Source organism: Thunnus thynnus, chromosome 12 (genome assembly GCF_963924715.1).
Source record: "Thunnus thynnus chromosome 12, fThuThy2.1, whole genome shotgun sequence".
Taxonomy (NCBI): Eukaryota; Metazoa; Chordata; class Actinopteri; order Scombriformes; family Scombridae; genus Thunnus; species Thunnus thynnus.
The window spans coordinates 22,063,143-22,133,594 of NC_089528.1; the positions used below are offsets into that span (position 1 = coordinate 22,063,143).

Genomic DNA, 70,452 nt, shown 5'->3' on the forward strand with positions numbered 1-70,452 from the left:
ACCTAATTTATCATCATCAAAGCTTCCATCAGGCTCCTCATCCAGCTCAAATCATTCGTAAACCCATTTTAACCCAAGTCGGTTATTAGAAGGAACTCACGTCCGGTGTTTTCAAACAGAACCTTGTCGTTAAGGCCCAGCCGCAACTCAGGCATCCCAGACAGGAAGACACGCATCTTAATGGAGCCCACGATCTCACTACGTAGAACATTACCATTGGCACTAACCTGAAACATGGAAGTAGTAGAAAAGTCAGTTCGTGACAAAGACAAAGAGACTCATCAGTGATAGATTTAGCCACATAAAAAAAAAAGCACAGCACAGCAAGATCAACTAGCTAGACGCTTTTGGAGCGTGTTGTGACGCACAGAGGAGGGAAGTTTACAAACAGTATGCCTGGCATTCCTTGAGCAACGCAGCGCTTCTAAAACAAGCAGTTCCTACCAGGAGGTTGACTGACTCAATGACGTCCAGGAAGACTTCGTTCTTCCTGTACTTAATGCCCTCTGACCTCCAGGAGACAGCGTTGGTGACTGTTGCCGGGGGGCGTGGGGCGCCAGTGTCTAGTTTGTGCCCCTCCTGGGTTATGTATCTGAGAGACAAAAACATAAACAGTCAAGCAAAACAGAGAAAAAAAGGGGAAACTAACTGTCTGCGGTGGTGAGTTTCCAGAAAAAAAAAATCAAAGAAGAGCAGACTTTCGTGGTTACTGACGGATGATTTGTCTGACTTATTGCTGTACTCAGAGAGAACGTGGGGAAATCCAGAGTTAGTTTGCAACATGTCTGAGTTAACCACAGTCCTGCGAGTTGAAACGGTCATTTAGAGTTCTTTATGGGGAGGAAAGTAAATTCATTCTAACTTGTCGATATTTAGAAATGACAGAACAATACCACAAAGCCTGTGGAGCAAAAAAAACCTGATTCAACTGCTAAACGAAATCTATGTATGAGAACGTCGCAGTGTGCTGCATCATGTAATGTCTCCATGAATATTAGCAACGAGAGAAATTCTGGGGTTACTTGGGGTTACGGGGGGGGAGATGCAGTGCACTGAGCAAATCTTCAGAGGGACTCGGCAGCCACATGTTTCTCTGTTCTCTATTGCTAACTTCGAAACTAACCCCCTTCACTTTTCCAGCAGTTGGGGAAACAACAGATGTGACCTTTCTTGGCCTTGAGAAGCTCGAGCATTTATTTACTGACACACTGTAGCCTGTAATGTACATTTACCGCCAGATTCACAACTAACAACTAACCACTGACCACTAACACTTTTTTTTTTTTTTTTTAGCACTCACTCAAAGTCACACTTGCTGCGCACACACATTACACACTGTCCTAAAGAAACTACGCTACCAACAGTTTCCCAGGCAACGACACAGAGCTTCACTCGGGTTTCGGAGCAACGCTGCACAAAGAATCCCCCAGAAGTTATTGATTACTGAATTAATAGATATTGTTATTTTTGGCATTAAAAAAGAGATTTTTGTGTTTCCTCATAGGGGAAACACTGGGAAACACTACTTGTGTTGAGCATTTGTTGTCATTTTGCACATTTTTAGACTAAACACTGATCAAAAAATATTAAATAATCGATAATGAATTCAGTTAATTACAGCGAGACTATGAACAAGAGGATACTCACTCTTGCAGAATCTTGCTGTCGGTGGTTTGAGGGTAACCGAAGTCCATCAGCTCATCCATCAGCTCGTATATGATGACAAAGTTATCTCTGATGCTCTCTTCCTCCAATTCTTTGAAATACTCTGAAAAAACCTGAAAAACACAAACACAGTTTTATAAACCACAATAAAAAGCTTTATCAGTGTTGTTTATAAACCAAAACTGCTTTAAACAAAAGCTGGTAAAGAATTACATCCTACCTGGACAATTTTGTACAAAAAGGAGAACACCAAGGAGACACTAGCATTTTTCTTGGATGTTGCAACCACTGCGGTGATGTGTGTTAAGAAATGTAGCAATAAGCGTCGCAACAGCACAAAAAAACAAAACAAAAACACAAAAACTGAACCACAGACTACAAATACCATGCGTGTAAACAATAAGGATACAATAGAGGTTATTATGTTTGATCCACATGAAACGGACTCCTCCGTGGGCCAGGATTGGAGACAGCGTCCCCTCCTCCTCTTTGTCCATCAGAAGGCTCATGAAGTGCTCAATCTCTGACATGTCCACATCTCCACGGTAATTTCGGCACACCAGGACCTGAAAGGAAAAGACAACATTTGAGAATAACTTACAGCGTCTGTGTTTCTTCATCAGCAATCACCAGCAGCTGCAGTTTGACGATCATAAATAGCGATGAGATGATTATTAAAACGCTGGGTGTGATCACCATAAGAAGTAATGTTACCAATAGTAGAACATCTATTTTATTTTCATATACTTGTTAAATCTTGTGTTTTGCTTATTGTTCCTTCTTTGGATGTTTGTTGTTTACTGTGCAGACTTTGACGCTCAAAAGCTGTTTTCACACTTTTAACACGTTACGTGCTAATCGTGGTCCAGTATGCAGCTTCCACGAGTGTGATGTGGAAACTTGAAGCCTCCAGTAAACATACACTGAGAATGGACTTATCAATGAATTAGGAGAGTAAATGATCAGTCATTCAATCAAGTGACAGAACGTTAATTGCCAACTATTTTGCTAATTGATTAATCTTTTTAGGGAATAAAAAGTCAGGTTCCAGCTTCTTAAATGTGAATATTTGCCTTGTATAATAGTAGATTGAATATATACTGAGAATAGACTTTTCAGTGAAGTAGGAGACATCTTGTGTCCAACAGTTAAAATTTTAAATGAAATATGCATAGATTTTGGATTTTTCAATAAAGGAGAAGGAGTGGATGTAACTTTAATAGTTTCTAACTTGGCGATTGAACTTTTTTGTGGAAAAAACAGACAAAAATAATTATTCAAAGCAGAGTATTTTTATATGTTTTAAAACATGTCTGGAGGGGATCTTTAAATAGTACTCTGAATACAGGCAAACTGAAACACATTTACAACAACGTTTTATAAGTAATAGGAGTCTACTCTACAATTCGGCGTACAACAAGCAGCAGCGCTGTACTGTGTGAATGATGCATCTGATACAAAAACAGGGTTTCCTCCACGGAAACAGAGCTGAGGGCGGTAGCAAGAAAGACATGTTAAAGATCCCCTCCAGACGTGTATTAACACATAACAAAACTCTGCATGGGACGATAATGTGTGTCTGATATGGTTTTTCTACAAAAAAAAGGTATAATCACCACTTTAAAATTCTTAAAATGACATTTACACCTTCTTCCTCATTAATTGATTAATTAATTAATTTGAAAATCTATGAATACGCAAATATATTTCATCTCAAACGTTTGAACTATTTCACAGAAGAAGTCTCGTACTTCACTGAAAAGTCAGTGAACGTGCACTGGAGGCTTCAAGTTTCCACATCACACTTCTGTAAATTGAATATTGGACAAAGATCAGTTTCTCAACTATTAGGCCTGCCCCTTAAAACTGGATTATTAATGAGCACAGAAAAACTTTGTGAAAATAGCCTTATAGTGTCAAACTCTGCACATATATCCTTCTGCACAGTGAAGCTCAAACATTCAACTGTAGGAACAAGAAAAAAAAACAACATATTTTTGAGTGAAAGGGGACTTTAAACTGGATGCTTCCTGAATGTAATGCATCACGATTATTAACATGTACGCCTTTTTTTCCTAGAAGACAAGTGATTATGAGCAATGGGACGCGTACACATGTAGCAGTTTACAGTGACTATTTACTTTCACTGCTGCTGTGCGAAAAAAAACAGCTGTCCATCTGTTTGTTAGTCATCGTGTCTAGTTACTTTGTCATAACGCTACGTGGGCTTCCATGTCTCCAATTTCAACATCGTTTGATAAACTGACCGCCTACTTTAACTTAGCCGTTATTGTGAGTTCAACCACAAGCAAAGACCTGATGCAGCATATTAGCCCCTATAAGCTACATCATAATCTGTCAGTGAGGAATGTGTTAGCAAAGCCGCTAGCTAGGCTAACGTTAGCTTAGCAACGTCGCGGCTGCCCCGTTATCTTACCTTTCCTTTTAAATCCAAGACATACACGGCGCTCGCAGACATCTTGAACTAATTTTGAGCTTAGTTCAGCTCGTTTACCGCGCCTCGTTGATTATGTTGTAGATAATAAAGCTGTAAAGTTACGGGAATAAAATCAAAGAACAGACATTCATTCATAATACTGAGAAGAGCAAAGCGACCCTTCCCTGTTTGTCACAGCAGCCAGTCATCGTAGGAGCGCCCCCTGCTGGCCGGGAGGAGGTACTACAGACAGCAGCATGACGGGCCTGTTTCCTCCCATATAAATTGATTGAGTGGATATTTATTTTTTAATGGCTTCAGCGTGCGTGTCTGTAATGTTTTTGTCTCTAGAAAGAGTAAGGGAATAGTTACAGAGCCTGAGAAAATATCCCTACTCTCATTGCTGTCGACAGTTTCCATACCAAAAGATATATAGAAGGAATGAGAGACAAAAACAAATCAGTTAATCAAAAATAATTAATCATTGAGCTTTAATCGCTGAGATTGATCAGGATAGTGTTTTCTGAATAAGTTGATTTACTGTCAAATAAAAGAAAGAGCCTGGTATACCTTTCAAACAATGAGGTGGTCAAGGATAAACAAAATTATCTGAATACACACACACACACCCTCCTTGGATTGTAAATGGACTATGAATTACCTACATCCGGCACACAAACACCTCGCTAGTTTTAATTATTCAAAACCCTTATTTATATCCTAGTATAACATGTTGCTACACGGTGGTGCAGTATCCATACCTTGCCAGTCTAATATCTGTTTTTTTCTGATGTGTAATACCTCCTTCCACCTGCTGCTCCAGTTATTCATTAGAAGCTCATAATTGTTGAATAATTGTTGGAGCGCTGTAAATGACTGTTGTAAATAATGTAATATCTCTCAGACCTTGCTACTCTCTTTTCATTTTCTTTTTAACTTAAATTTTTTGTTTTTCTTTTTTTTTCACCTGACAAGTGAACCACGCAAGAATTCCAATGTGCATGTATCCTGTGTCTGTGCAAATGGCAATTAAGTCTCCTGAATCTTTAATGTAGGTTATAATTGTCTCTGATTATTCATCATTAATAGTCATTATTCATGTTACCGTTAATCAAAAATGACATGAACAACTCAAAGCATTTCCCTGCTTATAGCCTACTTGTGCTCAGTAGCATCACACAGACTTACAAAGAAGTTATAAATTACATTTCTGACATGAAATTACAAAAAAAACCCCAAAAAACAAATGTCACTGCTGTCAGTATGTTTGCTGGTAAATCCCATCAGATATTCACTATGCTGTTCACTGTACTGTCTGTACTTTCACCAGTTCTGCATGACTGAGTGCACACATGTGCGCCGTACTGATAAACAGATAAAACATCACCTGGTATCATTTTCATGTCAACAGCCCAAAAAATTGTAGCTACATGTTTCATTACTCAACTGTAGACATGAGACTCAATACTCATATTTACGATATTACCACTCAAATAGACAATAATATTGTGATTTGATTTGCCTTTTAATGTGCCCTTATTAAATTTTGTGTAATAAACGTCACATTTTATTGTGCTATATTATGAGGTCACAGGTTTTTATATGATGAGCATTACAAAATGCACAGAGCTCATTTGAACTCAGTTTCAAAACACAATATATAGATCAGAAATAAATACAAACAGACCAGGACAATTATTAATGCTGAGTTTGTATTTATTGCATGCACACATGCTCTTCAAAATTTCAAATAATCTCAAATGATCTCAAGGTTTATAAGTTGTGTTGACCTCTGCTTTGCTTCGTTTCTGTTTTTATCTTGTCACTCCCCCTACTGGAAGAATGGTTAACCTGCAGTTGCCTCTTTTTAGGTAAATCTGCTCTTGCTGCATGATGATCACCACAAGATAGCACCATTTTCAACTGTTTATATACCTTACAGATCAAACTGCAGTACGTCCTTCTAACGCTGTCTCCTACATGTCCTCTTACGTGAAAAATATGAATTAAACTGTACACTATAAACCAGCCTAATGATCAAAATCCATCAATCCATCCATCATCATTTCGTCATTCCTTTATTTTTATGACTCAGAACGTATTTTCACAAGTAATTTCCTTCCTTTGACCCCTTTATTGCTGTGTTGTCATCAATGCACTCTTCAATGAATCACATGCTCACAGCGGGCTTAGTGAATGTAAACTAAACAACAAAGTAATGTGGACAACCAAAGTATGCAGATGCCTGAATATTTGATTTTTAACATGTCACTCTAAAACCACGGGCTTTCCACAAGATTATGGACCCTGACTGCAGGGATTTTCTCTTATTATGACATAAGAGTGCTGGTGGGTTCAGGCATTGATGTTGGGTTATAAGGCCTGGATCACAGTCAGAGTTTGAATTCATCCAAAAGTGTTGGACGGATTTGTGGTCAGGGCTCTTTGCAGGCTTGGAAAACCGTTTCTTTACGGACCATTATTTGTGCACAGCGGAAAAGTCATGTTAAAAAAGGAAAAAGTCTTCCCCGAACTGTTTAAAATAGTGTCTAATATAGTTTTGTATACCATTAAAATTCCCCTTAACTGGAACTAAGAGGCCAAGCCAAACCATGAAAAATAATTTCTATTGGTAAACATGAAAATGTGTGTCAAACTTTACTGACGTTGAAATCAGATTTTTACTCTGCTGTATTGGATTTATGCTGATGTGCCCAAACTCAATATTGAACTTTAATGAACTTGAGCATCCCTCTGATTATAACTGCCGATGTGTGAAGTTCAAATGGCAGCCAAGCAACAAATATTGACTTCATGAGAGGTGAAAACACTCCTGAAACATATACTCCTCCTGCTTCTTATACCTAAAAATATACCACTCATGAACATGTTAGGGTATCATTATACACAAAGCTACTTGAGGTAGTTGAGGCTTAGCATTAAAATAACAAACACAAACAGTTGGTACTTTTCACCTCTGGTATCACTATTCTGTATTGTGATACAAAGATACAGATGTGAAGTGATGAAAGATAACTACGGATACAAATGCTGCGTGAATGAACAATCTACACTCTGTTAAAACTACATGTGGAGGAGGCACAGTAAAATGACTTTTATAAATTAAAATGCGATGACTATGCAAGTCTTCTTCTTGAAGACCCCTTTTGGTGTGAAAAGCCTTTCAGCACCAGGCTTGTGTGAGACAACTGTGCCTCATCGAAGTGACGGATCTCTGATCCCTTGGCTGGTAAGATGGAGCCTAGACATTGTTAGAAGTCACAGATACAACTGGACTGAGTTACAGAGCCAAATATAACAGATTACCACTTCCCTCAGCCACTTCCATACACTATGCACTATGTTTGTGTGTAGGACTGTAGTTCACTGGATGCTATTGCGTAGTGAGCGGACATGTTTGTGCAGAAGCTTTGGAGCTTAGCAGTGCTGACGTGTTTACTTTGGTTGACAAATGGGTTTGTCTCGGTACACTATGAGTCATTGCATCACACCAGTGTTACATATTTGATTAGTCAGACGTTCAGGTATTGCCACAGCAAACATGGGGATATGAGATGTTCACTGCTGTTTCACTGTAGTGATAAAACTGCTGTATGCAGCTGCATGGAAATGATGCTCTTTTCATACAGTGTTGACCCAACTCTACTATCAGTGTCCACATTTCCCTTGCATGACATCAAGCACTTAAGACTAAAATTGTACAAATTTGTATTCTTCATGGTAGCATTCATATACACTCTAATCTGTTCTGCCATTCCCATGGCTTTGTGATTTATACTTAGCAGGACTTTGACTCTACTCCCAAGGCGATCCTGTGGCTTTTGGGGGAGTTTTTACCATACAAGGAGAAGAGGAGTTTAGCTCGGTTTCCTGTGGGAGGGTTCTGATTTCTCTCACTCTGCATCTGATTCACTCTGCCTCTATTTCTCTCTCTCTTACCTCCACTGTCTTTCTCCCTTTCTCTCTTTCTCTGTCTGTTCTCCTCTCCTGGCTTCAAAACTCATTTCTGTTTACTATACACCCTGCACAAATAAAATCGTTTCATCAAATGAAAATATCTTTACCCTAAATCAACATTTGCTGCGTTAAATCTTCAGAACGGTATCCATGCAATCTGTTATCATAACATTTTGAGCAGCCAGCATCTTGACAGACCAAATAAGGCACACATTGCTCTTCTCGTAACAGGTCATGATGTAAGTTTGTGTTAACTTTCATAAACATATTCAAAAAAGGCTAAAGTTTCTCTATCCTGTTTTCTGTGCTGTTGGTGTCTTTCTCTCAAAGGGAAGAGTGAAGATTTCTGGGTCTATGCTTAGTTTAGTTTCCTCAAAAACTTCCACTCCATACTCAAAAGGCAATTAGCGAGCATTGTTTTTTCAGGAGATAATAGTATTAATGTTACACACGGTGTAACTTGCAATTCTTTACATAACTGGGATGTGATATGAAGCAGAGCTGGATCCAATGTCACATTTAATGATCTCCAAACAATTTGACATTTAGTGTCTTCAAAACATCAGCTTTACATAAAGTAAAAAGCTTTGTGACAATGCATTTTTCAGATAACCAATGGTTCATTTGTCTTAAAAAGTAGGCTAATTTTCTCTTCATATAAAGGAAAATTTAATCCTTCAGTTTACCTGGAAAAATACAAATGATCACCAACTTTGGATATGCACAGTTTCCACTAGACTACGGAAGACATTCTCCTCAAAACTGCAGAAAACTGGCACATATCCTCAGGTTTGGTGTCAATTGACTCTTCGTACACAGTGTTCTCTGTGCCAAATGGAAAATGTGTTTTTAAAGTAAAATGTGTGTATCAAGAAGAAAATCAATCGAGGGAATGTCAACAGAATCTGTGGCAATGCAACATAAAATTGAAAATAAATGCATTCGTTCAAGTTTATCTTTAGATGTTTCTTAAATACGCCTCACTGTTCTTTGACTTTCCTTGTAATTTTTATTTTTAGCCGGGGCAGCTGGCACATGAGAGTTGAGAGCAAGTAGACAGGTCCATCGGTGCTGATGTCACCAGCACGTAAACACACACAAACACACACACACGCGCACTCGTGCACCTCCCACTCACTACGACAATTACACTTTTATCACTGTTTGTAACAAGATTAATTGTAAAATAAAAAATAAAAACATTAATTTTAATATCCAATTCTATTTTGTCTTCATTTCTTCAATTTTTCTGTCATTTGGTTTCTGATACAAACTTTACTGAGCAAATATACTAAAGAGCCTGAAGTCGAAGCTGTGCATGACCTATTTTCCAAACATCTCAAAGGCAGTATAAAATCATATTTCTGGAAACCATCTCAGTAACACAAGTTGTATTCTTCATGCTTTTTATATTGTATGCCTTACAAATTGTGGAAAACAGATCTAAATAAAGGTCTGTCAAACCAGTAGTAATTAAGAGGATCTTAATTGCAGTAGACCTATGGTTTATGTCTGTGCAACTCTACTATAAAGCTCTTGCTGCCTGGTGTAGATCACATGCCGACAGCTCTTTCCCCACATTTTCTTTGGCTGGATCATTTTCCATACAGCCTTTTTTCATTTCGGCAGTAGAATGAAAACTATGTCCTTTCTAACCAACTCTGGTATTAACATCAATTTGAGCATTCCTAAGTAAGAACACAGGCATATAGATACGCAGCCCAAAGGGGAAAAAGTGAACCTTCACTAACTCATATTACTAATGTGAACAATGTCCTTTTGATGTCTGAGAGCTTGATCTTTCTTCTTATCTGCTATTCCTCTCCTGTTCCGTCCAAAACAAAACGGCTGTGATCCAAATAAGGAGACAGGCTGGATACTGCCAAAACATCGTCACCACATCGTTCCTGCAGGAGCCTTTGAGCGGTGAAGTTTAGATTAGGGAGGGGGGCACAGTGAGCTCTAGAGTAGCCAAGGCGGGGAGTGGCGGAAAGGGTAAACGGTGGGAAAGGGCTGTCACTTGGGACTGGGGCTGTCTCCAAACCTCTAGTCAAGTTTAAATCACACAGAGCTCTACCGACTCTCAGTTTGCATCCTCCTCTCTTTTGCTCACTCGCACTCTCAGCTCCCTCTGTCTCTCTCTCCTCCTCTCTGCATCTACCAGTTTCTCTCTCTGTCAACCTTGCGAGGGCTCTTGTGACGGGTCTTCCTTTAAACATCTGCAACAGCTTTTCACCTAAAAAGAAATAAAAACTTTTTTTTTTTCTCTCTGAAACCTGCAAGTCACTGAAACCTAACTGTCAACATGGAGGCCATCAAGAAGAAGATGCAGATGCTGAAGTTGGATAAGGAGAATGCCATCGACAGGGCGGAACAAGCTGAGTCCGACCAGAAGGCAGCAGAGGATAAATGCAAGCAGGTGAGACATGGCTGATGCGATTTAAGGGGAACAAAGGATGGATGTGATGGATGACAATACGTGCTCTTGTATAACACAAGTAATACTGAATCTGGAGTTAGCTAGGCAACATTTCAATACTATCATTTCATATATAAGATAAGACAAGATAACTTTATTGATCCCACACAGGGAAGTTGAAGTGTCATAACAGAAAACGAAAGTATAAGAAGATGCATAGTGTAGAAAAGTTATGTTTAAAAAGACTAGAATACTATTATGAGCATCTAATATATACAAGATGAAGCACTGACTGAAAATACATTAATAAGCACAAAAGGAAAGGTGCTGCAACAATATAGTTAAAGTCTGTTGTCCAAATAAATGAATCATAACAAACTGTAATTTTTAAAGTAACAAAATTATCATTTTTTTTGTTTTACGGTCAAGACTTTTTGTACAATGTATGCATATGGAAACTCTACTGGATTATTGTATATGTAGATTTATGTACATTTTCCACATCATAACATATATCAGAATGTAAAAGTATTCCAGCACTATCTGGAGCAATAAAAATATCAAAGTTATTGTGACATCTAGTTGTTCTTTCAGAATTAGATTGGAAATAGTGACCTGTCCGTTAAAGTGATTTAATTTGTAGTCCAACAACAACCCAAATTGAATTTAGATTTATTATGTTGGGGAGAAAAAAAGCCAATAAAAGATTAACATATTGGTGTTCTTTTTTTATTCCAATGATAATTGAATGCTCTAAAACAAAAACACTTGTGCAGACTGTCGAAAGGCTCAACACAAAATGTCAAGTATTTCCCAAAGTACCAACTGCTGAAATACAGAGAGCAGCTGATCCTGAGCCCCAGGGTCCTGTCTTCTGGTGGAGAAGGTAGTTTATGTCCACAGGGAGGCACAAACAGAATACCAGAGTGAAGACTACTGGACATATTATCCACAGTGAACCTGAGGGATTCATTGAAGCAACCAAGAACTGTGCTGCAGGAGGTAAAACAACCCATCTATAGCAGCTGTTGCTCTGAATCAAGGGGACTGCATTACCCAGCATCCTTATCTGATTTTAAGTCTACCATGTCAAAACCTCACAAATTCCAAATATCTGTACATCCATATTTGGTGTTGGAGTGCAAGAGCCTCTGGCAGCTTGATATTTCAAGGGCCAACTTGATGATAGCATTCTTGTACCACTTGATACAAGCAAAGTAGGATCTAGGGATGTAATAGGATATTTGAGGTTTCTAAAAAGAGGCAATTATTGCACAGTGGGAGGCGGTGTCTTCATCGTGGCGGTACGAGTGGAATGCTAGAGAGCAGTGAGTTGGAGAGGAACGGACAAAGCCAGGATCTACATTAAAGCAAGTGGAAAGAATCTTCTCTCTGGTGGCTAATGCCCTAATCATACCCTCAGAGAGCACAAGGAGTGACAGTTGTCATTGGCACCGCACATATGGACCCCCAGCATGTCTTACACATCAAGGAACAGTCAGCATGAAATCCTAGAAGATTATTCAGAGCTCTTTAGTTTGTTTGGATGGCGGAGACACAAGCTGTGCTAAGAGATGTTTTCTTTCTTTGCTATTCTTGGCACGATGAGATGAACGTCAGAGTGTAGTTAGGCTGACGGAAGACACTGAAAATACACAAAACTAATACTCAAGTATCAACATCTATTATACAAAACAGGCACAGACTAAAGCAGCAATTAAAGGATTGGTTCACCCAAATTATAAAAGAATTTTAAACATTCACTGGCAAACGGCGTCCCGGTTAGTCTCAACAACCCACAGTCCTCATCATGAAGGATTTACTTTGGAACTACTTTCTATACAAGAAATAGTCCTGATGAAAGCTGTTGACAGCATGTTCTGTGGATTATCAAGTGCAATTAAGTTTTAGCCACACTAGAGGTGTCGCTCCAAGGATGACAATGAACATTGGTTTACCAGTTTGGTCCAGACTGAAATATCTCAATTATTGGATGGATTGCTGTGAAATTTTGTACATTCATGGTCCCCAGATGATAAAACCTAAAGACTTTGGTGATCTCCTGATGTATCCTCTAGTGCCACCACGAGGTTAATATTTGTGATTTTAAGTGAAATGTCTCAACTATTGATTGGTTTGTTGTGACATTTGGTGCAGACATTCATGTTCCTCTCAGGATGAATTATTATAACTTTGGTGATCTGTTAACCTCACATCCAGCGTCATCGTCAGGTCCAAATTTTAACTTCTCCAATATTTTGGAGTCTGACCAAATACCTGCAAAACTAATGACATTCATGTCAGCCTAAGCTGTAGTTTGTGTTAAGTGCTACAGTAATTAGCAAAATTTAGCATTTAACATGCTAAACACAGATGATGAACAGTGTAAACATTATACCTCCTTGCCATAGTAAGCATCTCAGCATGCTGATTCTTACTTTACATTCTTACTTTTCCACAGTACAAAGTTGGTTTGGCTTTGCTGTACTCTTTCTGACTATCCTTCATCTTTGTCTTCTTACAGCTTGAGGATGAGCTGCTCGCTCTGCAGAAGAAACTGAAGGGAACAGAAGATGAGCTGGACAAGTACTCGGAGGCCCTGAAGGATGCTCAGGAGAAACTGGAACTGTCGGAGAAGAAGGCCACAGATGTGAGTTCACCACAAAGACGCCATCTGAAACAAATTATCCACATTACAGTGGAACACCACAACCAAAGTTTCGGTCGTATAAACTATCAATATCCTTTTTTCAGATGGACTGAAATATCACTGCATGAGTAAAACCAAAATAAGCAAAGATAAGTTCTTTTCTATCAAATTAGAGTAAAAAAAACAGTGTTCAGTACACTCAGACATGAGTGTTGTTTTACTGCTTGCATTCCCAGAAAAGGCCATGTCTGGACTCGCCTTTAATAGTTCAGTTTGGTTGTTTCTAGAGTGATGACACATAGCAGCAGAATGAATAAAACATTAACATTCAGAAATAATGGAACACTATGATGGAAGTTGTAATTACTGAAATGAAAGGCATTACCTTTTAACCTTCTTTGATCGCAATGAAACAAAGGAATAAAAAAGACAAACTAATATGACCTTTATGTCAAAGGTTTGTCATTATATTGAAGTTAAAGAGGCCAAGTCATTCAAGCCTGAATCCCCTTTTGTGTACCAAACACAGCGGCGCCGTGCAGCATATCAGTCACTAACTACCCACACTTAACTTTCAAGCTCCTACTCAACACCTTAGGATCACCTCGTGAAGGAAACTAACAATCATCCACATACAGTGTGAATAACTTGCATCTTCTAACCTATTCAGTTAGTATCGGGAGCTACTGAGTTATTGGTGGCTCACTGAGGTCTGAAGCAGAGCTATTTCTCAAGCACAGACAAAACTTGGCCAGCCTGTAGTCGACCTGGAATCTCAGGAATGCAGCTTAAGCAAACAGAGAACCCCATACTGCAGTGTCTAATGAAATCAATGCTCTGGCCTTTTTTGGGGCGGAGACATTACATTTCCCTCTGTCTGGCCGTACAGTACATACCTTGTCGGTGTATAACAGGATGACCACTCACCTTTAAAGAGCACTTATTTGATTTATGATCTTTTCTTTTCCTGTGATATCTCAGTTGGCTTAGAGCAGTAAAAGCAGTAAAAGCAAAAGAAATGTGGAGACAGACACAGACTCACTTCAGATTGCTTTTTTTTTTTTGGGCAGCCATGACCAATATTATTGACACGACACCCGAGAAACAATGGTTTCAACATGGACGCACAAAAATTCTCTTTAACTTTTAGGAAGATGCATTATATAGGTGTAACAAGACTGTGTTTTGTTGTACACACATATAACTACCAAAGGGCTGCAACTAATGATTATTTTCATTATCTTTCTTGATTAATCATTTGGTCTGGAAAATGTCAGAAAATAGTGAAAAAAAAGCCTCACAATTACAGCTTTTTAAAGCCTAGTATGATGTATTTTGTCTGCCCAACAGTCAAAACTTAAAGATATTCAGTTTATTATCACGTAAGATCAAGAAAAGCAGCAAATTCTCATTATCGAGAAGCTGGAATCAGCAAATGTAAATGCCTAATTAAATTATTAAAACGATTAACCGATTATCAAAATAGTTGCTGATGAGCTTTCTAATAATCCATTCATCAACTCACCCTTTCAGCTCTAATGACTGCAGTAAAACTGAATCGAATATAAAGCATCCCATGAAAGTACTCAGTGAAGTCATTGTAGCTCTTTAACTACCAGTGAAATCAGGTTAAGATAAGAAAGGTTAAAGGTCAGATCACAGATGATATCTGTCTTGGAGACGCTGCTTTTCGTATCTACTTCTTCTTCCAATGTGTTTCAACACCGCTCATGCAGGATACTGATACATATATATGTCATACAGGGACAGAAAGAGAAAATAAACCCAGGCTTTGCTCTGAAAAGTGAGGAGGAGGAGGAGGAGCAGGGGGGCGCTGAAAGGAATGTGTCGCCACCCGATGGCTGCGGGTCATGTATGCAACCAAATCAATTTACATTCCAAGCCACTGCAGGTCAACAACCCTTGTTGGAGAGGATTATTACCGCCCCACCCCACCCTTCACCCTCCCTCCTCCTCGTGTAAAAGCAGATCTTTGGACTTTTGATTTCTATAAAGTTTACAACAAGCCTTTCTCGCTCAAACTTTTCATTTTCCTTCCTCCTCTTCACACCAGCGGTCATAAATTACGATCCACATTAGATACGGCTCATACCTGCACATCTGAATCAGATAGATGACTCACATGAGACAACTGTTCTCTCTAATCAGAGCAGAAAAATGCAGCCTAAGCAACACCTTATTTGCCATATAAGTCCACAATAGCAAATCCAGACTTCCACACACACATACACACCTCTTTTGTGAAGGAAAAGAGCAATGCCTTCCCCCTCCTAAATCCTGTGATGTCATCTGAGACAGGCTTCTTCACAGGATTGGAGGATCTCGCCATAAATTTCCTGAAAACTCCCAGCCCTTTTTTTCCCCATCCCAACACTGCACGTCCCTTATTTCCTGCCCGAGAAAAAGTTTTTCCTCGGTGCTTGCAACTTTTGACGCATATCAATACCTTTTTATTTTGGGATACACACTCCTCTATTCGGGTTTACATTTTTATTTTTGCCTTTTTTTGAGAAAACAAAGTAGTCGAGATTATGGAGGTGGTTAAGAAGAAAATCCAAGCCCTCCAGCAGCAAGTTGATGAGGCAGAAGATCGAGCACTGGCAGTACAAAGGGACTTGGACACTGAACGGGAACTGCGCGAAAAAGTGAGATTATTGAACATTTATCCAATGAAAGACACTTTATTAGGGTTTATCTTTAACCTCTTGCTCATCTTTATTGATGATTGTAAATAACTGACGCGAACACCGTCAGTGTTGGACTGCCGGTAGCGATAATAATACTCATATAACACTCCTATAACAACCTCAAAACCCAACCTGCGTACTCCAGAAGTACATTTGATACTTATATCCTCTAATGTTTCCATAAAGTCATTTTAGAAGCTTATCGGAAAAGTGAGTCATCATTGTGGCGACATTCCTTCGCAGACTTTTGTTCGGGTTGCGTTATCTAATTGAAACCCGCCCTATACCGTGTAAAACAGTTGTCAAAGTGGGGTCCGGGGGACTCTCAAGGGTCCTTGAGTGGGTTTCAGGGGGTCCCCAGCAAAAATTGGAATAGTCTAATTCATTTTTATCATAATTACGTCCATAATTAACCAGATGACAGAATGTATGAGTATGTTGGTCATGGGTTTCATACGCTTTCTGCCACAGAACATCTTAAAGCAAATCAGACGGGGCACACTGAGACAGAATCTTATCAAATGGGGGTCCGTGGTCTAATTTGTGTCAGTTTAGGGGTCCTTGATGTGAAAAAGTTTGAGAACCACTGGTGTAAAACACCCAGAAATACTTCCAACACCCTGAGTATCCGATATAATGTCAGTGTGGTTGTATGAATACAGATTTATAACGTTTTATAAGCTTGGATTCTTTCCATCAGCTGTTTCGGACTATGGAAATGGGTTTTTTTGTCAAACATTCAAAAGTCTTTGTTCTGCTCGCCCTTTGAGCTGTTTGGCAGAATAATGTTTGACACATATCTTAAATGAGGAGCTGCAATCCTCCTTGCTCCTCCTTGGCCTGTCGCTACACAGGAAGAAGAGAGCAGAGGTGGTTATCTGTGACATCAGTCCCACAGGAAACAGGCTGACAAGAAGCAATCTGTTGTCTCCTCAGACATACATGGGTCCACATTACAAAAGTCAAGCCAGCTGTGCCACTTGAGATGTGTCACAGGGTTTAAACTTTGCCAGACCGTGAGTCTACATCAGCATGTTTTTTTTTTCAGGCCATCTGGTCAAAGTACAGTGTCTGGTCAAGCTGCAAAGTTCAGAACATCATCAAATTCATCACGGTAGTTAAGAGTGAAATGGATTACACTTAAGAAATCTGTGGCAGAGGGAAAAGAAAACAGGAACACATGCAATATCAGAGTATTGCACATGATTCCAGAGAGTAAGGAGGGATAAATAACAGCATTTATATATATATATAAGTATATATGACTGAACAAGGAACTGACATCCGCTCAAAATCCTACAAAATGACAAAAACAGAACATTTCCACAGCTTAAACATTCCCAAACCGCGTCCTTCCTCCTGAGGCAAAAACATGTTTCCTGTCTGACCTATGACCCCTCTCTCTCTCTCCCTCTTGCCATACTTCTATAGGCCGAGGGCGATGTGGCATCCTTGAACCGCAGGATCCAGCTGGTGGAGGAGGAGTTGGACCGTGCTCAGGAGAGACTGGCCACAGCCCTGCAGAAACTGGAGGAGGCTGAGAAGGCTGCGGATGAGAGTGAAAGGTGACTGTCAACACAGGCCACATGAGAGGATTTCTATGTTCAGCAATAGAGATAAAAGTTTAAAGTAGAAATTATTGTCACCATAGGTGTTTTCATTAGAAGTCATAATACAGTAACTATAAAATGTAGATCAACATGTCATCAACTACAAAACAGGAAAATGGTTCTTATGACTGGAAGCTAATAATTAATACTTTGTCTACGTAAAATACTACATTACCCACAATCCTAAAGCAGGAAACACAAATGAGAGACATAGTTGTTACCATGTAGAGTTTAACCGCCCTAAATTTTCACAACAGTGAGAAAAGAACAAAGTAATATAGTTCCCTTTAATGACTGTAGCATATTTTTAAAATTATCTCTGTTTGTAAAATGCTTGCGACAGCTTGATCTTTTAGAGATAAGAAGCTCATTCATTGCCAGCATTCATTCACAGTTTTAGCTTAGCCCTCATGATGTTTTTTTTTAGTGTTTTATTTAGTTTAAGTTCTGAGATATTTAAGGAAAAAAATGTGAAATGTAATCCATCGACCAGGCAAATATTTTAGTTGACAAGTTTTTGGAGCTTCTGATTCTGAAAATATTTAGTTTAGTGTAAGAAATTCAAAGGGATTTTTTTTTCTCAGAAAAACTCGTCATGGAAAGCAAACCAGAAAAGAAATGCAAAAACAGAGTTGAAGCATCTTCATAATGTCTGGACTGAAGCAGAGTGATTAACCACATAAATTGTTTATGTGTACGTTATTGAATAAATGATACGTTGAATTGAAAATGACACCTCAAACTGATGAGTTATGTAAGTGTCTGACAATACTCTGTTGCATCAGTAACGTCTTCAAACGTGAGGTCTCCTTGTAGTCTCGCTGTGCTAAAACTTGTGTGTCTATTTCCCGTCATCAGAGGCATGAAGGTGATTGAGAACAGAGCCATGAAAGACGAGGAGAAGATGGAGATCCAGGAGATGCAGCTCAAAGAAGCCAAGCACATCGCCGAGGAGGCCGACCGCAAATATGAGGAGGTAGGGGGCGCACATAGATCACATTTCAGCTGACTTCCAGATTTTAGATGAAGCTGATGCCCTTTTTATTTTTGCCTGACTGTGATTTTATGTCTCTTTACAACCAGGTCGCCCGTAAACTGGTCATCCTGGAGGGTGAGCTGGAGAGAGCAGAAGAGAGGGCAGAAATTGCAGAACTGTAAGTAAAAATACATCAAAAAAAGTTACATGCATGTTTACAGACAAGCTAACAAGTCGACTTCAAACATACTAAATGCCAGAAACAGTTACTGAAAAGAGTTTTTAATGTTTTGCTTTATTCCTACAGTAAGTGTGGAGACCTGGAGGAAGAGCTGAAGAATGTCACCAACAACCTGAAGTCTCTAGAGGCTCAGTCTGATAAGGCAAGTTGTTTATCTATGCTAGTTGCTTGACCTGAAAATGATGTCACACTTTAACACTCATATAATAGTTATGACCCATTACAACCACTCAGCAGCTCACCTGGATATTTCACCTGCCTTTATGTCCCACACCCTGTCCTGTAAAACTAACATCTAATTTTCTTAAAAACAGACAAATGTCATGTAAAGTGTGTATTAATGAAAAGTAAACGTGACGTTATTGTGTTTGCAATTAACTGATTTCCTTCAACTATTTCTCTGTCCGTATAGTACTCTGAGAAAGAAGACAAATACGAGGAGGAGATCAAAGTCCTGAATGACAGACTTAAGGAGGTGGGTGCATATCTGCTCAAGCTTTATTTTCGGAGGTGTGTGAAGCTGTTTCTGTATGATTGATATGTTTATTCTCTTTCCAAAGGCGGAGACCCGTGCAGAATTTGCAGAAAGGACAGTGGCTAAGCTGGAAAAGTCCATAGATGACTTAGAAGGTACATTTTTGATCCTTCCTTTAGTAGCTGCAGTGATCGTTTCTTTACTCAAACTTTTCAAATCTTTGTCGTTAATTTCATTCGTCTTTTTCTCTGATCTGACCTCGCTGATTTCTCTCTTTCTCCTCCGCATTTCTCCGCACAACTCTGCATTTTCCTCTGAACCTGCTTTCCTCTCCGCCCTGCCTGATCTTTGACCTGCAGACGAACTGTACACTCAGAAGCTGAAATACAAGGCTATCAGTGAGGAGCTGGATCATGCCCTCAATGATATGAACACCTTGTAAACCTTGTATCTAGCTCATGGTGTTTTCATTTCTCTTTATCTCCTTGTCTGATTGGAAGCACTTTGTCTTTTCTCCCTTTCCTCTCATTTCTCCTTTTCCATTAAACTGAAGCTCAATAAAGATATTTTCTCTTTTACCTTGTCTTCTGTCTTTTCAAGTAAGCCTGCTTTCCACAACTCTACCACTGCGCTTTTCCCCACTTATGGTTGAAAGTTATATTACACTCATGCCTTAGTTAAACAGTCAGTAATACAGTCATATAATAAAGTTTCCATATTTATTGACCACAGTAGAAAAGTCAGAGTTTTAGGTTTACATATTGTACACAAGTGTTTTCCTTTGCTTTGCCTTCTCTAAAATGATCCGTATTTTATTAGCTTTCATTATTATCTTTATTAGCTATTATTGCACCTGTGACACTGCATTTTATATCTGCTGCCACTTCTTTTATTGCAGAGAACCTATCACACGCGAAAGAGGAAAACATAGGAATGCACCAAGTCCTGGACCAAACACTGCAAGAGCTCAGTAGCTTGTAAAATGCCAAGAAGAACATCAAACCAATAAAAAAAAATACATTCTTTTGTTAAAAGATATTTTCTAAATGCCATCCATCCTCTGTAATGTCACTCTTTTCCCTGGTTGATAAAACACGTGTACCCCTTTTATATATTTATGTTTCTTTTGTTCCTTTCCCCTTTTTATAACATTTTTGGGTCCATATGATTTTCAGTTTCGGTGCTAGAAATTGTGTTGTCAACTAAATTCTGAGCACAAATAAAACTGATGATGATGACAGCGTTCATGCAGTTAATTTGATGTGTTATGTCGACTGTGTGTGTTAATATGTGCAGCTGTGTACTATATGTGTTTGTGTATGTTAGTGAGGCCGTTTCAAAACATAGCTATCAATTGTAACCTGAGGAAGAGCTCCTCCCTCAGTTTACATGTGCTAACATGCACAGTGTTTTCTGCTCTGCACAGAAAGCAAATTCTCCAAACGCAAGACCAGAGATAAGGCTCAGCTGCCGGCCCCTGGGTCGCACACAACAGTATTGTCAAAGAATACAGTAATTTAATGTTTTCTGGAGTTAAGATATATGTAAATTATAATTTCAGTCTCCATATTAACCAGCAATTGAATGCATCTTCACAAAGTTAAGTCTTAAGACTTCAAGTGAACCATGAGTGAAGATTTTTGGTACCACTTCCTAGTAAGTCACCAACTATAAATACTTAGGTGTGAGTAATGGCTGTAGTAATGCTTAATAAATCATTATCTATTACTTTATTAATCAGAGAAAACAGTAATATAAATAACATTTTCAGTTGCCAAGTTGTAACAAATCTCTCTGTGTGCTGGATTCATCAGATTCATCAGAAAAACCTTCTAATAGATCACTTATGTTCTCAGAAAACCTGCAGACAATCCGGCAGCCAGAAGGTTTTTCATACAACCCAGCAACCAAAACGTTGTTCTTATTAATAGCTTACAACTGAGCTTTAATTTATGTCATTAAGTAGAACTTATGAATTCTCCTTATAGGGTAACAATGAATGTTCATCAACTTTTTCTGGTTTCCGTTTCACACATAAGCGCCACACAGGAAAGAGAATTTAGACCACAATGTAAAAATAGTCTTGTTACGAGCAAGGTCGTAACAAATGAGGAAACCGAAGGATAGGTTCACAATCTTTGAAGTCTGTCTAAAATCAACAGTCAGGTGTCCATATGAACAGTGAAAGAGGTTTTCCTCGCTGTAATTGTTCCTCCTGTTCATACTGATCCCCTTCAAATGCACTTTCAGTGATGGGGGCCAAAATCCACAGTGTGTCCACATAGTCATTTTGTGCAAAAATACATTTAAAAGTTTATCTGAAGCTTATATGAGGCTTCAACAGTCTGAGTTAGTCATATTAAATGAATATCTGCCACATTTACAGTCTTTTTAGCATTAAATTCCGTTTTTGTGTTTCCCTGTTGAGCTGCAGTGGAAGTATGGTAACAAAAAGAGGGACTTTGGCCCTAAAAAGACTGATGTTGAAAGATATCCACTTAATTTGGCTAATTTGGACGGCGGAAGTTTCAGATTAGCTTAAGATACACTTTTAAATACATTTTTGTACAGAAGGAGGCTTGTGGATTTTGGCCTCCATCACTTACATTGTGAGTGCATTATGAAGGGATCTGCTAATGGTCAGTGTGAACAGGAGGAATGATTACAGCAAGAAAAACTTGTTTCAATGTTTATTTGGGCATCAGACTATCAGAACCTTGTTTTTTCTTCTTTACTCTCCCATTAATCATCTCACGACCCCTCAGATTTATCTAGTGACCCTTTGGAGGGGCCTGCCCCTTATGTTGGGAACCACTTGACTAAACTAACTGTATATAAAGTAGTTGAAACCAGCTCCACCTCCAGCAGCTACACATGCTGCTTACACACTGATGCTTCAGTATAAATACTCTAATGATGTCATATATAATAATAAATAATAATAATATCAGTCAGAGGGACCAAACCACTAGGCCTACTTTTACTGCTAATACTTAAGTACTTTTACATTGCTGTATTGATACTTTTATTTAGGTAAATGGTCTGGATTTAGGTCCACTGCTGTTTCTATGTAGCTGGTAAAGGAAGTACACGCCCTCTGGTCTCAGTCAGACATAAACTTGAGGGCTGTTGCGGGCCGACAGGCGGCGCCTCTCTGAACACCAGCTCGCTGCTTCGCCGGGCGGGATTTCCGCAATAATATCAAGTATGGCGAAGACATACGACTATTTGTTTAAATTACTGTTAATCGGGGACTCCGGTGTCGGGAAGACATGTGTCCTGTTCAGGTTTTCAGAGGACGCCTTCAACTCAACGTTTATCTCCACTATAGGTACGGTTTTTTTATCTGATGTAAAATGTGTCTTTTCTGTCTGTTTACAGTACGCCAATGGGCTCTGCGGTGCGGGCTAATTGCTGGAAATGCTATGCTACGTTGATTTTTAAAAAAAGTATTTTCTCTTTATTAATAATACAGTTTGTTATGCTTTAGAGTATCGGTAATATAAAACGAACATATCGTGGATTAAACAAGGAATCGTTGTTACTTGTGTGTTTTGCATGAGGCTAATAATGTATGAGTAGGAAGTGGTTACGATTGAAAGTCATGCCGGTAGCATTAGCGGCTAGCTAAATAGCGCTAACGTCAGCCGTTAGGCCCCGTCTACAGCCTGGGAAAGAACCGGAAAGTCATATGTAGCACGTAATTGCTGATTAATTTATGCATTAAAAAGCGCCGTTGTTCTTTTATGAATTTATTACTGCTGTCTACCGTGACATGCAAGTGAACCGCCGCATATTTCCAGCACATAAGTGTCATTATTGTGTCATACTATGCTAGGAAGCTAACGTTATGATGACATGTATGATCCTCCTTTATCCCTCCAGGCATCGATTTCAAGATTAGGACAATAGAGCTTGACGGCAAAAAGATAAAGTTACAGATATGGTAAGTTTATGTTAATATCTCTCATGCAGCAGCACATGTGACGTTATAGCTGTGTTTTTGCTAATACAACATGGATAGCACACATTTTTACTCAAGGGTTCTTACAGATGTAACATTAGTAACGTTAGGTAATGGTAGTAATCAAGAAATAAATATCCACACATCTTAGATTTAGTATTAGAAATACTAGCACTGAAAGGACAGGCTCACTTTTTTTTTTTTTAAGTCTGTCTTAAAAGATGCCCAAATTAACATTGAAATAGGTTTTTCTTGCTGTAATGATTCCTCCTGTTCATACTGACCATTTTAAGATCCCTTCATAATGCACTTACAATGTAAGTGATGGGGGTCAAAATACACAAAAATGTATTTTAAAACTGAATCTGAAACTAGTATCAAGCTTCAGCTGTCCACATTAGTCAAATTAAGTAGATATCTTTCAATGTTAGTCCTTTTATTGCCGAAGTCCCTCTTTTTGTTACTGTACTTAACAGGAAACACAAAGAGGGAATTTGATCCTAAAAAGACTGTAAATATGTCAGATATCCACTTGATATGACTAACTCAGACTGCTGAAGCCTCATATAAGCTTCAGATGAACTTTTAAATGCATTTTTGCACAAAATGACTGTGTTGACATACTGTGGATTTTGGCCTCTATCACTTACATTGAAAACGTGTTTAGAGGGGATATTTTAATATCCAGTATGAACAGGAGGAATGATGACAGCAAGAAAAACCTCTGTCAGTATTCATATGGGGACCTGACTGTTGTTTTAAGATAGACTTGATAAACTGTGAACCTATCCTTTTAATCTCTTTTTCTCAATTTAGTTTCAGTTTTTCAACAGCTAAATCATGTAATTTTATTGTCTGAAACTCATCAACCTAATGCTTCACATCAGATCAGCACTGACCCATAATTAGATTCACAGCTAAGCTTCGCTCTACACTAGCCTGTTGGACAAAGCTAACCCAACATCCCTTACCTGCCTTTCATACTTACTTTTCAAAAAGAGGAATTGAGGAAAACCTTCCCACATGCCAAAAATCAATCTTAGGGGTCTTTCATGGTTGTTCTGTAGCTTGTCAATATTTACAGTCACCTTGAGATGTCACTTTGTTGGTGTTTTTCAGGGATACAGCTGGTCAGGAGCGCTTCCGAACAATCACGACAGCCTACTACAGAGGGGCAATGGTGGGTGTCTTCTCAGGGTACCACACAAAAATCTACTTTCCATGGTAGCCATTGCTATTGAGCTCTATTAACTTCAAGGCATTTGATTTACTGTCCTTTACAGGGAATCATGCTCGTCTACGACATCACGAACGAGAAGTCTTTTGATAATATCAAGAACTGGATAAGGAACATAGAGGAGGTACAGTATATAAACAGGCCCCAATATAACCTTTATTTGATGGCTATATGTTCAAATATCTGAATGGCACCATGTAGCATGTTTTTTTTGTTTTTTGTTTTAAAATTAAAATTCTCCTCTCCTGATCCAGCATGCGTCATCTGATGTTGAGAAGATGGTCCTTGGCAACAAGTGTGACATCAACGACAAGCGGCAGGTGTCCAAAGACAGGGGGGAGAAGGTGAGAAGTCTGGTCAGAGGGATATATTGTTTAATATATTCCTCGGTAGATAGTATTGGTGCGCTGTTTTTCTAATTTGGATTTCAACAAACTTGGTAAAAATGTACGTTGTTGTAATTTTCTCTGACTTTCTGTCTTTTAGCTTGCTTTAGAGTATGGCATCAAGTTCATGGAGACCAGTGCAAAGGCAAACATCAATGTGGAAAACGTAAGCAGCCGTTCTTCCTTGACATGTTATATGCCTAATAGATGCTTCAGAAATGTGACAACATGTGTATTTGCTCTGCTCACAGGCATTTTTGACACTCGCCAGAGACATCAAATCAAAAATGGACACAAAATTGGTAAGATGAATGCGTTGATTATACAAATTAATATTGTGTATTGTGAGAAATTGACTTTTTTTTAGTTCCAAACTTCAGAAAATCAACAGCAAGGTGCCTCTGGTTGTAGAAAAGTACATGAGCATTGAACCAGATTTAAAAATCTTCTGCATAAACTGATCTAAATGACTGAGCCGTCACTTATGTGTTTCCTGTTTCGCTCCAGGAGGGCAACACGCCGCAGGGGAGCAGTCACGGAGTCAAGATCTCAGAGCCGCAGAAAAAGACCAGCTTCTTCCGCTGCAGCCTACTCTGAGGACAGAGGCCTTCGATACTGGCTGCCAGCTGGCTGGACATAAATGGACTGTGCTTGCTTCTAGCACTTCCTCCCCCTTTTTCCTCTTTCTCCCATCCATGGCCAGTCCTCCCAGTCCACACAAACCATTATACTCCCAGTAAGTGGAGGACACTCCCTCCTTTCTCCCTCTTCTTAAAGCTTCCAGTGGTGCATCTCTTCCATCTTAAGGAGACACGTTATCTTCAGGGGTCAGACCACTCGACTGGTGGAGGACACGACCAGGAGCATTCTTCAGATGTTCCATATCACACAGATAACAGGCTCGTACTTCTGATGTTAGTCTCTTTGTATTACACACTCATACTTCACACAGCCGGTAGCACAACTGTTAAAAGTTCCACTCGGAGGGAGGAATCACTTAATTAATGTCAAGAGTTTGGGATTGAAACACAAATGTGATATTTAGATCTATTTTTATTAGTGATCTTTCCCTTTTTATGTGATAAATGTCAGCCAGAGACTGATAGGCTTGAACTCCAGTTAAACAGAGTTGCACACGCTTTCTTTTCATTTTCATTACAGCAGTTTAGAATCATACCAAGTCTAATGAGCATAATGCAGTCAAGGGATCAGAGAGGAAGGTTTTCTGCTCTTTGGTTTACATGTAGTCCTTGACAATCATTTGATGTGACATAAAACGGGCGTTTCATCTTGCCCCAATCATTGCTCCTACTTTCTGTGTCACAGACAGACTGCCTCCAACTCTTTTTTTATCCTTTTCCCCAAAGCTTTCAAGAGCACTTTTGCTCTCAAAAGATCAGCAGAGCTTTGATTCGGTGACATGTCTCTGCTTAGACTTTCTCCGTTAGTAACTTACTGAAACTGAAAACTTCTTGACATTTCATGTTAAGCATTTATTTGTAAATACACATCTTAGGAAGTACTCGCTGTATAATTTCAATAAACCTCCACAGCTAAGTACAGTTTATAAAAAAAAAAGAACAATTATTTTTAATATTGATCAATCTGCCACTTGTTTTCTTGATTGTTTGGTCTATAAAACCCTAGAAAATAGAGAAAAATTTCCAAAAGTCTAAAGTGACGTCTTTGACGTGTCTCATTTTATCCAACCAACAGCTCAAAACCGCCAAATATTCAATTCACTATCAGATAAGAGTAAGAAAAGCAACAAATACTCACATTTGAGTAGCTGGAACTAGCAAATGTTTGGTATTTTTGCTTGAAAAAAAAAAAATCAATTATGGAAGTAGTAGGCGATGAAGTTTCTGTCAGTAGATTAATCAATCGTCTCGAATTACTTTAAATTGTTGCCTTTGATTTGACTTGAGTGAAAGTTTTGCAGCAGCTCTGATTCACTGTCAAGCTAAATGATGTTTCTGGTCATTTGATCAGCAATTAAAATCACTGTAAGCCCCTTAAACCCCCCCCCCCCCCCCCCCCCACTGCTATAATGCAGCTCTCCTTGCACTTTACCAGTAACTTGTGTTTTGTGTGTAGTCTGTGCCAAGTGATAGTTTTGCAATACAACAATACAATTACTTAGTTATAAAAAAAAAACCATTTGATTTATTGAGTCTTGGTAATATAATGGGCATAATTCCTAAATTTTACTACACCTACTCATAAATGACTGTATCTCCTTTGATATTTCACTGCTAGTGATCCACTGTCCTGGTATTAGTTCACTGACAAACATTGCCCTGATTTACTTCAACAGCCGTATATATTTATGAGAAGAAAAAAAAAAAAAAGCTCTGTTTCTATGCTACTGCCCTGCCAAAATGTAGTTTAATAGTGATATTTTCTTGGCTTAATACATGAAAACAGGCTTGACTTAAGCTTAACAGTGGTCCCATTAGTAGTATTGTACATTTTCTTGTTACGTGTGTCATTGTGGCTCTTTAGTTTGACAGCTAGGTGGCGCCAGAGGCTCGGTATGCATTTTGGATGCCCACCCAAACTCCAAATTTTAATCAGTATTTTAAGAACACAGTTGAATAGACATTTGTGATGCAAACGTATACCGTCTGCTCGTATTGAACGTTGATGTTGAGTCTCGATCTGTTTCCATTGTTCCTCATGTTTTCCTACATTTGTTTGCTAGTCTGAAAATCAAACTCCTATATGCACAACATCGAAGGGGGGAAATCTGTTACTTTGCTTGCCTGCACAGCTTTTAAATAACTAATAATTTGGGACCTCATGACTACCATGACCATTTGTCTTAACCGCTAATACTCTGTTCTGTCATAGGTGAGCTATGCATTGTGAATCTTGGACCTGTGCATATGTGTGTAATTTTCAGACATATTTTTAGACCCATACAGTTGAATGTATGGGCTTTTGTTAAGTGTTTTCTTTCTTTCTTTTCTTTTCTTTTCTTTTCTTTTTTTTGTTCACTGAGCCAAAAACAGGACATAATCTGTTTTGTAGAAATGGCATTGCTACATCAATGCAGGAAAAAAAAAAATTTAGCATGATGGAAGATTGTTGAGTAGCAGGAGGTTGGGAAACGTGGAGAAAGTGCTGTAGTCTCATGCGAGTGATACTGTAGCTTTTCTGTAGCTTTAAGTCATGTACAGAAAACATTGGGAGCAGACTTTTGTGGGACTCAAGCTGTGTCATTTTCAGCCGAAATGATACTCCTGTTTTGTTTTTGTTGGTAACACTTTAAGGCCTCTTATTTAGCGTTTCATAAGCGGCATACAATACTTAATAAACAATTTATAACACACTGTAATGTAGTTATAAGCAGATACAAGTACATAATTAGGTGTATTTTGACATATTTATACTGCCACAGCTGTTTAACTATATTGTCATTCATTATCTGTTTATACACCAGAGTTACAGTTGTTGCCAAACACATTATAACACTTATATCTGCTTACAACTATATTGTAGTGTGTTATAAACATATATTAAATGTCTAGATACTGCTTATAAATGCTAAATAGGAGGACTTGAGGTAAAGTGTTTACTCTTTGTTTTTAAATCATATCCTTTTTTTCTTAAGACACCTATCACATGTCATATACTGTACATCCCTTTTTACAGCCATATTTTCATTCCATCGATTGTGACATACACAGGGAGAGTAATAAATAATGCATTTTGGGAAAAAAAAGTGGAAAAAAAACATTGTAAATATCACATTGAACAAAGAGATCTACTTAAATTGTACTGTACTTTCTAAACCCATATGAAAATGTATCTACAATTTGTAGATATGTGTACTTTTGATTTAATAAAATAAGATTATAAAACTCAGCTTCAGTGTGTTTATTGGCCGACTGTAAGAGGAAAACTCAGCTGTCAGTTGAGCCCACAGTCCCACAATGGAGCTTCATGATAAATGCCTCTCCCTTTATTGGCCCGCTATGACCCACTGGAATATTCTGGCATGTGTTTCTTTTATAGTGTGGTGTAACTGAATCCCTTTAGATTCAAAACACAAATCTACTGCTGATGGTCACAACTAATGAGCCCTGACTTTGATGGATTGGCTGGCGCAGCCACCCGATGATAGACCAGCAGCTGCAGCGTGACCTGTGTTATTTCTGCAGCTGCCACGATAGAAGACAAATCGGATGTGGGCCGGTTATGGAGTAATGCTCCGTCGAAATGTTGGGTCTTTTTGTGATTTTATTACAAGTTAAACAAATCCAAGCTGTCAACAGAAATGTTCCCATTAGAGACAAGATAATTCTGGGTGATAAATGTCAAAGTCTGATAAACTTGGAAGAAGAGGTTTTGTTTTTACAAAATACAGATGAGCAGAAATGTTAATGTTCCCATGACAAGACGTTCATTATACTGTATACAACTGTTGTTTTTTAGCTGAGACATCAGGATTCTTCCACTTCCCAGACAGTCTGTTATTATAAGTCCATCCTTAGGTGCTCTTCTAATTAAGAAAGGCACATTGCTTTATTTCCTTATATCCTTATGTGGAAGGTGCTGTGAACAACAAAATGGGTAAATGCACAACAAATATCACTATATTTTTCATGTATTGTGTGAGTTAAACCTTTATGGCATGATAAATGGTTGCTACCTGAGGAAGTCTGGGGCTCGGACTATCATGTGCTGGAAGTCCTCCAGTGACAGACGTCCGTCATTGTCCAGGTCGGCTTCATCTATCACCTTCTCACACACCATCCTCACCTCGTCCTCTGTCAGCTCGTTACGTGTCAGCTTGTTGAGCGTCTTCTCCAAGTCAGACTTGCAGATGAAGTCGTCATTGTTGAAATCTTGCAACCAAAAAAAAAAAAAAGAAGAATTAGGATATATCTAAAGGTGAAATGATTGATAAGACAAATTAATCTGCAACAATTTGATAATTGTTTTAGACAAAAATAGCAAAAATTCGGTTGGTTTTCTTATATGATGTTAAACTAAATATGTTTGGGTGTTTAAATTAATGTTGATAGGACAAAACAAGTAATTTGAATATGTCCACATGGGCTTTGATGGACATGTTATGGACTAAATGATTAATCAAGAAAATAATCCTAAAATTGTAAAGATTGATTGATAATCAAACAAGTAATCTAGATGTGTTGTAGCTCTAGAGATATCCATCACATAAAATGAACTAATTCTCAGTCGGGGTTACTTTTGTTTACATCTCTAAATATCTGTTTTTGCAGCTGACATTTTGTGACAATATTCAGTGTATTCAAATTTAAAATATAAAAGAAATCATAAAGAATATGTTTCCCTCCTAATTTAATTGTAAGTTAATGTTTAGACATTGATTAAACGTATTTGTCATGAGTTACATATTCATGCATCATTAGAAAGGTCATTTTCAAGTATCTGAGTCTTGTTCACCATTATGCAGCTATACATTTACAGTATTTCACCCTCCACCGTTGACCTGAATAATGAATGAAAAATTTCCTTGACCCATGATGACCACGGCGATGTGTATGTAACTTCTTCATCTGTCAGCATTTGTTAATTAGGGGCACTGAGGGGGCTGAGCAGATACTGGTCTTTGACAAGCTCTTTGCCTCCATAATGGGCTGGTTAATCATTTATAACATCCTATAGACCATCCGTCATGCTTAAAGCTCCATAATGCTTCACCGTGTCCCCTTTTCAGATGCTTACACCATATTAAAACCCTTGTTTCATAAACTTATTGGGGAAATATTAACAGTAAAAATTTATACAAGGGATTGAATGATTTTGTTGCACAAAATTGGGGTCTTTTTTGGTTGGTTTGTGTGTTTTTTACATGTGTTATGGAATAAAGCTAGAAAACTTGTTTGGAACTCCTTGATTTGATTTTAAAAACTGTACCGTTTCTTCAGATATGTTACCATAAATCTTGAAAGCGTAGTAGGCCTTGAGGTCACGCGGGGCCATCTCACTCAGGACCGAGAACATGTCCAAGAAGTCGTCCAATGTCATGTTTCCTTCTCCGTCCTCGGAGAAAACCTCAGCGATCCTCTGACGAAATGGGTTGTCCTGGACAGCATGGAACCAGAACTTTAAAGAAAGTCTGACAAAACTTCTGTGAACAATTCATACAGACTTGTGAACTGCTGCTCGGTGAGATACTGCAGGATTCGATGGCTTCCTGTCACTCATTTTGATTTATATCTCATATTCTTGTCTTATGTGCAGTGAACCCCACAAGCATAGAAAGTTCTTTATCTTACTTAAGATAAGTTGTAATTATGTCACAATTTGGAATAAGGAATGACGATAAGGAGGAAGTATAATCCTCATGGTCTCACTCTCCCTTTCTCAAGACATGTCAGTGACCGCTGTGTTAACACACCTGTTTACCGTACTGTCATTGTGTAAAGAGGCATATAATTGACCCATTTCCAGCAAATGTGCCCTGAGGGACCCACTAGCATTCTTCAAGTTTAAAGGAGTCGGGTAACATATAACCTTTCAAAGAATTCTGTCGATTAGTTGGCCATTAATTATGGATTGGGAACACAGGGAGAGCGGGTCTGCAGGGTGTGCGTGGAGCGGTGGGTCTACCTTCAGCTCTGGCATGCTGCCAATCAGTTCATATGGTAACTTCACATCTGGGTGGTTGGTGTAGTCAAGGGGAACGAGCTGCGGTGCCAAATCCCGATACCGATAGAACAGTCTGGAGTAGGGAAAGGTTTAAAAAATTTACTTTCACTGTTGAATTACAAGATATTATATAGTTGTGTATTAATGAGGAGCAATTGGTATTAAAGAAAAGTTGTGTTGGTATTATCCATCTGATATAGAAGCTTGTTTTTCTGAAAACACAGAAGAAATTTGATAAATTTCACTACAATAAAGTTCCCTCAGTGTTTTATAAAAGCAATATTTTACAAGTAATAATTTAAATACCATGTGATCTCAGTGGTAGCCCCCACAGTAGGACAGGTCTCCTGATACTGTAGTTTAGAGTTACAGTTTGGTATTGTGCAGATCAGAACAAAATACACCAACAATGACTCATGATTTAGTACTATTTCCATATCAGTGTAAACAAAATAATCTTCTCACCTGAGAATTTCCTTTCTTGTAAAATATGTACAGTCCTGCAAATACAATCAGATCATGGTGGGAAAGTGCAGTTATTACCAAGACTGTTAAGATGCAGCTGTTCTTATACAGTATGATGATAAACTATCTGTTTAGCACAGTAGCGGAAGAATTATTCACATCATGTAGTAGCTGAACTATAAAAACATTTCAAATTCCAATATAATAATATTCCAAGTTTCAGACATTTATCACCCAGTTTTGTTTAACAGTAGAATTATCTTGTCTCTAATGGGAACATTTCCGTTGACAGCTTGGATTTGTTTAACTTGTAATAAAATCGCAAAAAGACCAGGAGCACAGGTCACGGTGCAGCTGCTGGTCTATTATGCAAATAAAAATACCTATATGTATAGTAAAAGTACAGAAGAAATGGTAACAAAATGTACTTTAAGTATACAAAGTAATAGTAGTAATTATGCAGAATGTCAGTGTTGTGTTATATCTTTGGTTTATTATTATTGATGAATTAACATGTAAGAAGTACTTTAATGCTTTAATCATACATTCTATGCTTTCTATTCTATGCTTTGTTTCTACGTTTGAAATGAATATTAGTGGCATCAAATGGAAATACTCAAATCCAGTATTTGAATAAGTGTACAACTTTATCTTCCACTACTGGTTTTACATGCAAACATATTTCATAATTAAACATTTTAACATTTAAACAAAAAGAAGAAATTCTATGCATTTTCTCATAAACTTTGGACTTCAAATTTCCTTAAAATATGATGTCAACAATTAAAGTCAGGAAACGTTTGAGCTAGTTCAAAACCATCCTGAAGGAGGCACCACATGACCCTGGATCATCATTTCAAACAAAGAAGTTTGTTAGAGCCTCTTTTGTGTATTTAACTTTGTTTACAGATGACCAGTAGTTATTGATAAGAGAAGGACCATTTAAACTGACGGAGGATAATGTTCTCTTGCAGTAAGAAACAGGAGCAACACCAACCTGATAAGCATCGAGCTGCTGCGCTGTAAAGGTGGTCTGTTTATTTCCCATGTCTGAGCACGCAAACACCGAGCCTCAGGTCCATCGCTGCTCCAGCATCAAGTGCTTTTTTAGGGTGTGTGGATATGTCAGATATGAAATACTGGGACAAAAGGAAGCCAGAGCCAAAGAGGAGATCAGGTGTCGGGCTGCCACAGGGCCCTTTGGTCCCCATTATAATGGCAGCATTTCATCGTTTTCTCCATTGTGAATAGAAGCCCCTTTGACAATGAACAAGGGCTGTCGTCCAGCATCATGCCAAGTGGTATCAACCCTCTTTAGTGCCACTCTATGGCCAACGCCTTGGTCACTGCTCAGGTTACACTCTTTAGAGACAGGGTTTTTGTCGTGGGCAAATAGAGTTTTTGATGGGACACAAGTTTGGTTTTCGGCTGGGATCTTTATTTTTGGACATTTATCCTATAATTTAATACATTTTCAAGTTCAGTTTTAGAACAGACATTGAATATCTGATCTTATCTGACCAAACTTGAAAATGTATTCACTTTGCACAATACTTAGGCAACCAGACCCGAGGCACTAAAATAAAACACTGCCTTTGATTGTTCAATTATAAATTATGATAGCAGAAGTACAGTTGCACTCCAGGACACATGTATGGATTCCAACTTTTCCTCACTCTCTTGTGCTTGGCATAAGAGACAAGGAAGATATTAAGCAGCACTATCAATGCTTTATAGTCACACAAAGACAGCTTAAATTTGCTTATCAATTTATACATTTCCTTTAGAAAATCCTATGTGAATTAGTTTTGTCAGTACAACCCGACCTGGTGTTCAGGACCACTCAAGAGGTCAGGGGTCACCAGATACTTTTATTACACAAAATAATGTTTTATTCTGATTTTTTGTTTTTTTGTTTTTCTTGAAATGTTTTGTCCAATAGCCCCAGGAATTACATCCATATTGGATAATTCTGCATCTTTCAATTTATGTCACATGCCGATGTTTAGTGACATTGCAGGAAGTAGCGTACCCTGCATGAAGCGAGGTGGACTTTAAGGGTGTGCAGGTTTGATGTTTTTCATGACATTTCATGAAAGAGACAGAAGACACAGAAGAAGCTCTGCAGTCCAGTAACATGACAGCCAGTGTCATTAAACTTTTCCTGGAGAGCTGCTGATGAGGATGCTGGAGATGTTGATGCTTCTAGTCAGATGGCAGGTTGGACGTCAACTTTTATATTAAAGCAAAATTACAGGATAAATCCCTGAATGTTAACACATGTGCCACAAAAAGCCTTCCAGATAACCCACATTGTTAATCAAACCTTGCCAATAAAATGTTTGATCTAGTGATGTCATATCCGCAGTTTAACATTATCTGCCTGTGTCTAAGCCTATTTGCTGAGGGGGAAAAAATATTAGAAACCATCCCAATAAAATGCAGTCTAATCCAGCAACACCATTAACTACAGCCTAAGACTAAATGTTATAAGCTTCACAGATGTAGGATTCATTGTAGGGCTGTTTTATATGATTGTATTTAATTGTACAGGTGTATCGGTAACTCAGTATATGTCTTTGTTTTAGTTTACTATTGTAAATGATGAAACCACTGTACAAAATGTTCAAGTAAGAGTATGTTTACCACGTCAAAATGTTTTCCTTGTATTTGCATGCTTGTTGTTATATACTGTAAAAAGTAATTGCAGGTAAAACTGAAAATCTTGCTCCATTTTTAAAACATCATTTCAGGGAACACATTGATTATTAACAAATCAGAAAACACAACAACAAAATGAATGATGTTTTAAGTTTTGTTGTGTTTTCTGAAATGTTGTGTTTTGCACCTCTGAGCCATCGTACTTATATTGCAAAATGATAGTAATTCAACATGGGATTACATTCATAAATTATAACATCTTATTATTTCAGTTATGTTATCTGTAGACAGAAAGGCTATTACTTGATGCCCCTCCGGCTTGTTCTTATCCAGCCGGGGAGATCAACTGGGAACACCTCAGTGTCCTCTGGTGGTAAAGTGGGGTCTGTGCAGACTGTGGATGCATTTCTGCATCTCATCAGGTGTGCTGAGAGAGTATCATGACTTGTAAAGGCATTACTGGGACCACTATAGATGACACAGTGCTGATGCCAGGCACTTCAGATAGGGTCATTATTTTGGGTTTACTGATCTTCTGCATCACCTTCAGCCTCATCCTGGGCAGTATGGAGAATAAGGGAAAACCTCTGAGGGACTTCTTTGACTGACTGAATAAAGCTACCATGCATCTGGTGAACATCGTCATCTGGTAAGAGCAAGAAAACTAACATGTGGCATTTTAAAGTTTGAAATGTCAATGAAGTTAAAATATGCCCTTACTGTTGCCCCATACAGTGAATTTACTTTACTAAAGCGCCTTCTCTGTTTCTCACTTCTCTCCAACAGGTTTTCTCCAGTAGGAATTCTCTTCCTTGTTGGAGGGCAGATTTTGAAGCTGAAAGACATCGGAGTGACACGTCAGCAAGTTGTCATGTGTACTTTCACTGTGATCACTGGCCTGCTAATCCACAGCTTCTTCACCCTTCCCCTCATCTATATTATTGTGACATGTAAGAATCCCTTCAGGTTTGTGGTTGGTCTTCCATTCTTCATTTACAAAGAGAAATAAAAATATCAAGTGGGCGACCAGGCCAACAAGCTCCAAGCTTTTCTGGTTGTGAGACAATACAAAACAAACACTGCAGAAGTCAGATTGCAGATTTGAAAATGGGATTTTTTCATAGTTCTGTAACACTACCATCACCTGTTGCTGTCTGCAGAGGAATCTCAACATAGATAAACAGACAACACGCTTCATGCTTCCTATAGGAGCCCACCATGACCATGGATGGTACAGCACTCTGCCTCCATATTCATAGCACAAATCTCACTGACTTTACACAATGCAATTAATTACGATCAAACTTGTTCAGTTTTCAGCCTGATTGCATTTTCAAACACATTAGACTCGGTTGCAGTCAAGTCATGCTTACAAGTTCCTAACCTCAGCTTTTCCTGGATGCTTGTCGACAGAGATCATTTGAGGATGACCGCCAAAGTGCTGGCACTGGGTATTGGTGTGGGTATAGTGCAGCATCTGTGCAGACATGAGTTGCGTTCATGAGTGACATGAGTTCAAGTCCTGAAGAAGAATGTTTGGTGAAAGAAAACTGAGTGATACCTGCTGACTGAGCCGAGCCATGATGCCGAACTTCATGTTCTTCAAACAACAGGTCTTAGTTTTTGATTCAAGCACAGTTCATGTTAAGGAAACATATGATGGAATCAGTAACTACTATCAATATACGATTCCTAATGTACAACTACAAACACTTTAATTACATGAAAAACATATGAAGCTTGTCTTGATATACAGTAGTTATTGTATCCTATATTATTTGACTGCCCTCCTCATAACAAACGTTCCAGTAAAATTTATAAATTCAATCAATTAATCAATTTTTATTGGGCAATGGGTATATTTTGTGTGATAAAATCCATCCCTTTACAGAAAATGAAAACAATGTCAGGAAAAGATCTGACCTAATGTAAAAGAACTACAATGTTTTGATAATGTTTCACTATACTCTACATTATACATTACACAACTTCATTAACAGGATGTTGAGTTTCTATCGTAATTTCAGCCATAAAAGACTGAAATTGCAGAGATTCAATTTACAGCATTTTTGTAAGAAAAGAAAATTTGGGCCACAGGGACAGAAAATTAATTCTTTAGTGGAGTTTTTGTGGAGGGAATACATCCTGTGTATCCCCATGCGGCCATGAAGTCCCTTATATGCAATAACATAATAATCTCAACATATTATCTGCAAGGGATTTAGTTTGAAATGGGCTGGTTGCAGAAAATACTGGCATTTTTAATGTTTTTTTCATTTCAGCTTTCATTGTTTCTTAATGGAAATACTGCAAGATTGAGCAGCATTGTTCCAGCACATGTTTTTGAGTATTTGACTCAAATTAAATGAAGGACATTTTTGACTAATTGTTGTATGATTTTGGCAGCTAAATATTTAGCTGCCCTGACATAAAAATCAAGAATAATGTCATATTTTTCAGTGAAAACGATTTTGAAAATATTTTTTTTTACACCATTTATTCTGACTGCATAATCATTCACAACAGAAAACATAAAATATACACATTTACATCTTTCACATGATATCACTTCTATCACTGTCATATATTATAATTTTTGCTTATTTACATATATTACAATGCCACATGTGGGACTCAGCACACGTTAGTTGAGTTTTAAAGGGCAGCTTGTACCAAAACCCGATTTACATTTTTAATCTGTGCAGCCCGACACCAGTGACCAGTTAAGAGTCGTCAGTGGCAGCCGCAGCTTCCAGCCACCATGTCGTTATACTGTTTCAGCACAACATTCTCATCATCATCGAAGTATAGCAAGTTGATGGAGAAGAGCTTGTCGGGCACGCAGCACGGTGTCTCGATGCCTTTGATCAGCTTCAGGGCGTTGATGATGGACTGGACGGTGGCGTGGTTGGTCGGCCTCATGTTCTGACCCAGAGGGAAGGGGCAGGAGCCTTTGCAGTGGTATGCATTGTAACCACGGGGAGACACAATCCAGCCTGACCAGCCGATTTCCTCAAAGTCCACGTAGAGGGGCAGGCGCTGGCAGGGCATAGACACACTTTCCTCCTCGCTGTAGTCCAGGGAGCGGGCGCTGCGGGAGGACGGACCGGATATGGGGGCCTGGGGCAGGCTGGAAGTGGCTGCGGTGTCGTTTGGATCTGGTGAAGGAAAACACATTATTTTATATATTCTAAGAGTTACAGCAGGTTCCCAAAATGCAGAGTTAAGGAATGTAGTGGGTGAGTAGGGGGACAGCAGGTCCTTTAAAGAGTTTGGAGGAAACTGTCATTGATATTCCTAAAAATTGATCTTATTCTAATACCAGGTTTGGTTAAAAATGTTCTCACCAGGCAGATTTTGAACAGCAAACACCCAATGAAAGTGTGGTTTTGAGCATTAGACGCCTGACTTTACTTTAGAAACGCATGTGATAATTGATCTGTAAATTAATAGGTTTGCAAAGGAGGTAAAGACATTTTCGAGTTGTAAATGGGAAAAGGGAAATTCTTGTCACAGATGGAATGATGATGATAAGTTAGAGAGAGGAGATGGAGGGTGAGGAGTTTCCCTAAGCCCCCATAATTCTTATCTACACCCCTGCTTATCAGCAAAATGCCTGCACTTGTTATTTTACTATCACTGGGCATGACTTGATCAATCAACAGAGCGGCACTACAGATAACACAATCAACAAGTCTCACCTGTGCTCTCAAGAGTGGTGGCGCGGCGGCCATCATCAGTGAAGAGGACCAGCATGGGCTGCTTGCTCTGGTGGTGGTTGCGTCCTGAAGCAAAGCGGATCAGTTTCATTTCCATCGGGCTTCCTCCCAGGGTCCGAACCACCACATGAAGCCCCAGGTTACTGCCCTCATCTACCATCCAGGAGCGGACCTTCATAAAGAAGTTCACATAAGTCAATTAAAAGACATTTAGGCAGCTGTGATCAGAATTCAACTACAGTAGTTAATGCAGGCCTTGTAGATAAGTGGATACTTACAGCTTGTGTAATGGTGAACACCTCCCAACCAGTAGAGTGGACTGGGATGAGTCGAGAAGACAGCAGCTTCCTCTCCTGTGTGTTGTTGTTTTTGGTGGTGTCAAGCAGCTGATAAACACTCACCTGAGTAAAACAGAGTTAATGTAGACAGAATTAGTCACATCCAAGGTTGAAATTTGCATCAGATCATTCAGTTATCCAGATTTTTAATGATTTTACTTTATGCTTTACATACCTGGCAGAAATGATGTCTGTTGAACGTCAGTGTTGCCTGAGGTCGCAGCTTGAAAAGATGGAGCTCTGCAGTGAGAATCTTCTCGGTTCTTGCAACAGTGGACAAATTGAACCTGAACTCCACCTGTTCACTGCGCACTGCAATGGAAATTACACATCATTAGAGACCAGAACAAACGTGACTACATTTCATTTGTCTTCAGCTGCCAGTTTCAAACGCATGCATGCACGAATCTGATCTTACATTTGTCAAAGAAACTGCGGACAGTATTCCCCTCCAGAAGATAAGGATCCTTGGTCACACCGTCCACATCAGCTACCGTGTTGTACAGATCGAGCATATACTGAGGTGGCTGCTTGTGTCCATGGATAGCAGGGGGGTCCTCCATCCCAAAAACCTCCAGAAGTCTCTTTATGGCAGCTGAGCGGACTTCCTCTGGCTCATTCTCGGCGGTGAAATGATTCTCCAGGTAGTTGAGCGAAGGCCGTGCAGCAGTGCACACCAAGATGGCAAAGCTGATCACAAACATCAACATATCTGAGCCGCGAGTAGTTTCCTGGTGCATCGGTGTCTTCAAACCACACAGCCAGCCAGCAACTTGGAGTTGGAGTGACTGCAGTGTCCAGGAAGCTCGACTTTTTATATCAAATACCCCCATTCCCTCTTCAGTGCCCCCCAAACCCTTGGTAAACAGTAGTAAAGATGCTATTTGGTCGCAAATGTAAATCACCAATCAGCGAATGTAAAGGGAGACTAATGGCGGTGTTAACAAGGTGTGAACCCGATTGTAGATTTTATTCAAGCCCATTGTCTCCACGTCTGGCAATAAAGCCTCAAATAAACTAAATTCAGCTCGACACTTAACGACGAGAGAGTGTATTGTTTTTGGAACATAGGTTTTGTCTGATTTATCAATTTATAGTGGAAGAAAATGTGATACAGTGGAGGGAATAAACTTTGAGCTGATCTCATGAGGAAGTGCTCTCGCCGTGGGAGGTTAACTGCGCCCAAATGAATCCATTAATTTAGAATAATGGGCACAGTGTCTTAGGTGGAAACCAATTACTTCGATAAAGAGAAGGGTGTCGCTGGCTACACGTCTTGAGATTTACATAACTGCTTATTCAGTTACAGCTGGATAATCATCAAATTTGAAGTTTTCTATTTGTAAAAGCATCCAAACTCCATCTGGTCTGACCTCCTGCGTGGCGGTGGTAAAAATGTTATTAAACCTGAAAGAAATTTCAACTGACATCATTTTCTTCGCACACTTTGGAGCAGATTTACATCTCCTAGAGATTTAGGCACTGTGTCTCATACTGACTGTGGGAGGTAAACTATAAACTGTGAGTCTAGATGCAGAGTTTATCGCCATCACCTCTCTACGTGCAGAAATATCAAATAATTAAGTGCTTCTCAAAATTTTACATCAATTCTGACTTCAGAAGTCCACTTTTTATTCTTTAAACCTGCTTGTTTTCACTTATTCTTTAAAGCCAACTCAATTTATCTCTAGGGAACTCAGGAATGGCGCACTGTGCCATTTGGTGCTTTTGATCCTTACGCACAATTACGCACGAGCAAAAGACAGATTGGGACAGCAAAAAAGTTCCCCCACTGTAGTAAACGTTTAAGGCATCAAAGTATTTTTGTACATGACACCTTGCAAGCAAGCCATAAAACTTCTTGTCTTTAGAAGACACAGAAAACTGTGACACAAACGTGTTGTTTCACACGTTTATATCAAAATAAGGACCTATTGACTCTTTGCACGTGTGTTTTTTCAAAGGGACATTTGCTAAATTGGTTGGCTTTTCATGTTGTCCTTCCTTGTGTTTCTTCAAAGCTTCATCCTGGCTCTTTCAAACTTAAGAGTCTGATACTGATTAAAATTTAGATTCAGATTCAGATTTCATAAATTCTTGTCTTCAAAGTTTGAATGATGATCTTTTCAGGCCGGTTGATACTTGCTTGTGTTTCTTTTGAATGAACTTGTTTTCTACCCTCAAACCAGAATTTTATATATTAATTACATTCATTACATTCCTATACTAATCTGAAGGTGGACCAGTGTAATTTTCTTAGTAATATTCCAGGGATAACTTTCCAAAATGTTTTATTTGCAGTTTGTGCAAAATGTGTTGTACAATAACAAGTCCTCACAGATTGTTATGGTATTAAATTTATTTACAAAATTAGGATTTTACATATATTACATATAATACAATAATACTTTAGGGTAGCAAATTCTTGAACAAATGTCCCAGTTGTTTGATGGGGTTATGCAGCCACTGTGGGTCAAAGCTTTGGAGCTGAGTAGATCTTGGGAGTTGTTTTCCAGTAGGGGGAGCTATCTTCAGTTTTGGCAAAGGCAGGAAGTGATGGAGAGGACGGTGCGTATCTGTCCATGCTGGTTGAGGAAGCTGTTACTCTCATAGCCCTGAGGAACGCAGGAATTGGACTGTCTTTCAGTCCACAAGTGGCAAATTTCTGGATCAGATGGACTCCTGCAGCAGAAAAAAAACCATTTAAAATCACTTTATATATTGATCTTTCACAAAAACATCAATTAACATATAGCTTACTGTCAGTATCTCCAGTTAAACTGTGACTTTCAACTTAGTATGTGAAGATTTTTTGTCCTGTGAGTTTGTCTACTGATATTTTAAGTTTTTATTGTCTGTCTCAAATAGGAGGATTCCTGTTTAAACTTAAACTTATTATGATTCGTTCAATAATATGTTGACAATAACCTACAACCGAGCAATACATTAGATATTTGAATTAGTCCCAACTAGACCAGCAGTAATAAATTCAAAGTGCAACACTTTTCCTCCTTAGAATGTAACTATAATTACATGATGAAGGAACTATAAGCTATATTTTGAATGTGGACTTCTTATTATTTTCATATACTTAAGATAAAGTGGCATTAACACTGTTGGAAGTCTGCTACAATCACAAAGTAAAGCAGAAGGTATAAAAGGGACATTTGGTGTAGGAATTAACCTTAAAAGGCCAACATGCTGAGTGCAGAAGGTGTTAGAGCTCACAGGCAATTGTTATGAGAGGGGCAGAGGAGGTGTGTGTGTCTGTGTGTGTGTGTGTGTGTGTAGCAGCTGTGTTCATACTTACCTGAGAAGGCATCGGTTTCCTGTAGTGCAACCTCCCATACATCTGCCCACATCTATTTCCTGTGGAAAATTAGCAACACAGAGAGAGAGCAATCAGCTCACAGCTGGTCACAAATATTGACCCAGTAGAGTTGGTGGCCAGCTGCTGTTTAGCATGTTAACTGCTTTGATTCAACACCTGCAGGAGCCATTTGTGTTTGCACCTTTGCTGCTGAAGCAGAGCAGACGACCGAGACTAAATAGCTTCTCCAAGAATTCAACCTTAGTTGTCTTCATCAAGCCTTTCATTTATAGCAAATCTTCCTTTAAAATCACAAACAATGACTTTACATTTTTGTGGTACTGAGAGGGTTGCGAATGCACTTCGTAGGAAGTTCATTTAACGTGAGTTTGTTGACTGTTCTGAGCTGCTGAGAGGAGATTAATCCTTTTGTTTCCCCATTTGCTTCATGGCGTGACCCACAGTATAACACTATGACCCACAAAATGGTTTACATCAAGGTTTTAATCTTGTTTTCCTGCAGAAAAAACACAGCTGTGACTCTTCTTAAATCTCCCAATCTATCATGTGTATTGTTGTATATTGTGCACGAACTTCACATCCTGAAGTTCCTTCACACCAGGATGTGTGGTGCCAGCCAGTGGATTAGCTTGATTAAGTGCTGTCTTCCACACATGCGTCTGATGAATAAAAATACTTCATTACTGTCTGGCACCCAAGTACTCCCCCCATTTCCTCTCATCTTGATCACAAAGGATAGTGTGAAAGCAGCATCACCAGTGAATCACTCTGCTAGTGTTACTTATGCCATGCTAATCAAAGATAAAAAAAAACTTTAAAGGCTGGATTCAAATATAAATCTGAAGTAGGGTATATTGGGAATAAATGTGGAAAAAAAGAAGAGTCTATGTTTTAGTGACTTACTTTGAGTCTCTCCTCTTTGACTCCGTCCGCATGGTGGACTATTTCATAGTAATACTCCACATACGGGACCCTGTAGCAGCTCTCCTTCAGCTCACAGGCCGCGACTGTCTGGATGAGATCCACTTTGTTGGGAGTTTCCACCAATGCTGAGTCAAACTTTGTGGGAACACAGGAAAATCCCTCTGTGATTGAGTGATAAGTGAAAAGTTAGAGCCAAACGAGGAGGAAGATGATCCAAATTATAATCCAAACGTAAACAAAAACATTGTCCCGCCTCAGGAAAATTCAAACCACAGGATAAGCTCTTGACTGTTTTTCCCCTGATGCTGTCAAATGTTTGTTTACATCAGTCACGTCTCAACACCCAGCAGAAAAAGTGGCCTATTTATTCAATTAGGCATAAAAATGATTCATTGCTACATAAAACTATTCAATGATGAATTTGAATTTGGTTAAAATGTTTGAATGATGAACCCTATCAGTTCAGTAAATAGTGGTGAATCCAGTGTAGACTGTGTTGAACTCAATGTGTAATAATGCATTAACACAGTGACACTGTACCCTTTTTATCAGGGTAGTTTTGTTGGTGGAAATGCACTAAAACAAAAAGTTGAAATTCATTTAATTTGGGTGTAAAGTTTTGTCTTTTCCAATGAAACCTGCTTAAAGATGTTTTTTGCATTGTTGAAACTACATTAAAACCCACTGAAACCATATTTCTATATTTTATGGGAACTTCCTGTCTCTCAGTCAAGCGTTTTACATGTGATGAGCTGATCTTCTGTTGAGCATCCCTTCCTGTTTGGGTTGTTGTTTTAGGCGGACAGGTAAAGACACACACACACACACACACACACACACACACACACACACCTGGAGAGCCCTTGGACCGGGAGCATCCTCCCACGTCGATGACTGTCTCATACGGCGTCTCGGAGTAATAAGTCCTCAGTGCGGGGACACGGATGCACTGGGTCAGCTTGATCTCACAGTGGCACTCCTCGATGACCTCCACCTCCCGGGGCCCCTCGAACAGAAGCACCCGGTCCACGCGCATCCCGGTCGGCTCACATACCTGGTTCAGCCCGCAGGAGGGCAGCTGCTTCAGCGGCTCTGAGCTCTCTGCAGCAGCAGCTCCGCGCGTCCGCAACTTTTGTGAGGGGAGAGAAATTATTTGTTAGGCAAGTCGAAACATGTTTTTGTGCCTTTAAATAGTGCAAATGTTCTAAGTTGGTATATTTTTATTGCGTGGTTTATACAGAGCTCCCCAACAGTTTATATTGACCTTGCAAAATAAGATTCCGCGTATTTTGGTAATTTATTTGCATTAGTACTGATATTTCGCATAAATCTTATATGTTTTATGATACACTGACAACATGTAAGTCAATAAAGTAGCCTTGACAGATAATCACAAAGTTGCAGCGCACCCCTGTGGTGGTTTTGGGGAACTGCATCTGGGGAACTGCCCATCACTTACTTTTTTGCTCCTGAGAAATTCCAGCATTGAGGAATGTTTTGAGGATTCCTGCTGTCCTGCTTCATGTGATGGCCTAGGTGCCCCCCCACAGTGAGACCTGCACATTCCCACATCCACACTGACAGGACTCCCAGAGATGTCTGAGGAGAGAAAAAAGCAAAAGATATTCGGTTTTAGACAGGAATGATTATTATTACAGTGGTTATTATTTAATTCTTTGCTTTTAAATTTCCATCACACATGCATTTGATTGCAAATTAAAACTCATGTGTTTTACTGATGGCCAAAGATGATCATGACCATGTGGAGAAATGTGGGGCTTTACCTTGGCCGATATAGACAAAGTGGCTCTGTCTTTTGCAGCACACTCTCTGTGAGAACAGGTTTCTGTGATCTGTGATGTGTTTGCTCAACACTCCCGTTGCTGGAAAACATAACACAAACACTATTCAGTGTCTTGACATTGTTATAATATTACTTGAGAAGGAGTCAGCATTCTTTTTTGTAAGATGCTATCACAGTATTTTTTTACAACAAGTTAAACACTTGAACACAACAGTGTAAGGATCTAAGTACTTTCACATCATTGGTTGACAATAAAAAACATTCATCAGGATTATTTTAGCCCAAATACAAAATATTTCTAGAGAAAAGATTTTTAAAAAGTGTTTACTCTCAATTACATAATTTCAAAAAATCTTAATATCACATCTAATATGTTTTGGATGTGCAAGAAAAAAAACAGTTTTAAAGTAATTTGACCCACCTCGCTCTGCAGATGCAGTTATACATGAGAAACACTTCTAATACTTATGCTTACCAGCCAAATAAATAGGGATTCGCAAGTACATTTGAGAAGACTGATGTCAGACCAGTTAGAGCATGTTTCTATATCAATGTCACAGCAGCAGTAGAATAGAGCAAACAGTACTTACAGGTCAGGTGGAGGGCACACAGGAGAAGAAGGCACAGTCTGAGTACATCCATGGCTTTAGTTCAAATCTGCTCGTCAGCTGCCAGATCCTGAGTGTCCCTGTTCTCGCTGACGCCTCTGATATTTATACGGGATCAAGATTCAACCCCAGATGTCACCTGAAAACAAGGTCTCAAAGTGGTGTGGAGTCAAAAAAAAAAAAAAAAAAGGGGAGAGCTAATCAAATTTCCATGCTGAATGCTTTGTGGTGATGGTGTTCTTACAGCCAGGGGCCACTTCAAAGGCGACCTCCAAAATAAAGCATTGAGTTTTCACCTCTTGTCTGTTTCTGCAGCAGAGAGGATCCAGTGGCTCGAGTGTGTCAACCAGGCCCGAGCTCACCCTAATGAAGTGCTTAAGTAGCCTTGAGCCATTAAAGCGGCGCTCATTCAAAGGCATTAATCATCTTTTATCTCAGGGGGAAGGTGTTTAGCACCTCTGACTTAAAACAAAACCTGACCCAAACACATAAACAGGATCAGCGTGGGGGCCTGAGCCTCCCCTTCAGAAAACTCCCAGCACCTTTGTGTTTATTCAACATGACACCAAATGGCCAGACCTCGCAGAACTGCCCTTCAAATCTCTGCCTCTTTTTCTCCTCAGAGGAAGGGGAAGGATTAAGAATAAAATACTATATATTGAAAATGCTTCCACACATGCAACTTTCTAAAATATAAGAAAAAACACAGTATAATAGGAAAAAGTCCAAGAATACACCAATTAAACATCTAAAAGGAGAAACCCTCTGTTTTATTCCTTTCCCAGACATCTTACATCATGTTTTTAAAAATCTTAACTTTAATCACAGGAAAAAAAAAAAAGTTTGCCTGTATAATAATCTCAGTATTTTACTGATTTCCCATTCATATCTTAATAAGGTGTTAGTCCGTCTTTGATGTGCTGATGTGATCCCCTCATTTTCACCAGGATCAACGGATCATCGTCGGGATAGTCATCAGCACTCAGACACCTTGATTAAGGTGACGCCTCGCTGCAGTTTCAATTGTTGATTCCTTTCTTTAAGTGCAAACAAATCACACTGAAATTCTATCATAATCCTGGTAAAACCCAGATTCTTAGTAATTAGTTGATTTAATTATCTAGATAATACAATATGAAAAAACTCTATAAAGTTGGCTTGAGTTTCAGGCCGTTAAGGGGGTTATGAAACTGTGATATTATTTATAATGTGAATATAATGTTGTGTTTTGTTTTGTTTCTGTCTGTTTGCAGCCTTATTTTAGAGGTTATCAGTTGAAACAGGCTATTAAGTTTGAGACTCACAACTAAAAAAAAAACATTGTGAGTTTGATAATATGACTCACAACTTATTAACAAATTAAACACTGTTATGTTGGCAAAGCTTAGTAGCTTTTCTGTTTTGATCACATCACATGACCTTCCTCATCAGATGAATTGTGGATGTTTAAATTTTCATTTTCTGAGCACTTTAATGACTTTTCTCCCACATTAGCTTTAAAGCTGAGATTGCTGAAAGTGTTTTCTTGAAATTGGAAACAGCAGATAGAAAAACAATCTAACAAAGACCATGTGATGTGATTGAAAGCTCCAGAACAGCTACTAATGGACCTTATGATGAGGTTGTGCCAACTGCTGTTGCCAAGGTCAAGAATGAACTTTCAATCTCAAATTGCTGTGTATGTTTTCCACTTTTGGAAATTCTTAAGAATCTACAAAGGTGGTTTTTAAACGGATTATTCAGCATGATGTTTGGGGACATGAAAAAAACACAAATTTATTTCTTTATTTTATTTATTGGCCGAGTGAAACTGGTGTCACATATGGTCCACAAAATGATTTTGCTTGTGAATCTCCCCCAGCCATTCAACTGTCTTAGAATATAGGCCCATTGTGTCTTTCCTTTAGACAGCTTTAATGCCTATTTTTGTCTATTCTCATCTCTCAAAATCTCAGATAATAAAGTAAGTAAGTAACTTTATTTATATAGCACCTTTCAAGAGCAGAGATGTCACAAAGTGCTTCACAGAGGAAATAAAGCATAAACATACATACAAACATGAAACTATAAAAAACAGAAATAGATAGAAAATAGAAAAATTACACAAAGGTAAGTTTAAAAAAATGGGTCTTGAGCTGCTTTTTGAAGGTGTCCACAGAGTCCGCAGATCTTAAATCCAAAGGGAGAGAGTTCCAAAGTTTGGGAGCCACAACCTCAAAAGCATCGTCTCCTTTAGTTTTAGATTTAGAACCTAGATTGAGGAACAGTCAGCAAACTCTGATCAGAGGACCTTAAAGACCTGCTGGTGACATACAGGGCAGGTACCTGACTATGCAGCGCTCTAAAGGAGATCACAAGAAAAAGAAGAATCGGATTCTGAATTTGACAGGGAGCCTGTGAAGAGCAATCAGAATCAGTGTCAACACAAGACCTTTCAGAAGACCTGGTCAAGAGTTTAGCAGTAGCACTTTGGACCACTTGTAAATTCTCATGCTGGAGAAAAGAGAGATACAGTAGTCAAGACGGGTCAGTATAAAAACATGGATTAACATTTCCATCTCTACTTGAGACACATTAGGCCTGAGCTTTGCAATGTGTCCCAGCTGGAAAAAACAAGAGTGAATCAGACCCTTGACATGTTGGACCAGAGTCAGATCCTGGTCCAAAGTGATGATTAGATTTCTTACGGAGGATTTAACCAATGAGGTAAGAGACCCAGGGACAAAACTATAGGAAATAAGGTTTTCTTTCTCTTTTTCTTTCTGTACTGGATGAAACTTTTCAGAACCTACAACTGATGTCACAGCACAGTTTTTTGTCCTGAAAAATAATGAAAATGCTCCTTATTTGACAGTCATTTAACATTTACAATCCCAACTGTTCAAACGCAGCCCCTCTTCCCATTCCATTAAACCTCTCCTCATTAGATTCAGTTCAATACCGCACGTGCTGAGATGATCACTGAGGCGTTGATTGGATTATACTCGTAACATGAACATGCAGCTTATGCATGATGAATGCTAGACAATCCCTGTGTTTAGTCTGGGCAGCAGAGGTTGACCTGAGTGACGAGTAGCAGACAGTGTGTCTGTGCAAACCTTCTGGCCTTGTGTCTGTCTAGTGTCATGGCCACTGTCTGGGTCACTATGTAGCCAGTTCAAAGGGCCACAGTAACACAAGCTACCCTGTGTGTTCATATCTTTTAGCTTTTGACAAAGTAGCCTCAAGTATAGGTTCACAATGTTTCAAGTCTGTCTTTATAACAAAATAGCAGTAATAATTTTTCTTGTTCATACTGGCCATGAGATCCCTTCATAATGCACTTACGATGTAAGTGAAAGTTTATCTGATGCTAATATGTCCAAATCAGTCAAATCAAGTAGATAGCTTTCAAGATTACAGTCTTTTTAGTGCCAAATTCCCTCTGTTATTATTCTTCCACCGCAGCTCAACAGGGAAACACTGTCTGATGAAACACAAAGAGGTCATTTGAAACTAAAAAGACTGTAAATGTGGCAGATATCCACTTGATTTGACTAACTCAGATGGCTGAAGCCTCATATTAGCTTCAGGTAAAAATTTTAAATACTTTTTTCCTCAAAACAAGGATTTTGTCCCTCTTCACTTACATTGTAAACGCATTTAAAGGGGACATTTTAATGGCCAGAACAAACTGGAGGAAAGATTACAGCGAGCAAAAATTGTTTCAGTGTTCATATGGCCACCTGACTGTTGTTTTAAAACAGACTTGAAAAATTGTTAACTTATCTAAATGATGAGAATTTGAATTATTTCAGACCAGCGCAGCAACACAATACATCTGACAAAGTAGAATAAATAATTGGCTAATGCTGTTGAGAGGGAACTGAACCACTCTTACTTCCATTATAACCTTGTCCCAGCCCCTTGACCCCGAACAATAATGATGGTCGCATTGTAAAGGTAATCCTATCAGTGTCCTTTACAACCACCTGCATCCGGCTGGAGATTCATGTCTAGGGGTTAAAGTAGCCTCTGTAAAGCCTGTCTGTTGTCTTGTCTGTGTGGGAGGAGTCCAACACTCAGGGATTACAGGGTGACATATTCTGGATTATACAACAGGAGACAATACCATAGCAGAGGGACAGAGCTTGGGACAAAGAGCAGTGGCACTACAGCAGCATCTGGACACGCAGTCGGTTTTCTGAGGAATATTTTCCTGATGCATACAGATGCTTTTGAATTCACATCATGCAGCTCATGTCTTTTCAGGTTACTTTTTTCCTTCAGTTTTTGGTTTGTGGAAATTAGTTTTCTCTGTAATTTACCACCTTCTTGTCTTTTAAACTTCTCAAGAACTCATATAACAAAGAAAAACAGAGTTTCTTCCAGTGCCTGGGATAGGAATCATGTATTTGAACAACAAAAATAATGCCATCAACACAGAAAGGAGTAAGAAGAACGTAAAAGGGAAAACATGTGAGTACAGACGCAGATCTAAATTTAAATGTTCGCATTTAATGATTTGGATAGACTTTGGTTAAACATATTATGATGCTGTAAATATTTAAATACATAAACATTCCTGTTGCATCCCAAAGTTTAACACCAGTCTGATTCTTCTTTCCTTCTCAGGGGCTCAGCTGAAATCAACTCCACATCAGGAATTCATCACCCTGACTTCTCCAAAAGTTAGGGAAAGGAATAAAAATGTGGAGACAAAGGAGAACATGACGGAGGAACAGGAGGCGATGCAGCGTACCACGTTTGGGAAGGCCCTCTATGATCTGAGCCATTCAGAGAAGGTGATGAATGATCTGATATTTGGACGGCGGGTTGGGCTCTACGAGCTGAGAGGGGAGATCGGCTCCGGCAACTTCTCCCAGGTTAGATTGGGAATACATGACCTGACCAAAGGTGAGATATTCGATGTTTTGCCTTTTACCCCCATTTTCACAGCAACAGTAAGCAGGCAGAACACAGGCTGTAAATGGACAGTTGATGCTCTTTTTTAGTTATATGACTTATTGAAATTGATCACAGAAAATGTCTGATCAGTGTTTACTAACATAAAAATATCAATCTAGTTGGTTTCAAGGCCTGTACAAGAGTTATTGCTATAAATGTTCCAAAGAAATGTTACATTGGCCAGAAAAGGTCACACCCCTTTATATCCCTCCCCAGTAAAACATCTGAAGCACCACTGCTGTTTCAGTTTGGGACTCCCCCAATACCTCCCACTTTTTAGAACAATTACTTCTTAAGTTTGAGGAATAATGCTGGATATAGTTTCTATTTTTCTAACTGTCAAAAAATCCCACAAAGAGACCAAAACCAGCAGTGTTCATCTCTAAACACTTTCAGACTTTCCCAGCATCTCTGTGACTCTCAAACCTTTGTTCGTACTACCTACCTCCTTACTTCTACTTAAGATATGTTTAAAAATGGGTCAGAAATATATACTTTCATATTAAGGGAAACTTAATAATTTCCTCAAACAGCTGGGCACTGTAGTTTTTGGCAAACATTTCTCAAAAAGGAGTATTTGTGTTTATTGGGAACTTCAGTGAGTATTTCCAGCAGCAGGATGATTCATGTAGGATTGACTAAAAATAAACTGCAGTGCTCATGTTCATATTCATCAAGGAAGATGTCATCCAGTGTAACTGTGATTTTAATGTGTGTTTAAAAACATTTTACACAAAAATTGAGTTGTATGGGAAAACAATATAGCAGGCCTTTGCTACAGAAATAATACCTGTTGGATGAGTTCATTTTTATCTTTATGTTTTTATCTTTCCATTGGATTTGTTGACAATAATAATAATAATAATAATTATAATGATAATAATAATAATCATACTAATAATAATCATAATCATCATAAGCATCATAATAATAATAAAACATTATCATCAGATGTATTCAAAATGCAAATGTATTAATGTGCAATAAAAAATGTAATAACTGTCAAACAACACTACTTATGTACACTACTACTTACTCTGAAACAATAATCTAAACATGAAAGGATCACTCTGGCACAGAATTGTAAGCATGAAAATATAGAAGGACATAAATCATTAACAACTTAGGAATAAGATGTGTTTAATTCTTGATGACTCATTGCCCATATCTGTCTCGCCCTGATAGAGAGAGTGGCAGTTAAAATCCTGGATAAGGTGCGTCTGAACAAGCAATCACAGGCACTTTTTGCCTCTGAAATATCTTGTATGGAGAAGCTTGCCCACCCCAACATAGTGCGTCTGTATGAGGTGGTGGAGACGTTCAAGAGGCTCTATCTGGTGATGGAGTATGCCAGTGGGGGAGAGCTGTTCTGTCGGATCAGCACCAGGGGGCGCCTCTCTGACCTGGAGAGCAAGCTTGTGTTTTCTCAGGTCTTGTCTGCAGTCAAACACATGGTAAGTCAGCAGTAGCCTTCAGGTAAATACAGTGAGAAAAATCAAAGAAGTGATACCTAGCACAGTAAAATGATAACACATCATTTAATAATACTTTTTATTTTTTGTATCTAATATTTTAGAGCTGTTGTGTAATGAATCCAGGCAATGATAACACTTAAGAATACAGCTTTTCAGTTGGCTTTGCTTTTTAAAGTTCTCGTACCTTAAACCAGCTGTGCAGGAGATCTTTTTAACTTTCTAATTCCTCTTTAAACATTTACCTCCTTTCTCTTTTCCCAGCATGATAGTAATATCGTCCACAGGGACCTGAAGGCAGAGAATGTCTTCTACACCAGCACCTACTGCATTAAAGTGGGTGACTTTGGTTTCAGCACATTCTGCTGCCAACCTAACGATGTCCTTCACACTTCCTGTGGCTCTCCACCTTACGCAGCCCCCGAGCTGTTCAAAGAGAAAGGCTACATCGGTCAATATGCAGATATTTGGGCTCTGGGTATCTTACTTTACTTCATGGTGACTGCCACTATGCCATTCAAAGCTACCAACACAGGCAGGCTTAAGTGTTGTATCCTGCAGGGTTCCTATGCCATTCCCTCTTATGTACCCGCATCCTGCCAGGAGATCATTAAAGGCCTCCTGAGGCCCGTGCCTGTGGATCGCCTCACTGTGAAACAGATCATGGCCAGTGACTGGATGAGAGGCATTGAGTACCCTCAGGCCTACCCTACTTGTAGCACTACACCCTCCCACCTAGCCGAGCCCTCCTACAACCTCAGCTCAGATGAACTAAATGTTAAGGCAGCTTTGGAGGATCTTGGTATCACAAAGGTTCATCTCATCAACAATGGCCTAGATTTGAGAAGCCCCGTTACTGGGGCTTACCGGATTTTGTTACATCGCATCCAGAAGAGAAGGTCTGTGGAAGCTGTGGGCTACAACCAGACGTGCACCAAAGAGACCCAGAACAGACTCAGATGGAGAGCAGGCTCAGATGGCCTGCTGAATAAACGCCACTCTGTGGTCTGTATCATTATGTAGTTTTTTTCTTAACAGAATTAGATCATATATTTTTGCCTTCTTTCCGAGAATTAAATGAGAACATTGGTGCAACTGTCAGACATGAGATTTATGTTGGTCTCCTCATCCAACTCTTAGAATAAACAAAGCAAATAAGCATTTGCAAAATGTCAAACTGTAATGTCAAACAAAATGTAAATTATTCCTTTAATAGTATTCCTATTGTTGTAGCAAAGCTAAAAAGGGCAGACCTTGGCTTCAGATTTGACTTTGTCTATGAATACATGCTCTCATATTACTGGAAGTCACTGTGGATAAAAGTATAGACCTAGTGGCAGATTCTGTGACCAGACTTGGCACTCTTCTGTCCACTAGCATAACATCTAAAGTTTTTATAGTGTGAGCTACATTTAAACTAACTGAGCATGAAAGAAATTTCACATGGGGGCTGAAAAAGAAGAAATGATCCCTCTTCCAGTAAGGCAACAGGAACATGACAATAACAAAACCACATCCATTTTTTTTTAAATAAATGAGTGAAATGTCAAAGAAAAGTGAGCAATAGCAACGGCCAGAAAGGATCGATTTCATTTCAGTTTTCTTTCCAGATCCAGATTTCTTTGATATTCAAGAGCTTGGACTTGTGAAACATTTCAATCACATTTCCATGACTTTTCCAGGTTATTAATGTGTTTTTGAGATACTGATATCCTTTTCTTCTTTGTTATTTATACTCCATAATAATTTTTCGATGAGAAACAGGAAAAAACTTAATAATAGACTTATTAATAGAAATAATCAAACAAATAAATTAGCAGGCCAATAGGTTACAGGCTATTTGTTTAAAAGGAAAGACAGGGTTAATAACGTGGGCTTAACAATGTGTAACTGCCCCAGAAATTACATACTGACCTTATATTTAAAGGAGGATGAGGAGTCAGTAAATGATGAAATTAGGTTGTTTTTTTATTTCTGTAAAACTAAAAGGGACTCTCTATTTCTGAACTTTCAACTCTTGTATCTCCTTGTGTTTCATACTGTGTGTATCTTTCATTATATTAAAATAGTTGAAACAGTATGTGTATTTGTGTAATTGTAGTGATATTTATTTTTAAAGCATCTCAAGAGGCTTCCTGAATCAGTTCACAGATTTCACTTAGCCTGCAATAGAAAATTGACCTTTACTGATAAAGAATAGACAATTACTAAATCACTACATTTATGGTGCTGCAAAATTGATGTGTCATATATTAGAATAATGTTGACAGGCAAACAATAATTTACAATCATGAGAGCATATTTCACTGCTTGTGGTGCAAGAAGGTAGCTGTTATGACAGCTTTTTGGTCAAATGTGAACGGTACAAAGTATTATGGCAATAAATATAATGTCATTATCAAATTACTTTGTGGTATGCCGTGTTTTATGACTGCTTTCATCTTTCTGTTTCATTTCCCATCGCACACTCTGAAAGGAGTTATGATTTATGATTCCAGCACGTGTGTTAGAACTTGCACAAGACTTCTGTTAACATGAATTTCAAAGGTTTTTTTTTTTTTTTTTTAAGGTGGCAGAGATACAAAAATAGGGAACAAGTCCGTGCTCTGCACTTTTAATGTTTTCATTTCTGTTTTTAGCTATGCTAGCAGCATGACTCTAGGGATAATGATGTTGGTCCACCACTTTGGTCTAGACTGAAATAACTCAACAATTATTGGATGGATTGCCATGAAATCTTGTGAAAGCATTCATGTTCCCCAGAAGATGAATTGTACTTACTTTGGTGATCACCTGACTTTTCCTCTTGCGGTTGTTATTTGTGGTTCGGAGTGAACTATCTTAACAACTATTGGGTAAACTGTCATTAAATTTCCTACAGATATTCAAACTCGTTAGAGGATACATTCTCATGACTTTGGTGATCCTCTGACTTTTCCTTTAGTGTCACATTTTTCACTTATTTGATTAAATATCCCAACATCGACTTCATGGATTGGCACACAATATTGTACAGAATTTCATGGTTCCCAGACGATGTGTCCTAATGACTTTGATGATTCCTTGACTTTTCCTTTAGTGCCACCTGCAGGTTGATACTTTTGGATGTTATTGAAATATCTCCACAACTATTGGATGGATTGCCATTAAATTTAGTGCAGACATTCATGGTCCCCACAGGATGAATTGTACTAAGTTTGATCTTTCATCAATATCTGGTTAAAATTTCAGTTCATCCAATACTTTGGTTTATAACCAAATACAAACAAAACCTTGACTTCCTCAGCTGTACTTTGCATTAAGCGTTATTTAGCAAATGCTAGCATGCTAACATGCTAAACTAAGATGGTGAAAATGATAAACATTATACCTGCCTAAAATCTGTATGATGTTTGGAGTTTGGACGCACTTGAAGGTGTGTCCAAACTGTTTAATAAGATTATACGCTGATGAGGAAGAAAGAAAGCAGCCTAGTAATAAGGAAACTTCAGACCAGATTGTGCAAACATTATAGGGAGCTCAGCCTTAAGATAAATATTTAGACTGTTATTGCTATATGCTACACATTTCTGAACTTTGCCTCACACCATACAATTTTCAGGAAGCTTATTTTCCACAACTCTTCATAATTTTTAAGAAAAGAAAGGGGGTGTCCCTCATCCTCAGAGATTGCGTAAAAACTGTCAAATATCAAATAACACGTATAATAAACTATCAAAGAATGGATAAAAACATTTATGTGTACATAATCTTGTCCTTTTAAATGACACAGAGCTGGAGGTGATTAACAGATTTATTGTAATAATATTTTGTGGAGATGCATATTACAAACCTTTACAGAAATGTATTAAAAGACAGACATTTAATCAATTTAGAAATTAAGATTTCTCCTTTTCTATGACACACATATCATTCAGTCATTTACATTCAACAATTTATGTTTGCAGTTCTACAACTATTTGATGGATATCACATGGACACATGCAAGAAATACTCTAAATATTATATTTATGCATAATTATCTTTTACACTCCATCACCATTTAGATAATTAAACAGCGTAATTATTGTCTTAAAAAGCAAGAAAATGGGCACAAATATTCTCATTGTAGCAGCCATACTATTAAAGGCACTTCAATGTGTGATGGCTGGTCAGCATCAGCTGTTCCACCCTAAACAATGTCATTATTGTGATAAAGCAGAATGAAAGCAAAAGCAATGCTAAAAGATTTCCTTGGCAAACTTCCTTGATTGCCTTCCAGAAGGATGCGCTAACTTCCCCATAAAACCTCTTGATACTTAATGATAAGATATTACAGAGATATTACAATCACCCTCAGCTTTTCTGTCCTTGTAGATGGTGGTGTGAAGAACAAAGACATCCGTTTGAACATCACTTTACACTTATTAATTTGAATTTATATGCCTAGGCCAAAAACTGTCTTCAGTAATCACCTTGTTGTCAATTCTCTTCATCAGTTCTCTCACCCATGTATCCTTTGGGTTTGCGCAAATCATACGGCCCCGCCTCATGGTGAAGCTAAACAATAAGTGATGCAAACAAATATTAATTTTCAATAGCAATAATAGAAAATGTTTTTAAATAGAAACATTAAGACTTCGGGAAGGCTTTTATTGTCTTTTATTGCATGTGTACTTACATTATTGCAGGGATGTTGCAACCTCCATCTGTTTTCTGTTCTCTGTATTTCACTGCATGTTTCTGAGTGCCTTTGCTCAATCTTCTCACATACTTAAAACAACAGTCATCATAGGAAACTGAGGGATCAGAAATCCAGTACAGTACAGTCAGACATATACGTTCCAGTGCCACCACAGTATGTATGATATAATTTATACAGTATTCAAAGTTAATTAAAATAACTCTGCTAATAAAAGGCAATTTATGCAATCAGGGAATGCTGAAGTTCTTAAAGGCCACATCCTCCCAAGCAGGTACTTAGCCAATAAAGAAGCCTCATAGACCCTCACTTTATCTTTGCTGTGTGTTCACAGCTTTGTATTACATGCTGCCTATGTGACACTAATGCCAGATACAGTGCTTTACTATGTCTTACCTTGCGCCAATGCAAGACAGAGACCGGATAGGATCAGCAAAAAGAACAATGTGTTGAACCTCATGGTGCAGTAGGTATAGTTGCAGCTCTGAAAAAAAAAGATGGACGCAAAGAATTAGAAAGTTTACCTGCAATCAACCTTATCGCGATGTGATTATTGTGCTTCAGTTCCTCCCACGCCTTCCCTATTCACACATGAAAGTCTGAACTTTGAACAAATATTTTATGGTGACTTCATTTGTTATCTATATGCATTCTTGAATGAATCTCAGTGCGTTTTACATTGCAGACCATTTTTGCACTTGTTGAATCAAGCTATCATGGTTCTAAAACATTAAAACATTTGTTTGTTGATGTTCACAGATGTTTGCTGTATTTCTGCTTTCTTGGTCTTTTGGTAAAGAACCAAAATTCATTTCATTGAGTAACAGGGGATTATATTATCCTCACAGTTCATAATGCCCTCGTTAAGTCTCCTTTATATTGCTGATAATAGTGACAGCCTAGAGTCTCTGCATTGTGTTGTGATGATGATAATGGCAGACTAATGGCTGACAGTTAGTAGACGACTCCAACGAAGACACACAGACAGCTATGATGTCGATTCAATGATAACTGGTTCTTGCTTACAAGCACTTCAGGATCTGGGGGATACAAGCCCGGTCTCAGTAAAACTATTTAATATAAAAAAAATCATAATCAAAGGAAACTTACAATACTAATAAATGATTTCTGTGACAAAGCTTAATAGCCGTTAAATAACAAATTACAGGGCCAACGGTCTAACCTTGACCAGGATCAAAGACTTACTATATTACAAATTACATAAAAGACACTATTGATACAGATGAATCAGTTCACATAGATAATCACGCTGAATGTCAATATAGTTATAATTAGTAATAAAGTCTCTCTCAGATCAGCTATACATTAATATTTACAGGTTTCCATTTAACAGTCACACACTCACCTGGGGGATACAAGCCCGGTCTGACTTGTTCCCCCGGTGATGGGCTTTATAGCCGCATCGTTACCTTGGATACTGTGTAGCCTAATATTAAATATGAAAGATAAGAACAGCATAAAACACCTTGAAACTATTAAATAAAGGTAAAATTACTAACAAAATTAAAATCTATATTACAAGACTTTTATTAGACAAAATGACCATTTAAAGCTCAAATGATGTATTTAATGCTTGTATACAATTGCTGTTTGCTGATGCAAATAAACAATAATTTATAAAAATCAAAATGTTCACTGAGTCCTTGCTCTATACTTGAAAAATCTGTATGAGTTAAAGCATATAATTGTAACCCTTAACATCATGAAAATGACCCTTTTGGCTAAAACAGGCACATTTATATGGATGCCATACATGTGCATAAAATTAATGTGAATTAATGTGTCCTGTCATTGATAAAGGAAAATAAAAGAAAGTGTTACCAGTTAAATAAATCTTGTTCTGATGGAATATCATGGCCATTACAAAGCAGCATTTATGTCTTTAAAAGACAAATTATTGAGGAAACCTCAAGTAAAAACAGAGTACTGTGTCATTACAAGTTACTCACCTCTGCTCCAGACGTATAGTGAAGCTCTCTTCTTGTGTCTGTCAACCTTTGCAGGCGAGGCGCTCTTATAAAGCAAGGTCTGCAATGGCTGCAATTAATTATGCAACAGAGTCATTGCCATAAAAGTTTCAAAGAAATGCTACATTGGTCAGATAAAGGTCAACCTCTTTATATAACAACTCCCCCCCCCAGTAATATATTTGAAGCACCACAGCTGTTTCAGCTTGAGATCCCTCAAGTGTCTCCCAGCTTGATCTCATGGTCTTCTCAAAAAATTTTGCTTTCAGTTTGACATGCTTGTATTGTTGTTTTCCGGTTGACATTGTGGGTGTAAGTGACATGCTTTTGTGTGTAGCTTTGTATTTTGTCATTGTGTTCTGTGTGTTTTTTGCTTTGTACTGTTTGTTGTTGTGCTGTTGTATGTTTTGATTGTGGGGGACTACAGATGTAAATTAGCTTTGCGCTAACTCTGGTGCAGTGCGTCATTTATGTTAAAATCTGTACACTGTCCCGATAAATAAACACAATACAATTTTTAATGCGATTACTTCTTAAGTTTAGGGAATAAGATATGGATAGTCCATATCAGAACAGACCAGACTTCCCCAGCATCTCTGTGGCTCTCAAACCTTTGTTCCTACTGAAGATATTTTTAAAAATGGGTCCAAAATATATACTTTCATATTTAAGAAAAACTAAATTACTTCCTAAAACAGCTGGGCACTGTAGTTTTTAGCTATATACTACTTATGTACAGTAATACTTACTCTGAAACAATAATCTAAACATAAAAGGATCACTCTGATATAGGATTGTAAGGATCAAAATATAGAAGGACATAAATCATTCACAATCATTCACAAGTATGATAGCTGATGCATTTAGCTCCAAGCACCACTGTACAGTTTCACAGAGCTGCTATCAAGGCTGTAGCCTCTTAGTCTTGTTTAAAGCTTCCTGTCACATTTGATAGCTTTTTTTTCTCCGTGTTCTAATCTGTACTCAAACACCCTTGTAATTCATCATTTGTCTCAGTGTAAAGTGATTTTTCCACATATTGTTTTCCAGTTTCATACTTTCCTTTCATGGTTTTCCCCTTTGATAAAAGAAAGGTTAAGTTTCTGCTCACAATGCCAATCAGCCATTTCTTTTTGCCCCGGCATGCAAAGTGAAGAGCGCAGCACATTTGCCAGCATTGCTGTGATATAAACAAGAAGAAACAAAGCCTCAGCACTGCAATCTTTTTCAAGTTGCAACCCAATTCTTTGACCTCAAAGGTGGTGCATCTTTACTAGTCATACAGACTGTTTCTTTCAGGATTTTTGCCTTTATTTGACAGACAGTGTAGACAGGAAACTAGTCTACACTGTCTGTCAGAGGGGTATGACACATAGCACAAGTCCCCCGGCCAGGAGTCAAGCCGTGACCGTTGTGGTTGTGTGGTATGCACCTTAACCATTAGCCCACCAGGGCGCCCTGATACTCAATGCAATTTTGGATGTCCATCAATAATGTATATGCCATTAATGTAAAGGTAATTATTATATATTTGTCAGGTTATCTATCACCATTGCCTTGGGGCTAAGTTGGCAGCCTATTCAAACACATATTTCAACTGCGTACACAGAAGATTCTCTGGTTTTAAACGTTGATTGCCTTATACTTTAACACTTTTTGTCAATAATCACATAACTCTTACCTTTTCATCACATGTACATTAGCTCAGAGGACATGTTCCTTTAATTAGCAGACATCAGATAATTAGGTCATCAGATAGCAGTGCCCCTATTGTTTGATAACGTTGCTATTGAGGCATATTTTAACACAGGGTTTGTGGTGCAGTGCCTCTGCCAGGCACCAATTTGTGGAAGTCATCAATCTCCAAAGACAACACTGTCAAACACACTGCGTTCCTCACAGTAAGATTTCATCAGCTGCATGTCTCAGCAGTTCCTGTGAATACCAGTGAAAATGAGACATTAAAGTACACAGATCATTGAGTAAATCCAGCACCATATCAGATCAGATACTGTTGGTTGTAAATCAGCACATCGCATCGGACTCACTGGTGTTTTATATATGTCCGCTCTCTCCCTGAAGGTATTTCAATCTGCAGTTTAAAGCGGAACATTTGAATCTTGTGATTTTGCTGATTTAGTTACATATAATTAGCTTTGCATTCTGTGTAATGGAAATTAACTGCAGACAAAATCCTGGAGGCTGTAAAATTTACAGTTACATTGTATGACAGGAAACATACAGAAGCCTACAACGACCATGCTCGCAATTTTTTATAGTGCCGTTATCTCATGGTAATGTGATCATCAACCCATCATCACGGGTAGACAAAAGGTCATTTACTCTTATGACTCATAATGTGAGTCATACAAGTAAGATCAGGAGTGCCGTATCAGTATGTATAGATGCCATCTTGACAACTGTAGCAGTTGATTTAATCTGAAAATGTCAGATCAAGGAGTACCCATTATTATTAACAGCACCTTCATTTAAGTCCAGATGAAACGGCATTTAGGGGATATCTAACTTCCGTATCATGACATATTTCCGAGTGAAACAGGATAGACAGGCGGGACATAACATTAGGAGGACTTTGATTTGAACGTTGAAAAGTGGGCTCTGTGCTGCTAAAAGTTGATGGATGGGTGGATGTCATGATATCATTGTTTGAAATTGGTTGGTTCAAGCCTACGTAAGTACACGTCATATTTTGTTTTACAGGAAGAAAACATGATTGGATTTTAATATAACAATACAAAGAAATTGATTTTTTTGTACTTTTTTTGTCATATATTAAATTAAATAGTTGCACAATACAACTAGGGACGTGATCTAAAAGGGTTAAAAAGGCATTTTTCATTTCATCTCGACTTTAAGACATCTGTGTCATGGCCAAATGGCAAGTTGACTCCTGCTCATAATATGATGGGATGTTTCATGTAGGAGAGGTACCAAACAATACCTTTCAAGCATTTTTATTATATTAGACTTAATGAGAGAAACAAAAGTGGGGTGGAGAGAGGGAAAAAGAGCTAACATGTGACAGATTTGAACCCATGTCCTTGAGAGGCAGGAATGAAGAAATGAGAATGAGCTCCACCCGTGATAAATGTCATAATAAATTATCTCTCGTTATCTTGAGAAATCGGCCTTTTGTTTTCTTGAGATAACAAGATAATTTAACTTGTGAACTTCAGATAAGGGCATTAAAAAATAACTGCGCGCCCATTTTCATCTTTAATACAAAAGGATAAAACAGGAATATAGCAATAAATAAATTAAATATTCATTGACACATTTTCTTTATCAGCTTATTCTGTTTAAGGTCATGGGAAGGTGATAGAGATTGTGCATTTGCCAAGAAGCAGGGAAACAAAAGAAAGCAACACAAAATTTTAATACAACAGCATGAAAATGTATGATTGTATAGATAAAAGGCATAAAAATATCATCTTAAAAGGGGAATAATGTGCGAAACTATGGCATGAAACATGTGAAAAGCAGGCCAAATTTATGCTAAATGTTTAGTAAATCCGTATACATGAATATGTGGAAGCATTACGGTAAATAGTGAATGTGTCACTGCAGCAATTCACTGTTAATGACTGTCTAGATATCAAGAGTTCTGATTTGATTTCTTTTTATTGCACTCCAATAAAATCGGCAGAAGTGAGTAGTTACACACCTGTTGTATTTAAGGTGTAGTACCAATCAAAACTCCAAATTGTTTAATGAGATTATCAGGCGATGAGAAAGAATGAAAGTAGTCTAGTAATAAGGAAACTCGAGACCAGATTGTGCAGACAATATAGGGCAACACATTCTCACTCCCAACTCGTCAACACGGTGGTTAAGGTCTGATTAGGTTTAGGCACAACAACCACTTGGTTAGGGTTAGGGAAAGATCACGGTTTGAGTTAAAATAAAAAATAAAATAAAAATGTTAAGGTGGCCTCGAACCGTGCTGACTCTGTGCTGATTTCCAACTTTCTGCCAACAACAGTACATCCATCCACCGACCCCTCCACCTCATAATAAGAAAGTAAGTCAGCTTATAAAGATGTCATGTGAAGTACGTCACTTCAGAAATCTTGATATGATACGTATTGTTGAAATGTTAATATGCTCCGTATTACAGGTGTTGAAATGTATTCAACGTATCTGTGGTTTGCAGAAACCTACAATGCCAACGTTTTATTCTGGCGACAAGGCTAAAATTTGTCACCTTATATAGATGTCATCGGTCTCATGGCGTCTATTTCAGACGATGTGGGAGCTCAACAGAAGTCTATCGGACTACCCTGCACCTTAAAAAATGACGTTAAAGGGGTACCCAGTGTGTTAAGTGAGAGTGAGAACAGGCTGTATAGGGAGCTCAGAATTAAGGAAAATATTGAGATTGTTATTGCTATATGCTTCACATCTCTGAACTGTGCCCCACGCCATACAATTTTCAGGAATCTTATTTTCGAACTCTCTTCATAATTTTTTAAGGGGGTGTCGCTCTTTTTTTTTTTTTTTTTGACATAATCTAACATGTTTAACAGGAGACTGCTTAAAAAGTGTTGACACATAGAATAAACTATCAAAGAATGGATAAAAACATTTATGTGTACATAATCTTATCCTGTTAAATGACACAGAGCCGGAGGTGATTCACAGATTTATTGTAATAATATTTTGTGGGAATGCATATTACAAACCTTTACAGAAATGTATTAAAAGACAGACATTTAAACAATTTAGAAGTTTAGATTTCTCCCTTTCTATGACACACATATCATTCAGTTATTTAGATCATCACCATTTAGATAATTAAACAGCTTAATTATTGTCTCAAAAGGCAAGAAAATGGGCACAAATATTCTCATTGTAGCAGCCATACTATTAAAGGCACTTCAACGTGTGATGGCTGGTCAGCATCAGCTGTTCCACCCTAAACAATCATCTTGATAAAGCTCTTGATGTTTATCTTAGTTCAGAATGAAAGCAAAAGTAATGCTACAAGATTTCCTTGGCAAACCTCCTTGATTGCCTTCCAGAGGGATGTCCTAACACCCCCATAAAACCTCTTGACACTTAATGATAAGATATTACAGAGGAGGGAGATATGAATGGGGGCCACTGTAGCTGGCAATCACCCTCAGCCTCTCTGTCCTTGTAGATGGTGCTGTGAAGAACAAAGACATCGGTTTGAACATTACTTTACACTTATTAATTTGAATTTAAATGCTCAGGCCAAAAACTGTCTTCAGTAATCACCTTGTTGGGGGTTTTATCGTCATTCTGTTTTGTCTTCATTCTCTCCATCAGTTCTCTCACCCATGTCTCCTTTGGGTTTGCGCAAATCATACGGCCCCTCCTCATGGTGAAGCTAAACAATAAGTGATGCAAACAAATATTAATTTTCAATAGCAATAATAGAAAATGTTTTTAAATAGAAACTTTAAGTCTTCAGGAAGGCTTTTATTGTCTTTTACTGCATGTGTACTTACATTATTGCAGGGATGTTGCAACCTCCATCTGCTTTCTGTTCTCTGTATTTCACTGCATGTTTCTGAGTGCCTTTGCTCAGTCTTCTCACATACTTTAGACAACAGTCATCATAGGAAACTGAGGGATCAGAAATCCAGTACAGTACAGTCAGACATATACGTTCCAGTGCCACCACAGTACGTATGATATAATTTATACAGTATTCAAAGTTAATTAAAATAACTCTGCTAATAAAAGGCAATTCATGCAATCAGGGTATGCTGAAGTTCTTAAAGGCCATATCCTCCCAAGCAGGTACTTAGCCAATAAAGAAGCCTCATAGACCCTCATTTTATCTTTGCTGTGTGTTCACAGCTTTGTATTACATGCTGCCTATGTGACACTAATGCCAGATACAGTGCTTTACTATGTCTTACCTTGTGCCAATGCAAGACAGAGACCGGATAAGATCAGCAAAAAGAACAACGTGTTGAACCTCATGGTGCAGTAGGTATAGTTGCAGCTCTGAAAAAAAAGATGGACGCAAAGAATTAGAAAGTTTACCTGCAATCAACCTTATCGCGATGTGATTATTGTGCTTCAGTTCCTCCCACGCCTTCCCTATTCACACATGAAAGTCTGAACTTTGAACAAATATTTTACAGTGCCTTTGTTTGTTATTTATATGCATTCTTGAACGAATCTCAGTGCGTTTTACATTGCAGACCATTTTTGCACTTGTTGAATCAAGCTATCATGGTTCTAAAACATTAAAACATTTGTTTGTTGATGTCCACAGATGTTTGCTGTATTTCTGCTTTCTTGGACTTTCTTGGTAAACAACCAAAATTCATTTCATTGCTGTTTGGTGATGCAAATAAACTAATGACCATACCAATACTAATGACAACACTAATGACCATTACAAAGCAGCATCTATTTCTATAAAGACAAATTATTGAGGAAACTCCAGGTAAAAACAGATAACATGTTACTGTGACATTACAGGTTACTCACCTCTAATGCTCCAGATGTATTGTGAAGCTCTCTTCTTGTGTCTGTCAACCTGTGCAGGCGCGGCACTCTTATAAAGCACTCATGGGCATTTTGCCAGGTTTCATGTTACTCACCTTTGCACCTCAGCTCATCTTTCTTTTTTCTTTTAACAGGACATTGATGGGTTTTTTGGGGGGGTGAGGGGTTGTTGTTTTTTTAGCCTTTTCTCCCTAGATTAGTGTGTTACTGAATTTAAATATTCATTTTACCATGTTCCCCCCTATAGGAGTTTCATTGACAGAGAGCTGGGAATACTAAAACAAAAGTAAAACAAGTGCAATTAGAGCCAGAAATGTTGTGCAATGACAATCTGTAATAATCTTAGGAAACTGGGAAAAAAGGAACAACATGCATGTGTAGGAGTGAGGGGTAGCATTTCTTACAAATATCATATCTCTTAATCTACATTCTGATGCAGAAATACACAGGAAACAGACACGTTGCCCGGGGTAATTGGAGTCTGGCCTGTTACACTGACATGTAAATATTGAGAAATACTCAATATTTAGAGTGGAAGACACTCATACATAAGTTGTTCCCCCGAAAAGTTCTGCTGAGGAAATCTTTGTGCTTAATAACAACAAGTAACAAAAAGGATGGGATAACAGACTTGGACAGTTTAATTTTTTTCCTAAAAAGCTGTTGATCAAGTATTTGTATCTTGTTTGTCAAATAACGCCTTTCTCTTTCAATACAAACACATCATGCATGGCATCAACACCATGGAAAGAACTGTTCATGCACAAACAAATGTACATCCATACTGTATATCTAAATATACACCACATACTTGTATAACACATTATTACATATAGTTCCAAGTAATGTACTTACAAGGGATGTGCAGAGAGCCAAGTATTTGTATTTGTATTTGTTGAGGCAGCAAAATTATTTATATTTGTATTTGTATTCAAATAAAAGTGGAAAGAAGCTTAAAAATCCTGGTTTTGTTTTTACTACGCTTTTAATTTTAGAAAGTTAAAGATAAATAGATAGATAGAAAAATAAGTGTTAATGAATAAACTACCTTACGAAGAGGCTCCCACACCGGGTCTCGAACTCGAGTCTCTCAGATCATAGACGACTGCGCTGACTACTGAACTAAAACTTTTCTCATTGCCTCCTTGCAGACAGACCTATCTATACAGAGACAGCACACCGTATAATATGTAAAGAAGAACTTCAAAGGTCATTATTGCTTTGCACTTTTAATTTATTGCCTATTTTTTACAACTTAACTTTGTGGAAAAGAGAAAGGGAACAACAGGTTATGGAAAGTCCCTTGGGAGCACTTCACGTGTGCACTTCTGTTGATAGTCATAACAGCGGAGCAGTGGAGAGAGACTGAGATAGCGATGTAGCCAACCTGCGTGCTGGTATTTGACATGAGGTTTTTTTTCTTCCCTGAAAACAAATAATTTTTAAAATATTTGTATGAAACAAATATTTGTAAAAAATCCACTATTTGTGCCGACTAATGTATTGGGTACACCCGTAGTACTTACTATAAGAAACAGGGAAACAAGCATTGCCAACATTTCCCAGTAGACCCTCTTCCCCTTTTAACACATCTATTTTTACACATGTAGATAACTGAATCAACAGCCAAACACATGCATCTGAAGTGGTTCTAAAGGTAGTCAGTAATTAACTGTTTATACATTATTTAATATTACTAAAACAAAAGTCTATCAATGCATATGACTGAATCTGTATAATCAGAATTATCTGCAAATTTCAGCTCTGCTTGGAGAGAGAACATCATGGAACATTATTTTCATGTTTATTTAGATAAAATAAAATAAAAATCAGCCAGCAATAATAATTGATTTGTGTTAATTACATAGATATTTCAAAATTGCAGATTGTAGCTTTTAATTGCAGGTTTATTGAGGGCCCTCTCCATGTTGGGGCCATAGGTAGTTAATTCCACTGGTAAATAATCAAAATGACGCCACTGCTGGCTGGTGTTACATCCAGTATAAGATGCAAGGAGACATCTTAAATATCTTTATTTAGAAAACTCTTCCACCTCCATAACTTTTGGAGTGTTTTTTGTTTGCTTGCTTGTTTCAAAAAAGATATAGAGCAGCATTTTGATTCAAAACCTCATTTTAATACACATCATACATACACAAATAACATGACAAATATTGTACACATGCAATATGACAATTGTCTTGAGATTTTCCAAACAAATCCACCCAAAAGGCACCACTGACTGAATTACACTTTCAGTCTGAAAAGTTGCTCTGAAAGCATATTTGAGCTTCATTTGATAATATGAAGCATGACTGCCATGCATACACATAAATGACATCCGGCCTCTGTTTTATTTCATTTATTTTGCTCTTTATTTGTTAGGCACAATAGAAATGAATAATGTTGCCTTGCATATTGGATAGTCCTGCTTAGCGTAAAAAACAAAAAACAATTCCTATCACTTAGAGACTACTAAGTGCGGTATAAAGGTGAAGATGAAAGGTGTTTCTGTTGCTCATTTACTTGTAATTGTCTGCTGAAATCCCCAACTGATGTCACAGACAGTTTTATCAGGCCATAAAGACTGTATCTCAGGATCAATATAGCTTGGCTGACCTGTACAGAATCAAATAAAGGTCATAAATATTTTGAACTTGTGAAATGGTTTATGAATGTTTGATAAAGTTTTGCAGCTGTAGCAATGTTTGTATTTCTCATTTTGACCCCTGGACAGGAAAGCCTTTGCACTTTTTAAGCCATTAATGAAAAAGTAATGGCTTATATGTCAACATTGGTGGTCAATATAATAATTGATTGGCTTAGAGTAAGCCTCTTTCACACATAGTGTCTGTTAATTACTAGGATAACCTTTCAGGCACGGCTAGTGATTTTCACCATTCACATATACAGCTACATTCAGGAGAATCTCCATCCTGCGCCTTTTCACACACGCCATGGCAATGCCGGAATAGATGGGGCAAGTCCAGCAGATGGCGGTAATGCAACACTTACGTGGATGCCAACCACCATAAACCTCAGCAGAAGAAGAAGGCGAAACTCACAAAACTCAGATCAAACTTTCAAACTAGGCAGTCCCGATCAAATATGAATCAAGATTATGTTACTGCATTGCCTATTTCTCACCTCAAGTGTTTGCTGAAACATATTTTAATGTACTGTTTAGCCGTAAAATGAGAAAGTTTGTGACGCGGTCACCATGTTGAAAACACAAGCCAAAATCAAGCACTGCCCATCATGCAGTATGCCACTCATACATCAAGTCTTGAGGTGAGAAATTTGCGTATAGATTTCCCGGAATATCCATCCCTGCTCCCATTCACACATGACCCCATGCAGGAAATGTTCCTGAACATTACAGGGATAGACTGCATGTGTTAAAGGGGCTTCAGGTTTCTTGACAATAATCTATTTTATTGCAGTAAATATTAGTCTGATGTCACTATTACCTGTTAATATAAGAAATGAACAGCTAAATCAACTTGTAGCATTAAGTGAAGTTAATTCGACAGATGAAGAAGGTGGGAATTTCGGTTGTTGTTGTCTATACTCAATCCCCACAAAAAAGATGTTGTCAAAATACACCCGTCTCATAGTTAAAACTTTCTTAGCTTGCCAGTATTCTCAGGAGAGCTTGACTCTCTGATTTATGACACATCAGTTGTACAGAATCAAACATGAAGTGTCCTTTTAGTCACATTGTAATCTGACAGTTGAGATGTTTTGCATTAAAAAACACATGTCAGCGTTGCCATGTCGCGTATCCACCCAAAGCTTTTCCTGTTAATTCATGAAAATAGGCTGCTGTGTTCTTTTCACATGGATTTTTGTTGAACGCTTTTTGACAGATATTAATGAGCCTGGAGTGCATGAGTGGACATATGATAGTGTTGTTCACTGTTTATACTCTTAGCAGAGCTCACATCCATCCCCGCTAAAGCCCAATGAGGCGTTTCAGGGAACTGCCCTTTCCATTTCCTTTGCCTGCAAGGATACTGGTGTTCAATTCAGTTCTTTATATTCTCTATTCCTTCAGAATAGACGACTAGCTGTACCTTGTCTTGTACAGAAGGAATCTGAAAATTTCCTGTTTCATCTCAGTTGCCACCCAGGCTTTAAAGCAGTTCATATAACTTTGGTTTGCTGTGATTTACGTTCAAATTGCCTCAGTCGATTATATGATTCTGGCTCTGAATGTTTGTTGGCAAAACAATCTGGAACTCTGACAAGAAAAAAAGTATAGAGTCGGGTGTGATTATCTCTTTTCCTGGTTGCAACTACATATCCAAAAATCCTGATGGATTCATGGCACTAAATATTTGTCAGAAGATGATGGTCCACTGCCAAGGGTACTTGGACTGATACACTGTGTTGTCTTTAGCATTCCGTTCCAACAATATGATCCATTGTTTCATCCCATCACTGTTTCTGTCATTTCATCACTGTGTGAGAAACGTTCCCTTGGCATATAGTACAAAAACGCTGGAGTAGAGATGAGGACAGAGCTGTCTCACAAACTAAATAATGATACTGATTGTACATTTACATCTATTGCAACCATCCATTTGTAAACTACATGTACCTGAAAAAGAAAAAAATGAAAACAAACACATAATTTTCCACCAGTTGTCATATTTTGCTTTTTCACTGATTTTGAAGCCTTCCTGTTTTGGTAACTTCTTCCTGCTGGGAGCATGAACATGCTCAGCAAATTCAATACAAAGCAGTCAGGTAACACATAATTTTTAAGAAACGTCAGGGGTTACCTGAATCTAGAGAGCGAATTTCATCTCAGTGCAGCCATTACTTCTCAGATACTGTATGCTTGAAACATACCAAGCAAGAAATAATCACAAATTTAGGCAATCACATAACCTAACTGGAATATGTTAAAAAACTAAAACAAAACCTATTATATAGAGAAGCAGAAGGTACGGTTGGGGTGATGGATGGGTGTGTATCACTCTGACTTTTGTGCAGCGGAGTTTGCTCTTTTTTTAAACCATAAATACAATCTTTTCCTAAATTCAACCACACCATAGTTGCCATTCAGATATTAGGGTAAGGTAAGGGTTTGCAGAAAAACAGATTACATCAACATAATCTGGTGTTTTGCAAAATTGTCAAATATTAACATTATTTCTGGCGGGGCTGGAGGGTTGAAACACATAAAAATCTACAGTATGTTCATGTGTCATCATTGATAAATTAGGACTGATCTGTGGAGGACACTGCAAGTCTCAGGATTTGTTCAAAGTGAAAAATAATGCAGATTTTTACGCTTGGCTAAATTGTTTTTTGTTTGTTTGTTTGTTTGTTTGTTTGGGGGGGTTTGCACTATTGTTAAGTGTAGTTTTTCACTTTTGAAATTTTATTCTGATTTATTAATCACTCAGCTGTATTCAGCACTACCCGCAGGCTGATAAGATCAAGTGAATAACCACTCAAATATAACAAGGGAGTTGTGGTTTTGGAAAAAGAATGCATCATAATTACCCTTGCTGTAAAGCCAGTTATGTAATATTGTTATGTCCTACAGTATTTCAAAACAGTCAACATATCAGAACTGTATGTTCTATTTTCTTGTCTCAA

General features: G+C 38.2%; 7 protein-coding genes across 10 annotated transcripts in view; 3 read left to right on the forward strand and 4 right to left on the reverse strand.

Moving 5' to 3' along the window:
* The window catches only part of ap1m1 (adaptor related protein complex 1 subunit mu 1), a 14,963-nt gene extending 10,656 nt beyond the window's left edge, over positions 1-4,307 (reverse strand). Inside the window, exons 1-6 of one of the 2 annotated variants that reach the window (XM_067606345.1) lie at positions 4,103-4,307; positions 2,075-2,231; positions 1,886-1,953; positions 1,648-1,778; positions 445-592; positions 101-227 (exon numbers count right to left, since the gene is read on the reverse strand). In XM_067606345.1, the coding sequence (XP_067462446.1) occupies positions 101-227; positions 445-592; positions 1,648-1,778; positions 1,886-1,953; positions 2,075-2,231; positions 4,103-4,144 (673 nt within the window). In that variant the 5' untranslated portion in view covers positions 4,145-4,307. Of the gene's footprint in view, positions 1-100; positions 228-444; positions 593-1,647; positions 1,779-1,883; positions 1,954-2,074; positions 2,232-4,102 lie in introns of those variants that run through there. The other variant, XM_067606346.1, reaches the window with a different exon arrangement.
* A 5,820-nt stretch (positions 4,308-10,127) lies between these two features.
* On the forward strand, positions 10,128-20,397 carry LOC137194446 (tropomyosin alpha-4 chain-like). Of its 2 annotated transcripts, XM_067606347.1 has the most exons (9): positions 10,128-10,499; positions 13,024-13,149; positions 17,289-17,422; positions 18,326-18,443; positions 18,551-18,621; positions 18,751-18,826; positions 19,097-19,159; positions 19,245-19,314; positions 20,058-20,397. In XM_067606347.1, exons 1-9 carry the CDS (start codon positions 10,386-10,388, stop codon positions 20,138-20,140), a joined length of 855 nt encoding a protein of 284 aa, XP_067462448.1. In that variant the 5' UTR covers positions 10,128-10,385; the 3' UTR covers positions 20,141-20,397. The 2 variants fall into 2 exon arrangements, with proteins under 2 accessions (XP_067462448.1, XP_067462449.1); XM_067606348.1 differs by lacking the exons at positions 10,128-10,499; positions 13,024-13,149 and adding an exon at positions 15,521-15,815.
* Positions 20,398-22,289: 1,892 nt separating this feature from the next.
* On the forward strand, positions 22,290-28,616 carry LOC137194448 (ras-related protein Rab-8A-like). Its single transcript, XM_067606351.1, has 8 exons — positions 22,290-22,490; positions 23,045-23,105; positions 24,243-24,303; positions 24,407-24,484; positions 24,615-24,704; positions 24,847-24,912; positions 24,998-25,048; positions 25,254-28,616. Exons 1-8 carry the CDS (start codon positions 22,367-22,369, stop codon positions 25,341-25,343), a joined length of 621 nt encoding a protein of 206 aa, XP_067462452.1. The 5' UTR covers positions 22,290-22,366; the 3' UTR covers positions 25,344-28,616.
* A 108-nt stretch (positions 28,617-28,724) lies between these two features.
* Positions 28,725-32,904, reverse strand: cib3 (calcium and integrin binding family member 3). 2 transcript variants are annotated; one of them, XM_067606349.1, is made up of 6 exons: positions 32,854-32,904; positions 31,857-31,891; positions 31,353-31,464; positions 30,677-30,824; positions 29,404-29,599; positions 28,725-29,306 (listed from the first exon to the last, which is right to left on the reverse strand). In XM_067606349.1, the coding sequence occupies exons 1-6, from the start codon at positions 32,902-32,904 to the stop codon at positions 29,285-29,287; spliced, it is 564 nt and encodes a 187-aa protein (XP_067462450.1). In that variant the 3' UTR covers positions 28,725-29,284. The 2 variants fall into 2 exon arrangements, with proteins under 2 accessions (XP_067462450.1, XP_067462451.1); XM_067606350.1 differs by lacking the exons at positions 31,353-31,464; positions 31,857-31,891.
* Positions 32,905-37,024: 4,120 nt separating this feature from the next.
* Positions 37,025-39,819, reverse strand: admp (anti-dorsalizing morphogenic protein). The gene is made up of 5 exons (XM_067604670.1): positions 38,993-39,819; positions 38,750-38,886; positions 38,515-38,637; positions 38,219-38,408; positions 37,025-37,675 (listed from the first exon to the last, which is right to left on the reverse strand). The coding sequence occupies exons 1-5, from the start codon at positions 39,405-39,407 to the stop codon at positions 37,251-37,253; spliced, it is 1,290 nt and encodes a 429-aa protein (XP_067460771.1). The 5' UTR covers positions 39,408-39,819; the 3' UTR covers positions 37,025-37,250.
* Positions 39,820-40,931: 1,112 nt separating this feature from the next.
* On the reverse strand, positions 40,932-45,941 carry pnhd (pinhead). Its single transcript, XM_067604671.1, has 7 exons — positions 45,224-45,941; positions 44,614-44,712; positions 44,289-44,428; positions 43,682-43,958; positions 42,809-42,990; positions 41,885-41,943; positions 40,932-41,256 (listed from the first exon to the last, which is right to left on the reverse strand). Exons 1-7 carry the CDS (start codon positions 45,273-45,275, stop codon positions 41,106-41,108), a joined length of 960 nt encoding a protein of 319 aa, XP_067460772.1. The 5' UTR covers positions 45,276-45,941; the 3' UTR covers positions 40,932-41,105.
* A 1,286-nt stretch (positions 45,942-47,227) lies between these two features.
* On the forward strand, positions 47,228-54,066 carry LOC137194449 (serine/threonine-protein kinase NIM1). Its single transcript, XM_067606353.1, has 4 exons — positions 47,228-49,699; positions 49,856-50,137; positions 51,374-51,642; positions 51,925-54,066. The coding sequence occupies exons 1-4, from the start codon at positions 49,630-49,632 to the stop codon at positions 52,681-52,683; spliced, it is 1,380 nt and encodes a 459-aa protein (XP_067462454.1). The 5' UTR covers positions 47,228-49,629; the 3' UTR covers positions 52,684-54,066.
* Positions 54,067-70,452: the final 16,386 nt, after the last annotated feature.

Excerpts from the sequence above, each read along its gene's own strand:
- LOC137194449 (XM_067606353.1), top strand. The coding sequence starts at position 49,630 with ATGTATTTGAACAACAAAAATAATGCCATCAACACAGAAAGGAGTAAG. Across the intron at positions 50,138-51,373 it reads AATACATGACCTGACCAAAG|AGAGAGTGGCAGTTAAAATC; the intron begins GTGAGATATTCG and ends TCGCCCTGATAG. Across the intron at positions 51,643-51,924 it reads TGTCTGCAGTCAAACACATG|CATGATAGTAATATCGTCCA; the intron begins GTAAGTCAGCAG and ends CTCTTTTCCCAG.
- cib3 (XM_067606349.1), bottom strand. The coding sequence starts at position 32,904 with ATGGGAAATAAACAGACCACCTTTACAGCGCAGCAGCTCGATGCTTAT. Across the intron at positions 31,465-31,856 it reads ACAAGAAAGGAAATTCTCAG|ACTGTTCTATCGGTATCGGG; the intron begins GTGAGAAGATTA and ends TCCCTACTCCAG. Across the intron at positions 29,307-29,403 it reads CGAGCCCCAGACTTCCTCAG|CACCTTCCACATAAGGATAT; the intron begins GTAGCAACCATT and ends TGTTGTTCACAG.
- LOC137194448 (XM_067606351.1), top strand. The coding sequence starts at position 22,367 with ATGGCGAAGACATACGACTATTTGTTTAAATTACTGTTAATCGGGGAC. Across the intron at positions 22,491-23,044 it reads AACGTTTATCTCCACTATAG|GCATCGATTTCAAGATTAGG; the intron begins GTACGGTTTTTT and ends TTATCCCTCCAG. Across the intron at positions 24,705-24,846 it reads CCAAAGACAGGGGGGAGAAG|CTTGCTTTAGAGTATGGCAT; the intron begins GTGAGAAGTCTG and ends TCTGTCTTTTAG.
- admp (XM_067604670.1), bottom strand. The coding sequence starts at position 39,407 with ATGGGGGTATTTGATATAAAAAGTCGAGCTTCCTGGACACTGCAGTCA. Across the intron at positions 38,887-38,992 it reads CCGCAGTTTCTTTGACAAAT|TGCGCAGTGAACAGGTGGAG; the intron begins GTAAGATCAGAT and ends TTTCCATTGCAG. Across the intron at positions 37,676-38,218 it reads CACCACTCTTGAGAGCACAG|ATCCAAACGACACCGCAGCC; the intron begins GTGAGACTTGTT and ends TTCCTTCACCAG.
- pnhd (XM_067604671.1), bottom strand. The coding sequence starts at position 45,275 with ATGGATGTACTCAGACTGTGCCTTCTTCTCCTGTGTGCCCTCCACCTG. Across the intron at positions 44,713-45,223 it reads GTGTGCCCTCCACCTGACCT|CAACGGGAGTGTTGAGCAAA; the intron begins GTAAGTACTGTT and ends TATGTTTTCCAG. Across the intron at positions 44,429-44,613 it reads CTTTGTCTATATCGGCCAAG|ACATCTCTGGGAGTCCTGTC; the intron begins GTAAAGCCCCAC and ends TTCTCTCCTCAG.
- LOC137194446 (XM_067606347.1), top strand. The coding sequence starts at position 10,386 with ATGGAGGCCATCAAGAAGAAGATGCAGATGCTGAAGTTGGATAAGGAG. Across the intron at positions 10,500-13,023 it reads CAGAGGATAAATGCAAGCAG|CTTGAGGATGAGCTGCTCGC; the intron begins GTGAGACATGGC and ends GTCTTCTTACAG. Across the intron at positions 18,622-18,750 it reads AGGGCAGAAATTGCAGAACT|TAAGTGTGGAGACCTGGAGG; the intron begins GTAAGTAAAAAT and ends TTATTCCTACAG.